The sequence below is a fragment of the Barbus barbus genome (genome assembly GCF_936440315.1).
Source record: "Barbus barbus genome assembly, chromosome: 16".
Taxonomy (NCBI): Eukaryota; Metazoa; Chordata; class Actinopteri; order Cypriniformes; family Cyprinidae; genus Barbus; species Barbus barbus.
In genome coordinates, this window is record NC_136744.1 from 5,563,199 (window position 1) to 5,635,287 (window position 72,089).

The window sequence follows — 72,089 nt, forward strand, 5'->3', positions numbered from 1 at the left end:
ATGAGGGGGGATGATGGGAGGTGTTTTAAGCTGCATTTTCAGATAACTGATATCGTTTTGCAACGCTGAACGCACAACCGCAATCTGACTATTCTCAACAACTCGGTGGATTGGCCATGTGGGCAGGAGGGTCAATTTGCAGCCGGCTCTTCTGGAACCAATTAGAAACTGCATCTTTTCCTGGGGCAGCCCGGTTGAGTTAGTCTACTTTAGTTGTTTTATCTTTTGATATGCAGTGGATTATTATTGGTGAGTCGTTCACAGTGGCTGTGGTTAGATAGTGACAACCGTGGAAACAAGGATTGGCTCAGAGACCAAGGGCATGTTGCATTATGCCTACACACACACACACTCATCCTCCCCTGCTTGTTATACCACAACAATCCCTCTTTTGTCAGGGATGATTGATGATATGTTGGAATTTCATTCATGGAGTTCTGTGTTTTGGAGTTGCTGAGACGACCAGGTATAAACAGGCTCTGGCTGGGTATTGAGTTTCACCTCTGAACACTGTAGAGAAACAATGGCTAGGGCCTTTCAAAGGTTAAACAAACAGTTATTGCTGATATTTCGGTGGATAATGGCTGAATTATCTTTTACAAAATGTTTATTGTTCACATGGACGATCGATTGGAGAATATGCATTCCACATCCGTGACCTCATCGCAGATTAAGCAGTTCCCCTTTTCACAGCCTCTTGATTTGAAAACATCAGAGCCAATCTCAGTTCTGCAGAATTCCCAGTGTAAACATTTTTTTTAAGGCCTGTTAATGTAACATGTTAATTCAGTACATTAAAAGGGGGTTTTAAAGACATTTTTCATGCAGGAATGCAGTTTGTAACAATATAATAGTTTTTGTCTTCAAGATAAATGGAAATAAATATGTAATAAATGAATGTCATCCATCCATCCATCCTTCAGTTTCATAAGTCAAGTTTATGCACTGCCCTCTGGATAATCATAACTTTAACTGCCAGTGTTTTTCATCACCAGTATGTTTTGTATGGCTATAAAATTAAAATAAATGTTTATTTCAGACTTTATAAGTTGCTTACCAATTAACCCAGCTGATTATAATGACAGTGATCTAGTGTTTTTGTATTGCAACATGCCACTCGCTTCCAATGTAGATGCGTTCCAGAGGCAGCAATCAATTTACCTGTTGTTTTCTGTGCACTGAACATGTTTGCCTTTATAATTCTTTAATTAATTAGAACTTTGTGTGGAACCAATCCAGGATCTGGATCAGGGCTGATTTCTGTTAACTGCTGACCCTTTACTTTGGGGTATCTGCCTTGCATTAGCTCTTTTTCTCTCTTGAACTTCTCTTTTCATGTCATGGCTGTGAGCTTAAAACCTCCATTTGAGGCAGAGTAGTGGTTCAGATAAAAGCCGCTTGGCACTATGATTTATTAATGCTTCGCTATTAATACTGTGGGGCTTTTGGAATAAGTCTTGTTGACTCTCGGACTTAGACTGCTGGTATTGGGAGGATTTCCACAAAGAAGACACATCCTGGTCATCCTTCACACCCTCGCACGCACACTCGGTCACTGGGTACCAAAGGCTTATGGGGGATTGTACTGATGGGGCTTTCCATGGGTGAAATCCTCAGTGGATATCTGCTGTCCCTGCAGGTTTGCTTTATGGCTTCTCACAAGTTTTATAATATCCTGTCATGCGCAAAGCAAATAAGTAATTTGTGATGGTGGGCATGAATAAAGTTAAAACTGTCATAATGTCATAGGAAACACACACGCATTGGCCCTTTTTCAAAACCTGACTTGCTATCTATAGCCTACACTTCTAAGACAGCTTTATAACAGAAATGGAATCTGATTTGTTCCATTGCTTCTCAACCTCAAGTGACTGATTTGGAGCACTGGTTACACTTTTTTAAAGGTGTCCTTGTTATAGTATAACTATAAATTTAAGTATTGAGTAATATTAATTAACTACATGTTCTATATATTTGGTTAGGGTTGGTATTAGGGTTTGGCTTTCTGTTACTTGCATGTAAATATACATAATTTAGTGTTATTATAATAGTAAGTACATGTAACGTGTAACTAGGACACCTTAAAATGAAGTGTTACCGGAACACTCAACATACATGGGAAGAGACTCAGGCTATAGTCTCGCATTGCCAGACCTTCAGACTGACGGCTGAAGATATGGAATCTATGGTAGCTTTCATTGGCCAAGGCCCGCCCATGAGGCCGTTTGACCGACATTTCAAACAACCAATCACAGTTTGTTTTGTTCAGCGTCACGTTTCGGGGTGTGGAAATGTTGCCACAATAACAGACCGGCGTGTAAAACTCTCGGACGTATTTTAAAGATTCTATGCCGCGAACTTTAAATATTTCACATACTAAACAAAATACAGCGTTTAGTTGATCCTGATAAGCGTTTGTCATCACAGTTGTAAACACGATGGCGTTTTTTACTTTCGTGAGGGGGTTTAGTGCCATGGGATCTTTGTTTCCAGGCGGAATGTTACAGAACGCGACACACGTCTCCCGGAAATCCTGTATAATTCAACCAATCCAACGACGACTTTGACACTCCTGAAGTGTTTCCACTTTTGTGTGCCATGTTCATCATACGTTTAGCCAACGTTTCGTGGCCGTGACGTCTGAGGCTGAGACTATTCAGGCTATGGTAATCAATTAAGCATAAAAATACATAAAACAAAATATTGGGTGAAAAAGTCCATTTTTGTCTTATCATCAATATGCTTTGGTATTGAAATTAATATGTTCAAACTGACATTTCCCTCACTTTTTCTGCCATCTTTAAAACATTTTTTTCACTGAGCTTATCGTGATGCATATATGAAATAGCTTCCATTGCAAAAGGTATATATAATGCTTAAGTACTTTTCAGTTAATAATTGGAATCATCTCCCTTTGTCCTAAAACTTTGAGATCCATAATATCTGGGGTTATATAGTAGGGTCGTTACATTTAAGAATTAATGTAAGAATTTAATAGGCTTTCTTCTTCATCGTCTTCTTCTATGTTCATAATAAGCATTAAGGATTCTTGCAGTGACTCCTTTTAAAGTAAAAATAACTTACATTTTGGAATATGTTATGCAAATGAGGCAATTATTTGGGGGAAATATTGAAATTCACAACATACTCCATCATCTTGCTTTTGTGCATGTAAGAGTTTATCATCAGACCAGAATTTTCAAGTTCATAGTCATAAAAACAGATTAGCCAAATATTACTCATGTAATGAATTTCTTATATCAATGTATTCCCAAACAAGTTTATGATTTTGACACTTTTGGAATAGTCTTGGCATCTAGAGCTTGTCTACAATTGCTCAAAATGCTCCCTATGTAGGCAGCCCAGTAGATTTTTCAACAGAGCCATAAGGTGAAGGCAGGCTATGTGTGATCCGTAGCATGAAGGGGCATCGTTTTAGGAATCTAACCTTTTGTTTTAATGGATGAATAAATTGTTTGGGAAAAGTGCACCATTAGGAGCGCTCGCTCTCTGCAAATAACAAAGACTTGATGCAATTTTTATTAATCTCCAGTAATCACTAATGCTGCTTCTATTTATAAGCAAGGCTAAAAACGCAATTAGATTAATACTTACTTGAATTACCAAGAGCTCCTACTGATACACTGTATGTGGATGCGTACTCTACAAATAATACATAATATATGAGAATATTCACTCTTATATAGAGGCAAAAGGTCAGTTCGTACAGACCGGATGAGTGATTTCCAGTGTTTGCATATTGATTTCCTTTATTTTAATGATGTTTATTTACAAATAAAAGAACAAAAGTGCTGAAATGAGAAACCATCGTTTCTGTCATATGGAATATTCCATAGCAGCGCAGAAGATATTTGACTTTACCTCCATTAGCAACTAGGAAAACCCATGACGTCTGTTAGCAGAAGTGTGTGTCGTGCTCTCTCTCTCTCAGCTCAGTGCATTCTGCCATTAGTCAGGACGAGATTAATGTATGAAAATGCAGCAGGTCAATGCTTACCCTCTTTTCCTGCTGCATTTATTATTTACAGCTGCATGGGAACTCCATTATGCATACTGCCCACCACTTTAGACTGCTCTTAACCACACAACACACACATACACACACACACACACACACACTAAACAAACTCACATGTTAAATACAAAATATTTTCCTCTGAACTGTTGTATTTTCATTATGATGGTGTAAATGGCTTACATATAAGTAATACATATTTTTCAGGGAGGGAGCAGGTTCCCTCTTTATTCTGATTGTCCACTTTAGACCTACTATAAGCTAACGGTCATTAGAGTATTAGTAGACTGTCTGCTTATTATTTTCTAACACTTTATTTTGATCCCACAACACACATTCTACTGATTGTAAGTAACTTTGCAAGTACATGCCAACTTATTCTACTAACCCTAACCCTAACCCTATCCCTAACCCTAACCCTATCCCTAACCCTAACCCTATCCCTAACCCTAACAGTCCAGTGAGAGCTAATTGATATCTTGTTGCAAAGTTGCTTAGAAAGTCTAATGTGGACTATCCAAATAAAGTGTAACCGAGAACATTAATGATTTCCATGTCCCCAAAATAGGTCCTAGTCCTACATTTGTTTTTCCAGCAGTTATGAGTCTGTGGAAGTCAAATGTTAGGATGAGTAGTGGTGGTGTCCTAAACAGCTTGATTCTCTCTGTATAAAAAGCAGACACCATGCATGCACTTGCTTTTGAAACATGAAACATGAACAGACACACTAGATGTCACTATTGCAACTTGATGCAGAGCTTGTGTTACACACAGACCAAGGGATGTATAGCAGGCAGCAAGGAAATACTTCAAGCAGAGAGAGAAGAAAAGGAAAACCACATCATAACTACAAATTTGAAGCATAAACTCGAAAATATATATATATATTTTTTATCATTACTATTAAAAATGAACACACATTTATGTAGTTTATTGCTTTATAAACCAGAGATATTATAAAAGTCACCATTGACCAATAAAAAATATGTATTTATTAATTTATTCTTATTGTTTTACATTTATTAATATTAATAATCAGAAAGTTCTGCTAAACAATGTAGTTTGTTATTCTGACAGGCTGTCTACCAAATAACATTAAAATAGTAATTAATAGTCACTGATGTGAGTATATGAGCATTTTATAGCAGATTTAAACTCATCCCATCACAACCATCTATTGATTTAAAGAGTTTGATATGTTCAGGTGAAGACATTTATAATGCAGATGGAAATTATTGAGACATTTTTTAAACAGTTTTGAAAAGCAGTGATTAAAACGTTCTTTGAGAGACCGTAAATAGTTATGCGTGGCACATAATTATGATGGAAAGGCATTCCATTATTAGCTCATGAATAGATATATGCACACCTTTCATGAGGCATGGATGTTATTGTAATGGGATAAATTAATTCAATGCTAATATGACACTCATCACTCATCACTTTAAATGAAAGAAAAGAACGATTAGAGTTCTTACATTGTCTTGAAGATGATTTTAGAGAAAGGCAAATGATGTACCTAATAATTTAAAATAGATTTGTGAATATCCTTCAAGGTATTCCGCATGTCTGAAGGCAATCATTTCTGAAAATGGCTCTGTGGGTTTGTCTGTAATGTCTTGGAGCAGACAGGACTGAAATATTTTTAAACAGATCATTTGAACAAAGTCCAGTAGTTGAGTTGATAACCATAGATTTTTATTTTACTTTCAGCATTATATGAAGCAGCATGTGTAGTGTCGACAAACAAAACTCTTAAATACTGTCCTGATTTATTCTGTTCACGCTAATGGTACTTGATAAGGACGCTGACATGTCCTTGAACATCGTTGAGAGATACATGCTAATACTGCAGCAAATGGCGTATTTTCTGTGTGAGCCGTCTCTTTACTGTATGGAGGCTTTCTGAACTACTGATTTAGAGTCTAGTGTCCTTGAGTCAGTGGCTGCTTGACTTGAATGGGATTGGAGATCAATCTGGGAGCAAATTATGGTCAAAATACGAATATTAGTCTGGTTTGGCAGATAATGACTAAACTGTAAAGAACAAAATCATGATAATAAATAATCTCAGTAAGACTATTATACATCTTATTACTACTTCTCGTTTTATGACTGATAATAACTGTTAGCAGAAAGACACACACACACACACACATACATACATACATATCCGCAAATCTGAACATTTGCAAAAAAGATTTAAATCTGTACAAGATTGTATTACCATCAGTCTCTGGAACAGGAGTTAATTGAAAACACATCTTCTCTGTCACCCACCAGAATCATAACCCTGAAAATATCTTTTATCACAAACCAGAAAAAAAGTGAGTTATTCTGTGATGGTTGATTCAGTACAGTATGAAGAATTTTCATTTTTTCATCACAAGCTAAATATGCTTTAATAGGGTGGAATATATTTATGCCTTCAGAAAGGTAACAGGGTTGACAGTTTAAAATGACATCGCAGTTCTTGGACTTAAAAGTCATGAAACTACATATTTAGTCAAGTTCCCACTTTTCAGTCATCAGTTGTTTACTGTTACAGGACTGAAATTTTAATACAGTATGTATATAGTAGCGGTTTAAAATTTGGGGTCTGTAAGTCAGTAAGTTTTTTTATTTTCTTTGGAAATAAATTATTCAACAAGTACACATTAATTCTCAAATGTTCTATTCATTAAAGAATCCTGAAAAGAAGTATCACAATTTCCACAATAAACATCACGCAGCAACTGTTTTCAACACTGATAATAATAATAAGTGTTTCTTAAAGACCAAATCAGCACATTAGGATGATTTCTAAAGTATCGTGTTACTGAAGTGATGACTACTAAAAATTCACAGGAATAAACATTTTACAATATATTTAAACAGAAAAGAGTTATTTTATAATGTGTAGTAATATTTCATGGTATTCCTGTTTTACTGTACATTTGCTCCGTATGTACTGTATATCAAATAAATGCATCCTTACAGTAGCATACATAAATCCATAATCATTGTTATTTTGTTATGCATACAGTATGTATATAAGTGGAACCAATTTTGCAGAATCACCCAGTTACTGTTGTGTACTGTAGCGTTTCTCTGCCTGTGATTTCATCAAACATCTATTCTCATAGAGAGAATTTCCATAGAGAGTTGCTAGAGGTTTGACATTTCATTCATGTGATATTTCGAAAAAGTAAACATTTCAGCGTTTAACCAAACTTGTAATTCAAGTGTTTACAATGCATGTGCACTGAGAGCTTGATTATCCTGGCATGGGTCGCTGTTTTTGTCCCTCTAGCCGTCGGTTGGTCTCAGCATGAGCACATACAGTTTGGTGCTTAACGTGAGCGTCTGTGAGTGTCTTCGGTGTAAGTGTGCGCGTTGGCAGATTTTTAATCTACATGTACGATGTGCCCTCCCGTGTCTTGTGTCTACTCAGCAGTATGTGGTCGAGTGTGATTTGGATTGTTGGGCCGCAGAGTATTGATTGGCTGCGCCGGGGTAGGGCGCAGGCGGACAACACACTGGTGACTTTGTTGTAAATGCAGAAAGGGTGAGTGGTGGGTGTCAGGCTGAGGGTGCCGGCCAATCATCAATCATGAGCTGTCAAGGCCTCCCTCTCTCCTCGCAACCCTGCTTTTTTTCTGCCTCAATGATCAGTCTTTGTTTAAATTGCGCAGTAAGACTCCCGCCAGACCACGAGAACAACCGCCAAGTTGTTTGCAGGTGCTATCGTTCACAGCTGCCAATTAAAGTCATGTGATTTCCATAACAGCCACGGGGCATGGTAAACATAATGTATTTTAATACATATATACTATGCATAGAATGGAAAGGTGGACTTGTGTTTCTGAGGGTGAAATCTAGACTGCTTCATTATGCTAATTCATGTTATGTTAATTCATAATGCACAAAAACATATGAATGATTGGATTTGCAGTATTAAAGGAATGGTTCACTCAAAAATGACAATTTGCTGAAAATGCACTCACCCTCAGGCCATGCACGATGTAGATGTAGATTTGTTTCTTCATGGGAACAGATTCTGAAAAATTTAGCATGACATCTCTTGCTCACCAATGGATCATAATCCATATGCAAGTCCATAATCCTGATCCAGTGAGATATCCATCCTCTGTTGTCTTCTCACATCAAAATCTTTTTGGACTGTTTTAGCTTGTGAAGAGTGTTAGATCTGTGCATATTTTTCTCCTGATTCAGACAAAATGACTTTTTCACTGCAGAAAGCAATATTATTGATAGAGGATTCATATTTGAGCTGGAAGCAACAGTTTAAAGTTAAAAGCGACTTTATGGATTTCCTTCTTATAAACACAGTTTATTCTTCCCAAAGCATGAACTGAGGGATTACTTGTGGATCATGATGATGTTTTTAGCAGCTGTTTGGACTCTCATTCTGACGGCACCCATTCACTGCAGAGGATCCATTGGTGAGCAAGTAATGCAACGCTAAATTACTACAAATCTGTTCTGATGAAGAAACAAACTCATCTACATCATGGATGGCCTGCGAGTGAGTAAATCTTCAGAAAATATTCCGTTTTGGGTCAACTATTCACATGCAAATGAAGGACAATATGTATAACTATAACATTTTAATAATTGTTAATTCTATAAGAATAGCAAAGTCCACACCATAACTATAACAATAACGACATAGAGAAACAATATGCTTTCAGAACGACTTTTCCAGGAGATAAAAAAAATCAACAACAGTTCACATGACTTTAAAAAGCTTGAAAGTAGACGATGTAAATGTAGCATCCATTTTTAATACAGTTATCCTTATAGTAAGCGTTTTTGGTGTGAACGGGCCTTCAGCATCTGAATTATACCACATGATCACCTGAAATCATTCAAAGCCTAAACAATAAATCTTGTAGCCTGCTGTTAAAAATGTGATGTTTTATCCTAATGCTTATTGTACAATGGGTAGTTGCAGTTCTGGATGCTGATTGGTCAATACTGTATGGTCGCTGTGCTAAAATTCACAGTATAGTAGCATAGCTCTGATGTGAAAAACCTGCTCGTCCAGCTACTGTGAATATCACTGGACAGTCAGGGACTAATAGTATTGAGTAGTCCGCCTTTTCACTACGGCATCTGGTTACATGTTATTCTGCAGCTCATTATGGCTTGATTGGAAGAAATAGCCTGATCAACACGTGAAGCAACCAACCTTACTAATTTATGAATATGGACTATAGGATCTTCCATGGTTCTTAATTAATTTGCTTAATAAAACAATGTGTTCTTAATATGTCATTTATCAGCATAACCTTGAATATTCACAGCACTGCAAAGTTGGAAAAAGATTATATTTTGGGACCAGTTTTGCTTCAACAGAGGCAACCTATTTGATGCATTTTCAAATATGTGTATTCTCTGATAACACATTTTCGAGTTAGCACATTAAATTGTCGATTTAATAATGCATCGTAAAGTGTTTTACTATCCCTGAATTACACTTTTGCTTCTTGTTGGGAAATGACATGTTGTAAATCAGCAGACTTACTTTTAACATTAAATGAAAGTAGTCACACTCATTCATATCACAGAAGAATAATAAATTTCATGGCCATTTTTTTTCTTTAAAATACCATCTCTTGCAGCATGGTGGAGACTCGCTTTAAAGCCGGTAATTTACAACACTCATTACAGTGCTGAAAGCACCTCAGTCAATCTGAACTGAGATGCCACAGTCACAAACTACATCCTTACTGCAGTGCCTAGAAAAAATCAATTACACATTAAACCCAGGTAAAACTCTAATGTGGTACTATGGAGTGTGCGTGTCTATAAAGCTAAACATAAATTCATGCGGTCTCCATCATGTTCCATAAATATGCACCATTTTTTTCCAAGAATGGTTAGAAACCAGCTTCAGAAATGATTGGTCATCAAACTCAGAGCATAAAAACTAATTACTATATGAGTTTTGAAAACCTGACTTGCATTCATTCTTTTGCTAATAATCATTAAAAATGGGTAACAGGGTTGCAAATTTTGCCTAAGATAAACTATAATTCAGCAGGGTTTAGCTAATTAGGAATGTTGGTTTGTAATTATTGACAAATCTAGTTATGTTTCTGTAAAATATATTTAATTTGATTTTTTTCTTATATCTTGAGTAACAGGGTTGAGTTTGACGAATGTCAGAACTACACTTTTTTTGTAAATACTGAGATAATGGAATTAGGCTATTTAGGGCCCAAATGATGTCACTTCCTGGATGTCTCAGTTTTAACAGTGGTAACAGGGTTGAATGCAAAATGTGTAACACTCAGCCGAAATTGTAATTTTATTTGTTGCTTCTAAATCTTTAAATACATTTAATAAGACAGTTGGGAAATTAAACATTCACAAAAAGTGTGCCTTTTATGCACATAGAAAATCACTTACTTCTGATTCTTCTAGTTATGATGCTAAAAAGTGAATGTAAAAAGTTTCTAACTGAGCCAGCACTTTATTAGCATTACAAACTCGTTTATTTATTTGTTAATGCATACCTGCACGAGCCTGCAGCTTGTGTAATTAGACGGGGAACTCCCGCTTTGCCTGTAAGGCCGTGGTTCAGGTTGCAACATTTTTTTTTTTTCGGGTGCAGAGGCTGATCTCCAGTCAGCAGAGAGCCCAGCCCGTCTCCTCTCTGCTCTGCTCCGCTGCTGATCTCATCTCCATATATGAGTTGCTTTGCACTTCTTGAGCCTGCCACGATTAATTAGGCATATCCAGGTAAGGGAACTTCTGACGAAGTGCCAAGAGCAATAAACATTGATCATAGTCACAGACTTCTTACTGGCTTACTAGATGGAAGGGGAATGCAGCCTTGTGTGTGTGTGTGTATGTGTGTGTGAATAATGTGTCCCTGTACACTGGGGAGCGATTGTGTGTATGAATATGTCTGTGCATGAGGATCAATTTATATTCATTCATTTATTCATTCACTTGCTTGATGTAGTCTGGATTACTTTATCAGCGTCCAGATTACAAAATCACAGTGCGCATAAATACAGTTACTTTTTATGGAACACGTGATTAAATATAATTCACACAATAACAGTGAATTATTCATAATTTATTAATTTACCCCAGTTCTTATTTTTCTTTTAAATTTTTTTTAATTTTCTAAATAAACCAAACACTTATATACATGAGACTAATAATTATGCAAGTTACTAAACACTTGCCTATGCACAGCTGTCACATACTGTGTCTTAATCATATCCAGTGACCTTCACTTATTTTTAATATTGGAAGTCTGGACCATGTAATGTCACGTTTTCATGTTTATTAATGTAATGTAGGGATTCACAAACTTTTTTTGTGAATCGCCGAAACCATTTGACCTAAAATAATTACTTAAAGTCCCCTGAGAGTTCAATAATTTCACAATAAATTTGCATGTACTGACAATCACACTGACAATTCATTTTAATTTGACATTTTTATATTATTTGTCCTTTTAATTTGACATTTTTTTATATTTTTTTAATATTAGGTTTTCATCAGCACTCTGCTGTTTTTTTTCATGAACCCCAGTTTGGGAAACCCTGCTGTAATCATTTGTTTAATGCATCTCATGATATTTATAACAAAGAATGAAATATATATCTCTTCCTCTTTCTTTTTCCCTTTAATTAATAAGGTCCAAAATAATCCCATTAAAGTCTATTGGATAAACGAGTTAGTTCAAAGGTAATCTAAAAGTAATCGAAAAGTAGTTAGACTACATTACTAATATGTGCAATCCAAATTATGTTACCCATCACCACTATTTTCCTCATGTAATTTGTAATCAGTACTGGACAACAATTTCTAAGCAATCTATCCAGCACTGTATGCACTGACACATTTTATACATGTGAAAGTATGTTTTCTGTTAAAGCAGTTTAAACAAACATTTTACCTACAATAATCATGCAGCTTAGTTCTCAAATAATAATAATCATTATTTTAATATGAATTTACAGTAAGCTCAAAATTTTGAGCTGGCACATTTAAATGTGTATGCACTAGTAAGTAAGCATAGGCCATCTTGATCATGTTAAAGCATGTAAGTGTGTGTTGTGACTTTCTAATAAACAGACCTAATTTTAGGGGGATTTTCTTTTCAAGGTCATACTTCTGGCAGACTGTGCAGAAAGCATTGAAAACAATCCCGTCTCTTTTTCCAGAACTGGACGTTCTGAAATCGCACATAAAAAATTGCACAACCAGAGCATAATGAAGCTGCAAAACAAAAATATTGTGTCTTGGCCAAAAGTGGAGAAAAATACTGAGCGATATAATGGAGGCCAGATGAGCTGACAGTAACAAATACCTCCATTAGCTGCCACTGACGGAAGGCTGGAGAGGTGGAAGAGGCTTTCACACAGAGCGTGGAGAGGTGTTATGGGATGTGTCGTGTCCAGGTGGGACAGGGGAGTCAAGTTGACCTGAGTGAGAGAGGACTGGAGAGGAAAGTGCAGAGACGAAGCACATGGACCTGCGCTCTGTTGCACTTTCCATGGTGTGTGTGTGTGTGTGTGTGTGAGGGACAGCTGGGATTTCAATCAGAGACTTCTTTATGCAGTCTTCTAACACATAATGAACTGAAGCACTGCTCAGCATGAGCAAGCTTAATTCACACACACACACACACACACACACACACACACACGCACGCACACACACACACACACACACACACACACACCACCAGTGTTTTAGCATCATTACTGAACACACACGCAACAGCTCACGCAATCAAAACCAAATGTGCTGCGAGTGCATTGAAAAGACATGTCAGAAATGACAATGTGCTGAGCGGAAAGTGATTTGTCCAATCCGTTAAAGTTTGGATCAACAATTAGTTCATAATAAGTCCGTTTGATTAAAAGCTGAAGCCCACAGGCTGCACGGTTCCTCGGGGGCTGATCTGGTGTATAAAAAAAAAATTACCTCACCCTAAACCTGTCAGCACACCATTACAGCCCACGCCGCCATATGATGGCATGCCAAAAAAAGAAAAAATAATAACATAAAATACTGAAGCCATTGTAGCGAGAAGGTGTTGGCAGATGTAGGCTTAAGGAATGCAGTGACAGGGTTATTTGTTGGACAGAGTTTGTGCAATGGAGAAATGTTTAAGGGAAACGGGCTTTGGTCTGTGGCTTCTTATCAGTAAGCCTAATAGAGTTAAATAGGGGAATATCTTGATGAGAAAGCAGATAAAGGGAGAAATCAAAACAAGAACCTCAAAACACTAACAACCAAAGGCTACAGTCTTGAGAAGCAATGACTCATGCAGGACAGCAAGCCAAAAAGCGGTTTGCAGCCCATCTGCAAGAACATGCATGTTTGCAGAAAGAATAAACTCTGAAAGCAACACAATGCATGCCCTGTAATCTGCTGTGGAAAAGCATAAACCGATGCCAGATATTTGTCATATGCCACAAATGTTTTTAAATAAATATGCCGGCTGGGGTCTTATCAAATTAAGGGAATCAGTATGAATCCATATGGCTTGCTTGCTTGCATTATATTTAGGTCTTAAACCATACAATATGTGAGCAACAGGATTATTATTGGCAGCTAAAACAAAAAAAAATGTCATTACTTGAAATAAACATTAAAATATATTTGACATTAGTTAGTTATCAAAGCAACATTTTTCATTTTTGATTAAGTACTTTAATAACTAAAATTGTAATAGTGTGTTTTATAATGAAATATGAAATGAAAATTTAAGTCATTGAGAATATTCTCCTCATCTAAATCTCATTTAATAAGTTCAATTTAATAATCATTTAAAATGAATGAATGCCACGTTTATGTATTTGATGTCAACACCTCTCATTTGTCATAACAAAACACTGAATAGCAGTTTGAATAGAGTATGCAGGCTGTAGAATAACCTTCATAAGCTGCAGAAGATGGAAAGATGTTCAGTGAATACAAATTAAAATTTTAGTCTGTTCCTTGCACAAAGAGGAACTAGAAGGTCTAGAAGACTTTGAATATAGTGCATGTGTAGCACTTTTATACTGAATGTGATCCTTCTTGAAAATTTCTCTTATGACTTTCTACAAACAAATAACAGCGCGTCTGTTAAAAACTACATATAATGTTGAGTATAAAAAAGGCCAACATTTGCATATCTGGGTGAACTGCCCCTTTAAGTTCTGTATTCCCCAGGCTGTTGAAGTTCCAAGGAATGGTAAACTTGGCAAATGCCACACATACTGTGTCCTAATGCTGTTAACATACAGATAATGCACTCTGCACTTCTATTAACACCTTTTGTCAACTCCGACTGGATGATCTGCCTCAGTCAAGTCATACAAATCTATGTTGTACCTTCAGAATTATAACTGTACTTGCCAATAATATAATATTAATGACATGAAAGTTTACGTATGCGTACTTTAAGTAAGCACACTTTCCTGACTGTTTCTTAATACACTTAGGTGCACGTTGTAATGTCAAATTAAAAGTTTCACTTTAAAGTACATTTTGAATAATTATGTCTTAATAATGTTTTGTTGTTATTGTTGTTACCATAAATGCCAGCCCATCTTCAAGAACATGCAGAGGAAATACACTCAGGAAGTAATGCAACATGTAAGAAACAAAAACTATTCAGCAAAGGTAGGTTTGTCACATCCAAGAAATATTCTGAAAGATATACTATAATAATGGCTCTTTTCAAATGAGTGGGTTCAGCATATTCCATGTGCAATCTACTGACTGGCCTGTCTGCGCAGGAATGCTCTCATAATGGAGAAAACATGAGGCTTCTTTCAGCTTGGAGATGCCTACAGAGGGGAGATGGCTTTGCTTTAGAGTGTGCATTAGCCCGCTCATACCTCGGGGCCAATGAATAGAGCCCTCAGGTAAGCCTTGTTGAAACAAATCTAAGCTGCTAATGACACGCACTGTGAAAATATTCACAGTTCATTTAGCTTGATGACAACTGCAGCCCCCCGTGCCCCCGCTCCACTGTTTTGTGTATTAGTCATACCTTCGTGTCGTAATCTATGACAATAACAGCCGTTTCTAGCATGCCATAATGCATGGGAAAACCATCAAATGTTCTATTGTTAGATAGTATCTCATTTCTGTACTGTACATGTTCAATACCAAAAAAAGAAAAGCTCACTTGATATGATGATAATGGCATGACAAGGGCTTAAAGGGAGAGTTCACACAAAAATGAAAATTCGGACTTTATTCACATCCTCATGTCGTTCCAAACCTGTATACGGTTATTTTTAACAAGAGGAAAAATGTAAAGAATCTGCCTTGTATAGCTTCAAGATATATTAAGTCTATGCCAACTGTGCTATACGCTATTCCAGATCTTCTTAAAAGATACATTTGCAGATTTTCAACCAGCTTTGCAGTATTACAGTGTCTGAAGTATATGCCGATCTCATGAGAATTATTACTATTTTACAAGGTGGCGATTTAGTATAAATTCATATGTGATGATTCGTACAAAAACATGAATTTTTTAGGATATAAAGCATGAAGCTCCACCTCTAATCTCACTCCTACCCTAACCCAAGAACAGAGGAAACACTGGGGTAAATATAGCAAAATAACAAGTAGATAACAAGCGACAGGTCAATGTGATTAATTATCATGGTAACTAACTAGGGTGGCAAACAAGGGAAACTATGGCAAGCAGGGAAACAGGAACTGAACACAGGAAACAGACACATAAACAATAGCAGAATACACATCAAAACAAGTGTCCTTAACACAAGACAGGGGAACACCGGCTGGAATCAGGACAAATGCACACACTCACACTCCAAGTGTTTTTATATTCATAAGTTTTCAAAAATAAACTCAAAATCCATGTTTTTGGTATGGGTGTGTGTAATTTACATTTTAGAGCAAAATGCCCAAGTATCGTCAAATTTATATTCACCACAGGCCTGGTTTTACACATAAATTGAAAAACCCCATAATAAAAACCCATAGTAAAGTCTAAAGGGAATGGGAGTTAGTTCTGGGTTTTGAAGTCATAGCTGCAGCACTCTAACTAGTTCACCAAAATGTAAAATAGTTACGAATTGCTGCAAGATTGTTTTGGTAGTATACAGTGCCCTCCAAAGTATTGGAAAAGTAAGGCCAATTCCTTTATTTTTGCTGTAGACTGTAAACATTTTGGTTTGACATCAAAAGATGAATATGAGATGAGAGATTAACATTTCAGCTTTTATTTACAGGTATTTTCATCTGGATCTGATACACAACTTAGAAGATAGCACCTTTTGTTTGAACCCACCCATCAATCAAAACATTGCACAAACACTGGCAATAGCAAGTACAACCGTTTAGAATCTCCTGAGGAAGAAAGAAACCACTGGTGTACTAAGTAACACCTCAAACGGGTAGATCAAGGAAAACATCAGCAGTTGATTACAGAAACATTGTGACAGCTGTAAAGAAAGACCCTAAAACAACTGTTAGTGTCATCAGCAACAACCTCCAGAGGGCAGGAGTGAAGGCATCACAATCTACTGTTCGCAGAAGACTTCATGAACAAAAGTACAGAGGCTACACCAGAAGATGCAAACCACTCATTAGCAAGAAGAATAGGAGACAAGCCTCAAAACTTCTGGGACAAGGTTTTATGGACTGATTTTATGGACCAAAGTGATGGAAAGGCTAAAGTTTGGAGAAAGAAAGGATCTGCTCATGATCCCAAACATTCAAGCTCATCTGAAACACAGTGTACACAGGTGTACATTATAGTACACATTACACAAGTAATGTGATGGCTTGGGCTTTCATCGCTTCTTCTGGGACAGGCTCATTAATCTTCATTAATGATGTAACACATGATGGCAGCAGCAAAATTAACTCAGAAGTCTACAGAAATATTTTGTCTGACAATTTACAGAAAGATGCAACCAAACTGATTGGGAGATCCTTCATCATGCAGCAAGACAATGACCCAAAACATAGTGCCAAAACAACAAAGGAGTTCATCAGGGGCAAGAAGAGGAAGGTTTTAGACTGGCCAAGTCAATCTCCACACTTAAACCCTGTAGAGTATGCATTTTACCTGCTAAAGAAGAGACTGAAGGGAGTAACCCCTCAAAACTGAAAGAGGCTGCGGTGAAAGCATCACAAAAGAAGAATGCAAAAGTTTGGTGATGTCAGTGGGTCACAGGCTTGATGCAGTTATTGAAAGCAAAGGAATTGCAACTAAATATTAAGTCTTTATCACTTTAATCTGTTAATTCTATCTGTTCCAATACTTTTGGTAACATGAAAAATGGGTGGGTTCAAACAAAAGGTGCTATCTTCTAAGTTGTGTATCAGATCCAGATGAAAATACCTGTAAATAAAAGCTGAAATGTTAATCTCTCATCTCATATTCATCTTTTGATGTCAAACCCAAATGTTTTCAGTCTACAGCAAAAATAAAGGAATTGGCCTTACTGTTCCAATACTTTTGGAGGGCACTGTATGTAGGCCTAAATGTTACTTGCTCCCAGATTTCCATGTTTATTTGTCATCAAACTGTTCATATACATTGCTCATTTACATGTACTACTCATCATATATACTCAAAAATGTAAGCTATTCACTGATCATTATCTCAGTTTTCATCTTTTTGTCACACAAAACTATTGTATGACTAGAGAAGACTTGTATAGTGATATAATGCATGCGTCATATGGGCAATGTTTTATTTATTTATTTTAGGAACTTGGCAAGAGAGGTCAATGAACTAACTTTATAGAAAAATACAGTTTCCAAGAGGGGTGTGTGCAGAGATGCAATAGAAGAATCATTTTTAGTTTCCCAAAGAACCTTCCAGTGAACAGTTTTTAAAATAATAATTTTTTCTTAACATTTTCATAATCTAAAGAAACCATTTCCTCTATAGAACCTTGCGAGCAACAGAAAGGCTATGTGGATGTTAAAAGTTCTTAATTGAACAATAAATGGCAAGAAAAAAAATACAGAATGTATCAAATTATAATGTATAAAGTATCATTTTATAGAAATTGCCTGTGTGAAGATTCTTCAAAACATTTAATTTTGTGTTTCCAACGTCATATGGGTTTGGCATCACATGAAAGTGAATAAATAAGGGGCAGTCGTGGCCTAATGGATAGAGAGTTGGACTTGTAACCCGAAGGTCGTGGGTTCGAGTCTCAGGTCCGGCAGGGATTGTAGGTGGGGGAGTGAAAAACCAACACTCTCTGCACCCTCAATACCACGACTGAGGTGAGACCCTTGAGCAAGGCACCGAACCCCCAACTGCTCCCCGGGCGCCGCAGCGTTGGCTGCCCACTGCTCCGGGTGTATGTTCACTACTGTGTGTACACTTGGATGGGTTAAATGCAGAGCACACATTTCACTGCTGGTTATAATCTGTATAATTGTGTATGTGACAAATAAAACAAATTATTATTATTATTTATTTAAATAATGACAGAAACTCCATTTTTGGGTGAACTGTCCCTTTAAGACCTTTAATTTCCCAGGCCGTTGAAGTTCAAAGAACTTTAAATTTGGCGAATGTCACTCGTAATATATCCTAATGCTGTTAACATACAGATAACACACTCTGTCAGAGCTTAAGTTAGCAGCTTTCGTCGACTCTCACTGGTTGGTTTGAATTTGGTAAGTGGGGGCATGACACTACATCGGCCACCACTGAAAAGCCAGGTAAGTGATAAAGATTAGGTGTTGTTAGTTCTTAGGAAAGCACAATGTCATCACTGTACTCTAAGCTTCAAGACACCACATTAACATCTGCTCAAGAACGCTTTAGTCTCCAAACTCTAATTTACAGTTAGAGTTTCCTTCTTGGTTGGTCTGAGAGCCGTTATCTTGTTTCTGCCCAAACCAACAAGTATGCTGAAATGCAAATTGTATCTGGCACCAAGGCACGGTAATTTGACGTAATTACTACAGCTTGATACCAGAGTACGCTCCTGCTGCATGGCACGGATCCATCACAATAATCAGTAATTGCTCTCCATTTTTGACGCAAAAATACCGAAACACCCATTACTCTGTTCCACAGCAGCTTGATAATGCCACATTACAGAAAAATCCTTCACCAACTTCTATATTGTACGAACTCAACACCTGTAGGGCCCAGCGTTTTCATCATCTGCTTAGAATAAATTGTAGTCATCATCATAACCATAATCACAGTAATAAAAAAAGTCCTCATCCTCTTGCCAAATTACTGTGGCATTTGATTTACTATAATCATGCGGGAGAGGAGGGGCGAGGGGGCTATGCTGCATCTCGACCGGCGGAGTCCAAAACATGCACACACCTGCGGGACTTACACCTGAGAAGGGCCAGTGGCCGGATCCCAACGATGTGCCCACATTCCCCGAGGCACACAATGACTAACATTGTGACATACAATAAACCAGGTGTGGAGGGTGATATTTTATTATTAGCCTAGAAAGTGTCATTTTCAAAAGATTATATTCAAGAGTATTACACATTAAGAAGGTAATTTGTTATAAATGAGGTTTAGACATCTGAACTGCTATTTCTGGATGTAATTATGCCATTACGTTGTTAGGCACTGACAGGGACCCAGAGATTGCAGTCAAAATGTTTTAATAGAGATTTCTGAAAGCAACGATATACAATGTCACGTTTGTTTCTTTATGTTTGCTTCTTTTAATACTGTGATAATTGTTTTAAACAGAAAAATGGAACATAAAGACAACAAATAAAAAACAACAACAATGATCTCCAGGATCTTTAGCTTGATTTTCCGAAAATTAAAGTATCTTTTTTCCCCATTTTCAACAGGTAAACACTATAATCAGAAGACTAGACTTGATCATGTGACCAACTGAAAGTGACCTCACATTTGTTAGACATAATTCAAAGTCTGTTACGTTTTTAACAATTCAGATGCCACGTGAGAAACGCCTCATCAAATGTTGAAGAAAAAAAAAAAGTTTGCAGACAGCTGCCATTAATTTTACTGACAATACTGGGCTGTAATAACGGAACCGTAATGTGCAAGAAATTGCTTTTTTTGTAACTCTAGTCATTTAGTTTGGCAGTTAGACAGATATAACACTGCAGAACATTATTCAGAAAAGCATGAGAATCTTCAAGTAACATGTCCTTCAAAGAGACAAATTAGTGTTAAACTCTTAATTAGTATATAGCTATATGTTTCTCAGCCCTCATTGCAATCGTTCCAATGTCATAATTGCATAATTTAGTCCTTTAGAGCCCTAAACATCTGTGGCATTCAATACAGTACAGGCTCCTCTGTAGTGATCTATGTAGGTGCTCCGTTTTTTTGGCTAGCCTGCATCCGTAATCTCCTCCTTGCAATCGCTTCCTGTTTTTTCCTCTCAATCTCAGCAGCTGAACATTTGGCAGTCGTATGACGTTATGACGAGTACACTATTGTAATAATTGTAGCCAAGTAATAGTAACACTATTGCCTGCACCAACCTGAGTTTGATTCCCAACTCTACTCTGTACTATACAATACTGTCTTATCCAATAAAGGCATAAAATTGCCTTGTAATTTTTGTAAACAGTATGTTTTATAGGGTTATAAAAAAAAGCAGAAGAAAAAAGGCAAAAAAAAAAGAAGGCAAATTTAGGGTGAATAAATCAAAAGTAGGGCAGTACAACTAATCAAATTGTGAAATCTGCTACAGTCTGTTAATATTAAAGTGCAAAAAGATCAAATATGAAGATAAATGTTAAGTCTGTCTTATTTTAATTTACATTAAACCCAGAAAAAAAAAATCAAAATTGAAAAAATTACTGAAAAAAACAAGAAAAAAAGAGAAAAAGTTCATTATTACTATTATTTTAAATTAATTTGTTAAAGTTTTATGATCAAAACATTTAACTGATCAAAATCATTGATCATTTAAATTTAATTAAACCATTAAAACAGAAATAAATAAATAAACAAAAACTGAATTTTGGAAGAATAAATCATTCCATAGAGCCCTATAAATGTAATAAACTGATGTTTAATTATTTCACATTTTCAATTAATTAGACATGTTTTTTGATCATTTAAATTTAATGAAACATTCAAACGGAAACTTTATGAAAAAAAAAAATAAAATTGGAAAAAGAATAAAAATAGGGCCCCAGTTTTAATTAAAATCATTTCAGTTGTCATCATGATGTAAAATTGTCTTGGTTCTCATTAACAAAAATAAAAAAATAATTTTGTAAACTAACATTTTCATCAATTACTTTCTTGACAAGATTAGCACTGCTTGAGTTTGTTCATCGCACAAATGACTTCTAAAGACTTGGAATATAGTGCATGAGTCTACTGGACGAAAGTTATGGTCATTTATGGTGCTTTTTATGTCTTTTTGGAAAAAAGAAGAGAGAGAGAGAGACTGCTGGTGTGCTTCCACTGAATTGAAAAGAGCATTGTGAATATTCCTGAAAACATTCCCTCGTGTTCCACGGAGGAAAGAAAGTCATAGGGGTTTGGAACAACATGAGGGTGAGTAAATGATGACACAATTTTCATTTATATATGTGAACTATTCCTTTAACAGGTTAAGCATACTTGCCTATTACAGTCATCTCCTATAGGGGTATTCAATGATGCAATTTCAGAGCTAATGTGCTGCAGGTGCCACAACGTACAAAGCTTACCTTTGTTGGTGAGCGTCATGGAGTCAGACAGATGTCTTTTGAAGGTGTAATGGTAGGCGTTAGAAGCATTTCCTACTGTTGCGCTGTGTGGCCTAACAGTCTGTGAGGTGTCCGTGGCTCTAACAGAACCAGGCCGGGGTCCTAAGCCACTTTTCCCTTGTGCATGCCCATAATACTGTGCACTATGGCTTCCCAATCCAGAGCTGGAACTTTTAGTTGCGTGCAACACACTGTAGCCCTGTTTAAGTCCAGAACTGCTATTTTTACACGGTACTGAATTTGAGCGGGCAAAGATGCGGATGGACTTTGTGGGTTCTTGTGGTTGGCTCTTATTGCTGATGCCCACGGTCTGAGCACAAATGGTGTCAGAAGCGGAAGGTGCTTTAGTAATGTGCAAGTTTGATTTGTACTGTGCAAGTTTTTTGTACTCCTCGTTACGTCTTTGCTCTTCCTGACTGGCCGATAACTTCTCCATCGTCTGCTTCGTCATTCCACAGACCATCGGAATCAAACAGAGACTTCATGTCCTCATCTGAAACCCCATCAACCTTAGCAGAAGAAGCCTGACTTGAAACTCCACAATCTTTGGTCATTCTATCAAGCTGAACTGGTCTTGTACTCTGGGATGAATGTGTTTGCTGCTTCACTTGGTCCACAGGTGAAGTCATTTCCAACACAAACGAGACATTCAGAAGGTCATCGTTTTCCCAGTCATCATCAAAGTCCACCTTTGTGGTTTTAGGTGCATCTACGGGAGCGCTCTTGATTGCTGTAGAACTTCACTTTTGTTCTGCTGGTGCTATAGGTTCGGTTTTGCTTTCTGGTGTGCAGTTTACTGACAGTGGGCTCAGCCTCCCACTTACGTGCTGAGTGGGACAGTCAAACAACGCCTGAAGCTCCGCCTCTTCCTGGCGGGCTTGAGATGAGCAGCTGGTCAGTTGTTCTGATGAGACTTTGACAGATTTTGATCTTTCCGTTCTCGCTTTACCATCACGTTGTAGCTTATTATTAAATGTATTTCTTCTTTCTGTGCTCTCCTGTTGTTTCTCTTTGTCCTGACGAGTCATATTGATGTCAAACTGCTTGGCAAGTTTCATGAGGTCCTCAACATTGCCCTGCCTAATGGAATGAGATGGGGACATAACATAAATATGAAAATCACAAATATGGCAGGGATTTCTCTGTGTATGCCAAAACAAATTGGTTAGAAACATGTCACTTGCATGGATCTATTCATTCAAAAATATATTTTCGTACACTGATTTGAGCACACCTCTTCCAAGAAGAGCATGCTTTTGATTTTTAAAAAACTATTAGCAGCATTTTTAAAGTATTCATGGTGTTATTGGCTATAGGACATGTATCGTGCTGAGATCCTCTGGATTCTGGGCTGTCTGATCTCTGGAGTGCAGGGTATGGCACCATCTCCAATCCACTGGAGCACCGAGTCCCCTTCATTAGCCTTCTTAACCTGAAACACAGTATGAGAGTTCGATTACATTTACCATAACACCCATCATTTCCATTACGTATATTGTAGATATTTGACTTAGATAAATACTTACTTTTGGTGCAATCCTATTGGCAATCTCTGATATTTCAATGACTCTCCCAACTCCTTGTCCTGTGAACAGTATTTTCTGTAAAATATACAGCAATCAGTTTGCAAACTGTTTAAAGCATTATAAATATAATATAGTTTACGTGGGACAAGAAAATGTGAATACAACAAATACAGAGATGAATGTGTCTTAAGTCAGACTAAGAAAAAAAACATACTTTTACTTTTGAATTAATTTTACTGCTCAGAACACAGCTTACGCTTTATGCAACGTGAAACTTATCGTTCATTAGTAGCGATGAACAATCTTGTTTTTTGGTTTGCATTCATGAAAGAAATGAAAAAGAACCCTAATCTGTACAACTGAGGATATAAATACAGACTAGTGAAGTTTTCTGATCACACTTGCCATTCATGTTCTGAGATGGTGAGTCGGTATCCCAGATGATGTCTTGTGGGGATTCAGTCTCATTAGGCGAATCTTCGCTGTAACAACTGTTGAATCTGATCCTTGGTCGGCGTTTTGGGGTTGCAAAATCTGAGAATTAAAATAATAATCACAACACTACGGTTAGTATGGTGTAAATAACATTTCACGTCGACACTAAGAAGTACTTCGGACATGTTCCAATGTAGAACCATGCTATTCTTTGAAGTACCTTAGAGAGGTACATGATACATGAATATGATAATCATTCAGTACAAGTACAGTATACTACCATGACACCGCGACAGAAGAAACATCCATCTGCTTTGCGATCGATTGACACGCATTCTGTTATGTCTTACAAAAGCATTACCTTTGCGACAGTTGTATGCAGTGTGACAAGACGGAGACTGGGACTGTTTGAGTCCGATTATTCATCTCTTTTTTTCATTTTGTTCTGGGAAACTTTGGAAGTTCTGCTCCGACTTTCTCTCGCATCTGATATATGGCGCACACCGATGATTCTCTTGTCGGTCATGACTTATTTGAACTAATATAAACAATACCGCTCCAGTATTCATAACTTGGTTGAACTAGTTGCGATATTTGGTTCAAATCCAGAAAACGTTTGGGTACTCAGGTAAGTCAAGTCAAGTCACCTTTATTTATTTAGCGCTTTTAACAATGTAAATTGTGTCTAGCAACTGCACAATATCAAAAAAGGAAAATAGTGTGTCAATAATGTAAAATTAAAAGTTTAAAAAAGAGATTTTCAGTTAAAGGCATTTCATTATTGAATTCAGTGATGTCATCATCCAGCTCAGTTGGATGTCTCAGTTAGTGTCTTTGCAATCAGGTCGTCCTTGGCATCTTGTGAGACTTTGTCTTCTCATTCCAGCTTTTTAACCACAACAGTTTGACCTGAAAACTGGAGCGGTGCTCAATGCTAAATACATATTACAACAATCCTTAAGTGCATGGGACAAGTCATTAAAATAATACAATAAATATACAATTAAAATCCATCCTGTAACTGAAACGTGAAGATTACCTTACAATCCTCCTTCTGTCCTACAACACTCCTTTGGGCTTTGATTTGCAGAAAGTAAAATGCCTAACTAAATATTTACAACGACTACTACTACTAATAATAAAAAAAAAAAAAACAGTAGTTGTCATGTTTATCCATGCTTTTAGAATGTAAAATATTATATTTATTTATACGTTTAAGTTAAAAGAATTTAATAATTGGCCATTGGTATAGCTTTCTAATGGTCAACAGGGTCAAAAAACTTGAAACTTGAGCTGAACATTAGGGTGGATCTTAGCATATACGCACTCTTTAAGATCAAATCTGTGCAAATGCACGCTTTATAAAAAAGGCCCTATAACCTTCTGTGACAAATCATTTTTTCATGCATCTTTTACATCAGGGGCCTCATAAAACATGCATATGCACAAATTTGATCTTGATATCAATTTCAAGATCATTTGGGATTAATAGATTTCACATCTAAAAGAGAGGCATGCACGTTTGTTTCTCAGAATCACATGTATGCACTTTAAAGAAATGATCCCAGATCAAATGTAGGACAGTTTCTACACATTTTATGAATGGGGCTCCTTGACATGAAATACCTGGTTGTGCAGATTCCTATCACCTTATCTTTAACATAAGTGGGCACAGACATTTTTAACCCGTGTTCTAGTTATTTTAGCATCATTATTTTAGCTTCATAATGCAAACTGGCATTTGTTATTATATTTTTGTTTAAATGTATTGTTGTTAACTCACTGGTTTGTAGTGCAAATACTGAACTTTGTTTTTCTTCTAATCTAGTTTGTTGACCTGTAGCAGCTAAAGAATCAGAAGTCTTGCACTGTCACAGAAATTTTTTGCAGTTAAAAAAAATTAATAAAAAGTAAGGATCATTAAGCCTGCATTTCACTCCTGGAATTCTGCTGTGCAAAAAGAGATGTGGCCATGCCTTAAGAAAGTGAAATCAGCGTTTCATCTTCTCCAACTATCTGTTATGGGTCTCTGAACATGATGTATCATTCTCCTTAGGCTCATATTAAAATACCATATTTGTTCTCCCCATATTTTGCTAAACATGTTCTGTCAATAAATATTTCTGTTTGATCGCATTACAAAACCTCAGTGTTCTCAGATATTTCATTGTGGAAACATACTTTTGAAAACACATCTCTGTTGGACTTCTGCCCATTGATTTCCATCCATTTTCTTGTCCTCAGTAGAGCATTACTAATGCCTGCTGGACACAGTTCAGCTGTTTATCCCACAGCAGCAACAAAAAACGCTACAGTTCTCATGCATTTATCATAATGCACTCTCACTGGTTACCACACTACCTGAAACGATTTATTATAGAAGTTGGATTAATGTCAAGGACGTCGTGCTGCTTGTGTATGAAATATTAAATAAGTATTGCTGTCTGAAGTTGGGAAACTGCTCTTTACTATAATAGGGATAGCAACAAAAGTAAAGAATAAAGTTTAAGAATAAATCATAAAGCTTTTACAGTATTATATTTGCTACACTAATTTTTAAGTCCTCTAAATTATCAACATGATCAAAACTATGCTTAAAAACTTAGTAATATTTCAAGATTTACAGGAAGAAGGCAACTTAGTGCTTTATTATCCATGCATTATTATTATTATTATTTTTTTTTTTTTAAATAAAAATACTTAAAAGAAAAAGTTTGTGTACTTGGACACAGGACTCGGACTGTGATTATGAACTCAGAATAGGGTGGACTTGTACTTGGGCTTGACAAAGACATTTTGGACTGGAAACTGTTCATAGATGAATCCATACAACATTAAAGATAATAAGCTACAATATAAAATTAAGATAAAAAGACATTAATAAATGTCTCTTACTCAGACTGAATTGGTTAAAGAGTAAGACTTGACTCGAACTTGGACCCACCACTAATAATGCTAAAATGTGAATATCAACTTTAGTAGTGCACTATAGGTGCTCAGCAGGGCATTTTTAAGTTTGTATTGTGCATGGATTTTAAATATGTACTTTTGCATTTATAAGTCTTTGCCAAACGAAACACTAGATGGTGCCTGTATTCTTTATAAGTGGTGTGTTTGTGTGTGTGTGATGTTGTGGAGGCTGCATACTGAGTGTGCTGCTGATATAGAAATGCTGTACGCTGCAGCCGGGCTCCCCTGCTGGAGCGGTGTGTGTGAGGGCCAGACGCTGCTGTCAGCACTCACAGCTGACACACACACGCCTCAAACTCTACCTGCTGAGAGGAACTACTAGTCAAAATAAAAACCTTTAGTTGAGACATGTTCCTCTGGAATAAATGGACAAGAAAAGGCCTCTATGAAAGCAAGCGAACTTGTAGTAGTAGAGTGTCATGGGCAAGTTCTGCTGTTGCACTTGCTCTGTTGGTAATGCACTGTAACAAAATGATTTGTCAGATTATACAGCATGGATGTCCCGGTATTAATCTCTGCTTCTGGAATCTAAGTGATATTGAATGCCTATAACCTGTCTATGTGTGATAATATAAAGGAAACACTACTGATTCAGTATTAATATCCATGCATGTCCAGCGCTCTCTCCACCCTCAATACCACGACTGAGGTGCCCTTGAGCAAGGCACCGAACCCCCAACTGCTCCCCGGGCGCTGCAGCATAAATGGCTGCCCACTGCTCCGGGTGTATGTTCACTGCTGTATGTGTGCACGATGGATGGGTTAAATGCAGAGCACGAATTCCGAGTATGGGTCACCATACTTGGCAGTATGTCACTGCACATATTCACATATACCAGGGGTTCTCAAAGTCTACATTCAAAGGTCCAAATCTGAATTTTCATCAGTGTCAAAGGTCCGGAACAATTGGTTATTACAAAACGTGTTTTTAATAAACATACATAACATATAACAAATAAACACTAATTTAAAAAAAAAAAAGGTTCCCTTTGCATTCAAAATACTTTAATAACAAGTGCAAAAGTGGCAAAACAATTAATTTAAGTGTCAGCAGTAGAAGTCGACCTATAAAGTTTTTTTCTCTGGCCAATGCCGATATTTAGAAATCAGGGCAGCCTATGGCCGATACATGATGCTGATTTTTTGGGCCGATTTTCTCTTTTTTTCCTAAAGAGAGTTTGCGTAAATGGTTATTGCAGGGCACAAGATAGTAAGAGTAGTAGTAGTAGCCTAATTCATAGTAATAATACATGGCTCAAAACTTAAGCACCTTCTCAAAACAGTTCTGAAGCATGCTTTTTTGTTTTTGTTTGCTGACAGACACCAGTGTTTCCCGCAGACTAGCAAATGCAAGTTGATTCTCTGCCAGCAGGAGGCGCTGTTGGAGCGTGATATATAGCTGTTTCCCCGGTAACGACTATAATCAAATAAGCGCTACTTTATCAGCCATTACAGGAAAGACCAAATGAAAATTGACATCAAAGCTTTTCTGAAGAAAACGGACGGTTCTTTTAAAAGATACATTCATATAAAAACACCCGCGCAGCACTTTATTTTTGAAACGCGCAGTGCTCAGTTTATTCAACGAAGTATAAGCCTTTTGGAAAATCTATTTGTAGCGGTCAGTTTTGATATTGTATATATATATATACACTGGGCACTGCTAAAAGACAAATTGCCATAATATAAGTGATAGCAAAACAAAACAAAAAAATAAAAATATTAGCGGTGAAATGTCGCCCGATTATGTCAAACGTCATACGCTCACTGGATGTCATGATGACAACGTCATGAAGGAAAAGTTTCAATATCGCGCCTGCAATTTCGGACCTTCTCCAAAAAGACATAAAAAAATAAGAATAAATAAACAAATGATTTACAAGTTTAACGTGCGTTTATCAAAGTAGGAAATATAATTAGTGTTCTTGAAATATGAAATATAAGCGGGTCCGGATTGAATTCCCTCCGGGTCCGGATGCGGACCGGAGTCCGGACTTTGAGAAGCACTGACATATACAGTAGGCCCAATATACTGTATAAGAACCAAAAATGACCAGTGAATCTCACAAAAAAGTAAATTTTCACTGTAATGCATATGGGCTCTTTCTTTCTTTCTTTCTGGGGAAATTGTGCTTAGGTTGAATATAAAAAAATGGCAACTCTAAACAGTAAGGTTTCACAATGAACCTTAATTACTGTAACTATATTGGTTCACATGCACTTAGACTCAGGATAATAAATGCTATTTCTCATAGGTAGTTCATTCTAACTCATGCATTAACATTAACGAATGAGACTTTACTGCAAACCATTATAAAAAATAATGTAACAAAGCAAAAAAAAAAAATATATATATATATATAATGGTTCTAAAATTGGTATCATATATCCCGAATATGCTCTTGACAGATTTGATACGATTCACCCGTGTGTATTCATACATACAGAAAGCGATATAAAACCATTAAAATCATCAGTTGTAGTGTGGCTCTAGACATCAAATTAATGTTAATTAAGGGATGATGAGGTAAATACTCTATAAGGACATGCAAGTATCATTAATTAAGAGATTAGAATGGGATCACCATATGAAGATATATATATAGACATGGATATTGTGTGCTTTTGGGGTCATATAAAGCATCTTCAAGTCATGAGGCGCTCAACAGCGTGTTTAAAAGTCACCATAACACCCCTGTCACACGAAATGTTGGCATTTCACAGAGCTGGATAGTTAGACAGGGAAGTAAAGGGCAAAGATATGTCACTTTCAATCTGAATATGAGGCATCACACAAAGTTTTTTTTCTTTTTTTCCTTCACAGTGTTTTCCATCGCCTTTCCGCCACAAAAGGCAAAATGCCAAAGGCCGCTGAGCGAGAGCATTTGGCTTCTCGAGCTTCAGCTGCCCAACCCCTCCGCTCTCCTCACCTTTTTTATTTATCTGTTCCGCCTTGGTTGTTTAGACCCAATTAAGAGGCTAATTGTGGAGATCAGGGAGGATTGCATTGTTGTAAAAGTACAGAGCGCATGGCTAATTGCCGCAGCAGCTGCCAGTGTTTATGAAAAGCCGGGCAGTTCTGCGGTTCTCTCAGAGGAGGGCGAGCTTCCATCCTCCTTCTGATGTGGTGGAGAGAGCCAGGTGAGCGGCGAGCAGTCGCCAGGGTATACATTTCGGGGCGGAATAGAATGGAAGCTGCAGAAATAATTACTACCAGCGAGGGCTTCTCTTTCTCTTATCTTTGGCTCTTGCTCCCCTAGGCAGGCAGAACCTTGAGGATGACACCAAGCATGTGGTGGGACTCGGCGATATGGAAGGAGTCCAGGAGACAGATCCGCTGCCAGCTTTTATCTAAATGATCTCACTCTTGTCTGTGCCAGGTGTTTTGGGTGGGAGTATGTGAAATAAGGCAGGCATTTTTGAGTCACCACAGAGGCTGTTGTCAAGTGATGCTACTGGCTCCCATAGCAGATGGGTTTTGCAAAGTAAACTTTAGGAACGTCGTTCTGCATGGCTGCAGCTCATTTTGGATGGTGCTTGGATACCATCATGCCTCTTCTCAAAGCAGAACATGATATAATGACCTGACACCTCTTTTGACATTGTCATTTTTTTGGCATTACAAAATTTCCCTTATGTTGCGGCATTGGCAAAGTTCATAATTTTTTTTTTTACAACATTTTTTTGACATTGCAACTATTGACCTTATCGCAATTTTTGCCATTACAACATATTTGTAGAATTATGACTCACATTTGACATTGCATTATGTTTATCTCATTGCGAGATTCTTTTGAAGTTGCAGTATATCTTTTTGGAATATTAGTTAACTATTGCAACATGCTTTTGGCATTCCAACATTATTTTAGATTGTGAGATTCTTTTGAAATTACAACATTTTGTCATAAAATCCCTTTACAGCTTTCTTTTGGCAGTATTTTTTTTTATATCAGATTGTTTTGACATTATGATTAATTTGGCCTCATTTTTTATAGTACATCATGATTGTGTATTGCACTATGATAGCACTATGATAGTATATTGACTGATACATTCTTCTAATATGAAGAAAATTCATTAGCATTACAGCTTTTTTGATATTTGAAAATACTTTTGGAATTCCAACATTCCTTCACTTGGTAACATTAATTTGGCGTTGTTACATTTTTTTGTCATTACAGTATTCTTTTGTAATTGTGATATTATTTTGACTTGTTAAAGTATTCTTATGGCATGGCAACATTAATTTGGCATTACAACATTCTTCTGAAATTACATTACAACATTTTTGATATATAAAGTTATTTTTTTAATTATAACTTTCTTTTAACACTGCAACATTCAGCATGGTGACATTAATTTGGCATTTTTGTATCATGACAGTATTTTGACATCATATCATTCTTTTGGCATTGTAGAATTCTTTTGAGATTGTGATCTTATTTTGCCGTTTCAATATTTTGTTATTAAAATGTTATTTTACATCTATCTTCTACATTGTTATGGCATGGCAACATTAATTTGGCATTACTACATTGTATGACATCAACACAATTACATTAAAATATTTTTGGATACATTTTTGGATAGTTAAAGATTCTTTGAAAAAAACAATACACACACACACACACACACACACATTGCAGTACATTACAGCATTACAGTATTTTTACATTTATATATTTTTTTGCAACATTTTTTGCAACATTCTTGGAATTATGACAATATTTTGACATCTCATTGTTTCATGACATTACATCATTCTTTTGACATGGCATCAGAAAAAAATCATCAAGGTTGGAAATGGGAGGTGCATTTAGACAAGTCAAGTCACCTTTATAATGCTTTTTATACAATACACCTTGTCTCAAAGCAGCTTTACAGTGTACAGGAAATTGTGTGTCAATAATGCAAACGAAATTCAATTCTGCTGTGAAGCAGCTCTAAAAAGAGGACTAAAGCAAACAGTCAATTTTTCAGTTAAAGTCAGTTCATTGTTGATTCAGTGATGTAATCATCCAGCTCAGTTCAATTCTCTTCCAATAGCGTCCACGGGAATTGTGGCCAATTAGCCAGACATGGTGGTCTTCTACATGCAACATTTTAGTTCTCCTTAATTAGTGAGCAGGAAGATCATGCTCTCTACTTGAGAATCTCTGCCGTGGATCTCAGTCGTGCTTCCTGTATCTCTTCTCCTCCGTCCTCCCCTCCGAGGGAGGTCCAACCTGCCCGGCTGCCCCATTGCTCCCGCTCTCTCATTAATCTGTCCACAGGAACGTCCGGCTGCGCGGCAGCTTGACTGCTCATTTATTCTGTTTAGAATAGTGACGCCGGTGATAAATGTCCCGCAGAGTGCACATGTGCTAAAATATTCATAAATTGGAACTCTTAATTTGCGAAGGTGGAAAACCAATAAATTTCAAGAGTGGTGACAAGTCATGTTATATTTATATGAATATGCAAGCCATGGGTGAGACATTGAGATTAATACGCCGTGTGCTTGCTATTAACCAATAGTAATTTCCTCTTTGCGAAATTAGCATGGCGACTGATGTGTGAGGAAACAATAATTTGTTTGATGCTTTGATGTGGTTTCCTATATGAAACTGACCCAAATTTGAGAGTTGTTGTTGTTATTCGACAGGCCTATTAAAAGAGGAATGTGGACCACCAAAAATCATAATGCCAAATCTGAAATCAAGCTCCTCTGATTAAAGACAATGTGCACAGCTGTTTTATATCCCTTCCATATCCTTTTGTTCTTTGAATGCAAAAAGATCCTTATGCACACCCTTTAGCGTTATGAAAAGCTATTATTTTTGAATAAATCCTGCCATTTCTCTCTGCTAAGAAACCAGATGGCAGTGAAGACAGATCACTTTTGAAGATACATTTACTATTCCACACCCGAAAGTCTACAGTACATTGTTCTGTTTTGCCAACAAACTTTTGTCACTATGTGTGGATTCCTTGCAGGTGAGCACAGGGTGGCAGCTGCTCCCTGCAGTGTTTTCCTGCTCGGGTCAGTCTCTCCTGGGGAGGCAATGACAGAAACTAGGCCAGATGGTGCGGGAGAGAGAGGCAGAGCGGGCCTCTCTCAACCTGACCAACTGCACCACATTCAAGGTGAGTGAAAACAGTTCCTACAGGAAAGAAAAATCACAAGTGAGATCTCTTAAATATCTCAGTCAACTCCTAGACAGCACTGAGGTTAAACGGAGAGACTTTACTCAAGAGTCATCTTTAGAGTTTAAGAATAGATCTGAGCAATGTCACACACAGTTTGTGACATTAGTCTGCAGAGATTTCAGTATAAACTAAACCTTATTCAATTCTTCTAAGACTGTGCTATAAATGGTATCCCATAACTATTGGTGACACTTTCTATTAAGCCCATATTTATAATACATTAGAAATGTATTCTTAAGGCATTATAACGAATGCATCATGCATTATTAAAAAAAAAAAAACATATGGTATATCATCTCACAAATAATCATAACAACAACTATAATACATCTTACTACTTACATATTTGTGGTTATAACTTTTAAGGGTTTGATTATTTATAGCACACAATCAACACCATTTTTAAATCTACTTCATTTAAAATGGACTATATCATATCTTGACTGTTTATTTAAGATCTGCACAGTATCTTACTACATCTTGTGAGTGGTTAGGTGTTGAGTGTTATTTGAGTGTTTCCGGTGAGGCTAATGTATATATATAAGCAACTACATGTCATTGTCAACTAACTCTCATTTGAGTATTAGTAATGCTTGACATATAGTTGCAGAGTTACTTATCAACAGCTGTCTAAACTGATATAACAATGGAAATAGGTCAAAGCAAATGTGCCATATTACACATCTGATCTGATATCTAATCTTATGGTTGTTTGAGAAAACAAAAATGTTATTATTATTACTTATAAGTGGTCTTTGTCTGCTTTAAGTAAAGTAACATGGCAAGATATGAGACTTATAATACATCATATGAGAAATATAATCCAGTGTAACTGTGTGTTGAAAATCATCATACTCTTAAAAGCTATAACCACAAATAGGTAAATATTATAATACATTAAAGCTGTTCTTATGAATATTCATGAGATGATACAACATATTCTAATATTTTTTATAATGCATTTTGTATTCATTATAATGCCTTAAGAATGCCTTTATAAATAAATACTGGCTTCATAGAAAGCGTTGCCTTATTACATACAAGTTAATACATACAAGGTATAGGTTGCTTTTGTGATGTGAAATATTTTTATTTTTACTTTAAACTAGTTAATTTAGATTTTAGTTTACTCTTGGCTAACTATTATTTATTCTGCTCAAATAATTCTTCCAAGACAGCAAAGTTGTTCTGTATGTCAATAATTGCTTCATTTATTTCTACTTTTATATCCTATGGTATTTTTGGTTTCACTTAATTTTGATGGTCCCCAAACTCTCATTAGAGTGTATTAGGAGACTGTAGGGTTAGAATAAGTTGGCATGTACTTGAAAAGTTATTTATAGTCAGTGGAGTGTCTGTTGGGAGACCATCACAATAAAGAGTTAGCAGATATGAAGCAGACAGTCCAATAATACTCTAATAAGAGTTTGTTGACATGTAGTTGCAAAATTACTTCGTATCAGCATAATGTTCAAAAGTGAATGAAGCGCAGACTTTAGCATTAGATCATTTTGTGCGTGTGACGCTAAACCAGGATGTGCTGCGCCTTGTTTACAAGCAGCTGAATGCACATGCATGTGTTGACATGCAACACTTATTGAAGACTGACATGGAAGAGAAGAAATTGTTGAATGAAGTTGTTATTTTTGTCGTAGCATCATAAAATTATGGTTAAACCCCTGATGTCACATGGACTTTTTTATCCATGTCCTTACTACGTTACTGGGCCTTGAACGTGGTAGTTGCATTGCTGTCTATGGAGGGTCAGAGAGCTTCATCAACAATATCTTAACTTGTGTTCCAAAGATGAACTAATGTCTTACTGGTTTGCATCAACGTGAGGGCGAGTAATTAATGACAGAATTTTCTTTTTTGGGTGAACTATCCCTTTAATGTTGATGATATCTTAATTTCTCCGTGCCTTATAGTCATGTATAGCAGACTAGAGCTTTATTAATACTGAGATCCTGTTTTCTTTTCTTTTTCAAGGGAATGATTTTGTTTCATTGTCTTTAGTTTGTAAGACTAATTCCATTATTTCTAGCAAACAGCACAACACAACTTATCTCGAATTTCTCTCTCCTCTTGTCATCTGTAACTTTCTTCTCTGCTGGGGCTTTGATCTAAAATTGGCCTCTGTAGAACACTTGTGTACAGTCATTTTCATATGGGCTTTGAACATATTGAAAGGGCTCATAGCTGCCGTCGCTTTTATCCTCTGATTCCTTTTCCCTGGGAAACGACGAGCATATGGCAAACACCCTCACTGGATTCTCAGACAACGGGAGGGACCGTATTCCGATTCCTGCATCCTGTCATCGGCGAATCCCAGGGTGCTGCCCGAACCCTCCCTCCCGTGCACATGTAGCACAAACACACCGTCTCCTCCAGACTTTGAAATGCGCTCTGCATTTGTCTGACATCCTTAATCTGGAACACAATGCTCTAATCTCACTCTCATTTCACCTTGTTGTACTCACTTGCTTTTGATTGTGCCTATTTTGAAAAGTTAAAACTGTTAAAATATATAAATTATAACATTATTACTTAAGTGTAAATTTAAGACATTTAATGAAATTTAAGCCATTATTCACCGAAAATCTTCTAAAAAAATCATTCGCATCCATATTCAATTTGAGGTCATGTTTGCTGTCATTCACACCAAACTCAGTCTTTTTTTTTATTTTATTTTTTTCTTGCATGCACCCTTTTTGGAGCTTGACGAATGTGGTTGGAAAAATAAATCATTTTATTATTTAGTGAACTATTCCTTTTAACATTATTCTAATTAAGGCACAGTAATAATGATCAACATGTCCTTCAATTGATAAATGAGCACACTTGATTTGTGAGCCACTTGACACCATTGTCACCTGTGAAGGAGAGAGCACACGTGTAAAAGCCATTCTGGTCTCGTAAAAAAACAGATTTGACAAACTCAGCATTTGTTGGGAGGCTGTCAGTGTAATTTATTATCCTAATTGGAGGATCTCCTTTTTTTCTTTTGTAATTAATGTCAAGAATGTCTCCTTAATATGGGGCAATCACAGTAATTGGCATTGCTTAAAGAGGGAAAAAGATCAAAGCTTAATTTGCTCAAGTGAGAACACTGAATTGCTGGACTCCTTAAGTTTAATTGGCCAACTTTTGTGTGTGTTTATTATTAGTGGTGCTTGCTTAGGCAATGGCCATTTGTTGAAGAGTACACAGCAATCAATTTGAAGAATCCCTGCTTGAAAGGAGAGTACAGGAGAGGTGTGCTGTTACTTTTCGAAATGATCAGGATTATGGGTTTTGCCTAAACGTTGTTATGATGGGCACAAAAATCCCAGAGACCTACAATAACAAAGGGACCTGAGCCATATAGAATCCAGAATATCATAGAGACTTGGGGGCTCATTTGACTTTACCACCCAACACCCATGCGTATGAATGTGTTTTCATTTTGTTCAGAAAATAATATAAAAAGACATGCATTTACATAAAATACTTCACCTGAATCAGTTTAAATACATTTGCACTTAAAATAGCTGGGGAAGTTAGCCAACCAACCAAGCAACCAATAAATAAATAATAATAATAATACTTAAAAATAGTGTAAGTTCTGGCCCAGGCTGAATATTTTGAAAAATCTACAATACAATACAATACAATAAATCAATTATACTGTAGGAGGCAAATTTCACATCGCATTATATGGGCAAATTTAACAACATAGAGTTGTTGTTTTTTTTGCCTTTTTTCCAAATGGCATATTATACAGTACATATTGTATAACTGTGTGATTTTTGCCAACTTTCTTTTTTTAATTTCTGACCATTGCCCTTGAACTTACCTTCAACACCCTACTGTGACAGAGTTGCACAGGTAAGCACTCGCATAATCATAAGAAAATGTAAAAATCTAGTTTTACATTGCAAGTTGTTTCTCTAGGGTTCTCATATGTATTACATTAAGTGTCTTTATGCCATTTATAGCAATACGAACAGATCTAATTAAAACGCACATATCTAATCTAATTTTGAATTAAATTAGAGTAAAGAGTGCTATGCCATCCACATGGACTGCATTTGTTTATTGACAGCATTTTCTGATGTTTTCTACAAGGTAAAACAATTACGTCTTCAGCGCAAGCATCATGCATTAAGCATCTCAAAGGATGTGTATCTCATTCTTTCATCATAAAGATAATACATGTACCGCTCAAGCTCAGAAACTTGCAATTACCATAGATTATCACCAACACAGCGGTTTGAAGTAATTATAACAGGTCCCACATCGTCCATATAATCACCTCCCAATTTGAGCCTGTTTAGAATAGTTTTCTGCAAACACGCATTAAATGGTGCCTGTAGCTCTCCCTTGGAGGCTTATCACCGAGCTGAGGAGAACGCTCAGCCAGACTTTTATTACAAATTGCCATGCTGCTGTATGCCGTAGTCTTTCAGGATATCAGTGTAGGCTTTCAAGCACAGTGGAGGGCAAGATGATGCCAGTTCTTGTTAATGTATTATTGGCAATTAGCTGGAATTAGTTTAATGGGTTCAAAATGAGACAGAGTATGAAAATGTGCATAATCTCGATGAAAGTATGACCATGTTCTAGAACAAGAACGTGTAGTAAAAGAAAATATGTCAGTGTACATATTGTTGTTATACAACAAAAAGTTTAGAATCTCCTACAGAAATAAGTTGAGAGAACTCAAAAATCTGCTGAAGCTGGTTGCCTTCAAATTTTACGTTTTTTTTTTTTTTTTTTACAGTGCAGCTGTGATGAGCAACATGACATTTTGGTACCTTGATTTCAATTTGTGTGCTGCCTGCATAGCTCCACCAACTATGAAATTGCATCGGTCCAAAATCGTGATTCTCATGCAAATTGTTTAATATACACTTTTTAAAAACTAATGTTTCTGTACTGTATGTATGGGTTGTTGAAAAACCTTTAACATTCATGTAACCTTACCTTGTACAAACGGTTCTTTACAGTGGAAAAGGTTCATAGAACCACATTCTTGTTCTTGAAACCTTAATGGTTCTTCTATGACATCACTGTGAAAACCGCTTTTGGAACTTTTATTTTTAGTAAAGGACCAATGAGATTTCTTGGTGGGTTGGGCTACTTAGCACAACAAAGAGATAAAAGTGAAGCAGCCAACAAAGTGTCTGTTAAGAAGATAATGAAAAATATGTATCATGATGACTTATTAAATCTTTTTACTTAAAATGTATACTTTTGACAAAATGTGATGGGAAGAAAAAAAAAAACCTTAAAAATATTAACAATGATTAATAAAAATGTGACAATGAAATACTGACTACATTTAAAGAACATTTTTGTCAGATAAACAAACAAACAAACAAATAAATAAATCTGTGTGAAAACACAGTTGTCGGTGTCGTGTTAAAACTCAGATTGACATAAAAGAGAGAGCTTTATACACTTGTCACTTTACTTGTCATGTCTGGTTAGGACACAGTGCAACTCTAAATTAAACATCAAATATATTCAGATGGCCTGTGATTGTGCAACATTTTCACTTTCAGTGTGAACAGACACGTTCCACTTTGATGGAAGCTTGTCACGACCACATCGTGGATGATGATGGAGAGGCCCAGTGTTGATTTTATTTTATTTTTTTGTAGATTCTATAATTCCACACTCGCTGCTGTTGTCTTCCTCCACCCACTCGGAGCAGCTGTTGAGTTATTTATATCTGAAGCTGCTGCAAATAGGCTGGTAATTAGAGGCAGGAGCCCTGTCGAATAGACACTCCAATAGCGGGACATGGCCCACAGTGCCCCTCTCTCCCTCCAGCCCACCATCCCTCTCAGGGCCGGGAACAAGTGAGAGATAAACCAGAACTTGACTTCACTGAATAATTGAAGCCGTTTTTACAAGAGCAACAGCCCGCTATCTGACCTCATAAAGCAAGCACAAGAGACTATCAGAGCCTTGCAGGAAGCGAGGTAGAGGGATTCAACTCGGCGTAAATAACATAATGTTTAGATTTTGGTAGACAAGGAACACCATGATGATTGCTTCTCTTGCTTAAGGTTATGTTTGGGGGTCATAGTTCTTTTATAACACTATTCTTGGAAAGAATATATAGAATTTAGATTATCTGAAAGCTTATGAATTTTATTTAAATCACTTTACTTTTTATATTGATCACAGTTTCTGGTTTAAACTTGTTTTGTTCATTTTGTCTAAAAGCAAATAAAAATCCCCATAGAAAAAAAATCTAATCAAATATATATATTTTTTAAATAGTATTTTGCTTGACACCACAGTGTTAATAAGAGCACATACTGGCTAGCTTTACTGACTGCAGATTTATTTATTTTTTTCCTATTCATAACATGACACTCATATAAGAAAAAATATGATGCATATTTTAAAGAGACATCACAATAAACATCACAATAATCATTCATTCATTTATTTATCTGCTGTTGGAAATATAAATGAATTAATGAATAAATAAATATTGCTGAGACAAATGAGAGCATATATATGTTTTGATGTTTTCAGATTCAGATTCCTTTATTTGTCATTTTTATGCTTCACATAAATGTTGTAACTGTTGATGTTGTTACCTTCTCAGTTTTATTTCAATAATTAAAGTCTTTTGAAATGTCAGTTGTGACAGCTCAGTGTCCTGGTCTTCTCTACATTTTCACATTACTATACCATGGTACAGGTTAGCATAGCGACATTTTTTATTTGCAATAAAAAAGAATTACATTCGACAAAATAGGTGACACACAAAATTGTCTTCCGTAAAACAGTTTCAGTTGCGTTTTCCCTCCTCCTTGAAATGATAGAGGAGAGAGGCGGAAAACGGCTCCCATTGTGGGACTCTGGGTCCCTGGTGAGCCCTGATGCTTCATGCTAATTTCCAACTTTCAAAGCTTGTAAACTTTATCTAATTATACACAAGAACACACTACTGCGCCCAGGTTTTGGCAGGTTGCGGCTTTAATTTATGAAAAACAAATCTGAAATATGCAGATGTCTTTTGTTTGAAGCAGATGTTTAGTTCGGTTTGCCAGAATTCAATCAGTGGTCTCATGGGGGTCCTGCATGCGATACATGTCCAAGGGGCTGTTTGAAGTCTGACGGGGACACGGTGACGCGACTCAGTCGCTCATGTTCACCCCGGCTTTCAGTCGCAGCCTGCAGCGGCATTTCGGGTTGCTTTGACATTGCTTTCAAGGAACTGTTATGGAAAAGCAAGCCGATCCAATAACTATGGATATCTTATCCAGCCAGTTTATTTTTAGCAGAGTAAAACCATTGAAGCCTCAGATGAAATTCAGATGACCCCCCATTGTCTTCATGTCATTTTCAGAGACAGTCTGTTTTTGCACCAGTCAGAGCATCACAGATATTTTCCATCCTCGTATATGCAGCAAAACCGATAACAGAGCTTTACGCAGAAGTGTCGAGGCGGACGGAAGAAGGATTTATTCCCGACTGGAGCTTTTTGTGTCTCTGCCACGATGTGTTTACATCAGATGTGTTCCGACAAACACTGTCAGCTGCATTCCTTTTTAATTAATGGGGCTCATTAAATGATGGGTTCGAAAAACGCAGCAATTATCATTTATCTTGATATATTATTTACAAGATCTCATTCTCCTGGCTGGGGAGGTAAATGTGTGGCAGGGGAATTCTGGGAGGTTACAGGAGGTTGGAGAGCAGGCCGTTGGGATTTTGAAGCACCTGGCATCAGAGAGAAAAAAAGAGCAGCGTTTGACTTCTAAGCGGAGAACCAAGGACCATTGTTCAGAAGCTCGTTGTTTCACTTCTTAATGAAGCTACATGAGGATATTAATGAGCAGTCTCTTCTAAACCCAGAACTCATCAATTATTTACCCTTTCTTTACTCTCATCAGTTTGTTTTATTCGTCTGTTTCTTCCATTTGGCTTCTCCATTCATCTCTTCGTCTCTTCAACAGATGGATGCCGGTCTGAATTTCTGTCTAGCTTTGGTTGTTCTTTCATCTTGGGCCTTTGAGTGTTACCTAGCCTATTGTCAGCGGGACAGTGGAAAAAAGAAGAAGCTAGAAACGCAATATGACAAATTCACACTTTTATTGGATGTTCATTGGAAGAGGAGAGCTGGGAATGCAGAGAGAGTTATGATGCTGAGGCTTGGCTTTTATGTTGGATGGTAAAATCTTAGCCTTCATGTCTGTGCTGAGATGAAGATGGAAACCATCGCTCAGCATCTCAATATCTAGGCATTATTTTTCACCCCATATTAGGTTCTTTTTACAGTGAATCCAGCCTAATATAATAAGAATTTGCTAATATACACACAACATTTACTCGTACACTGAAACGAGAAACATCCAAAATGGATGTATGGAAAACATAGTATTTATGGAAAACAAGTATTTAATAATTTTGTATGCATACTTTTTATTATAAAAAATGCGCAATTACGATGATATTTTTGAGTCGCTAAACCCAACACTCTTTACCTCTTCTCAATATAAAACAATACAGATTAATGGACAGTGTCAATAATTTAACTCGCAATTTAATAAGAATTAATTTTTGACAATGTAAAAATGAGATAAATGGCTTTGAACATAATTAATTTTATTGATTAATGCTATTATAGTAACCTATTAAATCCATAGGTTCAATATTCTATAACTCTAAAAGCATTTTTTATACACATCTGTTTGTCTCTAAATACGTACAATTCTTACGGTTTAGAGGCTGACAATCTAAATCTATCTAGCTATCTAACTCTAAAATGTATATTTGCAGTTGCATTTTGTAATACTTTTGATCGGTCATGCGACTTGAGAACCAATGGCATTTGGATAACAAGCTTCAAACGCTCCCATTTCGAGCTGAATAATGACAGTATTGTTTTGCAACAGCTACTTTCCTTGGATTTGCCCATTTTTATTTTTTTTTTCTCAAAGTTTGCATCACTCATTTTGTTCCTTTCCTATTTAACACTATGAAGCTGCTTTAAATCTCTATTGTATAAAGCACTATAAAAATAAAGATGACTTGGAAAACAGATCACACTTTTGGCACTGCTAATGGCACACTTATACATAAGAAGGAGACAATAATCTCAACTTTCTACTTACAGTCTATTTATCTTTAATATGTATTGGGAATGAGGTGATCTATATTTTGCAAAAAAAATCAATCTTGATCTGAAAACAGATGCATTCTTCATTATAGATTGTCTTCATAATCTTTGAGCTTTTCTTGTGTTTATTGTTCATGAAACTTCTTTGTGGACTCATATATGCGACTCTCGATGTCATGCTCATTATATAACAGCTGCACATCAGTCACAACACTGTCATTGCCATGGCATTGCAATTAAATCCCTCAATATTGTCTTCTCTTGCCCCTGGACTTCAACTATAAGTAGATTTTGTCCCTGTCCCTGCTTTCCTTCACCGTGTCTTGGCTTGGAACTTTTCCCCTTTTGTGGATTCATGACAGATGCCTAATTGAATGATGAATGTTCCTTTATTACGCTGTAATTGAAGCGCTACATCTATGATTGGTTGTGGGGGCTGCGACTGGTCTCTGATTGGTTGGGGTTCAGTGTGGCTGGCAGCTATGGCCCACTATCCATCTGTCTGCACATCCTCAGACCTTATTCTCACCTCGCAGATCTATCGAGAGGGTGGGGGCTGCTCAGCGAATCACAATAAATTATGCAAACGAGGCCTTCAGCTGACAATACGAACGCGACGGTATTGTTCAGGGCCTGCTCGTCTCATCTTGAACCAGGCATGCCTGATGCGGCCCTGTCCTGTTCTCCTACTCTTCTACTCGCCTGCCTGACCTGACAAGCCCGCAATGAAGATTAATGACCCCACCCTGACTGACAGCGGAGGGGATTGAAGGGCAAAGGAGGTCATTTATCATCCGTTGACAGGTGCCATTCAGTCCCACAGCCAGCCCGGCTACCAACCACATGCCTTTTCTCTTTTCTGTTTTGTTTCACCTTTCCATCCCCCCCTCGCTCTCCTTCATCAATGCGAGCTAAACTCGAGGCCTTAATAACTAACCCAGATTTAAAACTCATTCTGTGGAGCGAGGCTGACATGAAAATAAGAAAATCAATCCTGCATGTGTGCTGTGCCGCTACTTGCTGACTCCAAGGCACTCAGCTATAATTTGGATTGGGAAGCTAAGGGCCGGCGCAGGAAGACATTTACAAAGCATCATCCATTATTATTTACCAATAACGCCAACTTTGGGGATCATTACTGCCCAAGCATTAATGATTAATTATTTCATCTGCAGAGTAGTTCCCTCTGGGTTCCACTCTTAGCATGTGAGGAATGCTTCTTGGAAATGCTCCCCATCCATATCAGCTCTGTTTAAGCTGCCTCTCCTTGTTCAAGATGTCTTATGTCTTACTAGCAAAACTCTCAAGATGTTGCACCTGTTTTACACCGGAATTGATCGGTTTAGACCAGTGGTTCACAACTGGTTTTGCTTTAGGACACAGATTATACATTGGACATGAAGTGGTCATTGTTTTTCATACAAAAAGTGTTGGAATTAGAGTCAGTGACTTAAAAATCTACTTTTGAATCACGTTTAAATTTAGGGAACATTTACACAAGATTTTTTGTACTAAAAACTAAAAGTTTTTCCTTTGCATTTTTGAAAATGTATGCATACAGATGACAACGTTCTCATAATAAACCCCGTTCACACGGATCCGCAAACATTACTAAAAACGCTGTAATATTCATGCCAGGCCAGTAGTTGGCGATGTCTCTTTGTAAAGAAACACTATGCGCCTGCACACATATGCATTCTTATAGAGTGAACATGTAATACTCATGTGCATGACATCACAAATTCACGTAGTTTACACAGAGATGATAACGTTATTGCTTTCAAAAACATGCTCTTTGAAACCCGTTCTTAAAGGTTTGTACTTGCAGGCCCCCAAAACACTATTGTTGTATAAATGAACGGCCAAAACGCACAAAACGTTTTTAAGTTAGAAATGGGAGGGGGGCATGTATAGTAATGACTTAATGACTATAAAAATGTAATGTGGTGTAACCATCAAGTAAATAATAACCAATTCGCTCTTATGGCAGTTTGTAGCGATTTTAGCGAATTGGTGGCTACTTCATATGAATTAGTATCTCATTTGAATGTTTTTGTACGATCTGTTCACATCCCACTGACTGCTGGGTTTGTGAGTTGACCTTCATGACCTTCAAAGAAGTATGTATTCATACAAAATACATTGTAAAAATTCATACAAAATCACCACCTCATAAAATAGTTATGTTCTGTGGTGAGATTGGACTGTATGGTAATTACATATTTTTCATACTCATGTGTACACATGAGTGTACACACCTTATCCAATAAGTTGTAAAGTATGTTTTTCAAGGTAAAAAGTATAGTGTTTTCCAAATCATGAATTATTAATTCAAAAATATAATTAGGTTAATATCTTTTAGTTATTTGAAATCTGAGAAGACTTACTGATCTTGACGTCTTGATATCACTGCCTATTTTTAAATGCATCACATTTTATTTCAGTCAAGGTGATTATAGTATAATTTGCATATCGGGCTACAACAGCAAATTAGTTTTATTTGTAACTAATTCAGGGTAGAGTTTCATTGTTTGGTCTTGACACAGGTGATACACTGATTTTATTTTGGGCGTGTATTTTTGTGTGATATCATTTAGACGTCTACTATATTTCTCTGCAGGAGTCTTCTCCTGTAGCTTTATCTTCAGTATTCTGTCGCAGGCTAATCAATCTCTGCCACATTAGCACTGAGCTGGATTAATGAAGTCACTGCTGCATTTTATCATTTAGCGCCAACCAATAAAGCAAAGAGAGTGTGTCTTTACCTGTCCCACAATGCTCCGGCAATTCTGAATTATTTTATGCACAAGGTTTATTAGTTAATGGAGCTTAATAATTCATGAACGATTAATGGAATCGTAATTAGCATTGTGTTTGAGAAATATGTGTATGCATCTTCATTAAGTATCACAGATAGTCTTTTCATCTTAATTACGGCCTCTCGTTGTCATTTTTCACTTTCTTATTATGCCGTTTTTTGTTTCTAGATGCACAAATGGCTAGCCCTGAGAAATGTGCTCATTACGGATAGCTCAGAAGCCGAAGCGAAATGCTATTTGAAGGTGTAAGGAATGACTCTGGAGGACGCTCTGAAATGGGCTCTAGCTGCATGCTTGCAGCAGCACTTAACATGATTAAGAATCAAGCCGCAATTAGTATTTTTGGTCTAATATAAATAAATCGTATAATGAAGCCATAAAAGTGCCTCCATTATTTCAGAAGGGGCACGGGATTAATTATCAGCGAAAGCTCCATTGATTGAAGGATCCTGCCGAGGTATTTAGTGTAAACCTCCAGACTACATTAAAGAGTCTGCGGTCGTCATTGAGAAATGTGATCCTTTGCTCCTGGCAGGTATTTAAGTGAAAAGGAGGTTAAAGTTGGGATTGACTTGGCAAATGTTCAGTTTTGCTCTATTAAGTCTAATACTCAAAGCCACTTGGAGTCATATGTTTGCTGAGGATTAATTAGTTTCTACACAGCAATGCAGTTACCGGTAGCAGCCCCTTACCATAAAAGTACTGTGACCATACCGTAGTACAGTGATGGAATCAGATGCTATGGAAATGGATAATAAACATATTCATGCACAACAATGTTATGAAACCATAATGGGACCATGTTTTGTCAGTGATGGTGTTAATATACTAACAAAATGGTAACCTAACAATTTTAACATATTTTAATTAACTGGTAACACTTTACAATAACCTTCCTTAGTTAACCTACATAATGCATTATTAGCATTAACTAACAATGAACAATACATTTGTTACAGTATTTATGAATCTTTGTTAATATTAGTTAATAAAAATATACCTTATCATTGCTAGTTTATGTTAGCTCAGATTCATTAAATGATCTGTAACACTTTACAGTAAGGTCTCATTTGTTAATATTAGTTAATGCATTAACCAACATAAACTAACAATAAACAGTATATTTTGACAGCATTATTAATCTTTGTTAATGTTAGTTAATACAAATGTTCATGTTCGTGTTAGTTCATTAACTAATATGAACATAGATCTTTAAATTTTAATAATGTATTAAAGTTTAGAAATTAATATTAACTATGATTAATAAATGTTATATAAATATTGTTCAAGTTAACTAAACAGTTAACTATTAACAAATTAAACCTTATTGTAAAGTGTTACCAAATAATCTTAACAGATGCAAGTTTTGATTTAAAAAATGTATAATTTCATGTTGAAATTAACATGAACTATTGTTATCATTTCCAAAATACTATTTAACATCACTGAACCAAGCTATATACATTAATGTATACCAACAAAACTAATTTATGGGTATATTATCGGTTAAATCAGGTAGAAATAGCTCTTTTAAGGTAACAATTGAAGGTTACCTTTTTTACTCTGTAGTTTTAATTTAATAGTAGCGTTATCCATTTGGTTATAATTATAAATGACCCTTTTTATTTTTTATTTTTTACAAAGCATTCCATAATGAAAGCAAGTGTCGTGCTATTTGCAGAATGTAATTGTTGTTTGTAAAACAGGGCTGCGTTCAACCCCGAAAAACGGTGCAAAACGATTATTAAACGGAAATGGTGGTGCGTTGAAACCCTGTTCTGGTGACGCAAGTGTTGCAACTATGGAAGCTGAGAAGGCCATTCTTTGTGTTCTTTATGAAGAATTTTCGGAGCCTGATGAAATCGATATAAATATGTGTTTAATACTACAAAATACGCTCAATGTTACAGTCACTGCCCTTGCCGTCCAGAATAAAAGAGAACATCCCAATCGAGTGAAGGGATTTGTGGAAACTGTGATTCCTAATTATTGTGATTCAACATTTGCCTCACAACGTAGGATGAAAAGACAAACATTTCAGGTGAAGGATAATCCACTTCTTACCTCTGAGACTGTGTTATGATTTATCTAGCACACCTTCCTAAGGAAAGGATATGGACCAGAAGACATTGCAATTACTACATGATATTTAGACAGACTAAAAGAAGTTCCAGATCTATACTTGTGCTCTTATTATTTCAGTTAGTTTGCCTTTAATGTAAATAAACATGTGAAACAATATACTTGCTCTTGTGAATTTATTTTGATGTTAATTACATTTACTTACAAATTCATCATCATCATGTTGATATGCTATATTGTTACTATAAAATTCTTACGACAAACATGTCTTCTAATATCTTCAATTGTTGCCTATACCGAGCTGCAGAGGACACAATTGTAAACGACTTCAATTGGACCCATAGTGCGAGCTGTGTCTTTAATACCGCATGGCTTAGATACATGTTGCTGCTGATTGGGCTGACATTTTTGACACATCCACCAAACAAGAGAAAATGTATCTCAAACCTGTTGCCACCATTGCCAGGAAACATGTCGTTAAACCCTGAAACCGTAGCAAAACATTGTGCCTAAACGTGCCCCAGGTTTCCGGATCACTCCTGTCTGCCATTCGTTAGTCAAACATATTGTCCCCACCCCAAATTGATGCCATTGGTTGAGTCAATGTTGCTTTGTTGGAATGTTCAAACTAATGATTTTGATAGCATTAGAGTGTGTACATGTTTATAAAATAGGTATACAATGCAAGTATTTTAAAATAAAAAGTGCACATATTTGATGAGAGTAAATATTTCCTACACTTGTGGTTATTTGGTGTGGCTAGTATAGTCAGTCACATCAGCAATCGGCTCTCTTTTCTCCCCGCCGAGCCTCAAGGGCGTGTGTGTGTCATAATAGCCACATCACTCCTTACGCCGGGATTCATAGGCCCTCTTTTTCCAGTTGTATTATCTTAATTGTCCTGGCAAGTATGTTCGGTGGTTATATTACCAATTTATTACCCCTCTTGCCACCCCATTAATCCAGCCGTTAAAATACTGTAACCATTGGGTCTGCATAAAGCTGTCCCTGTGTTGCCAGTGGCTGTGTAAATGCCATTGACTGTGTTGGAGAGTTATTTTTTTCTCTTCCTGGCCTGGCTGATTCTCTGCTTTTGCACAATTGGAGCCATTACTCTAGAGCTGACATTTTATCTTCTTTTTGGTTTTGATCTTTTTATTGGCCACTGACTCCCTGAGTGCCATTTGTCCCATAGGGCCAAACAATCTCAAACAAGATCTTTTATATTGTAGTTGTTTCTAGACTGCAGTGAAAGTAAATGGAGAGGTTTGCTTAAACTTAACATGAATACTCTGTGCGCAACCATTTTTTTCTTCTGTCATCTGATGTCTGTCCAAGTTAAACAGGACAGAGAGAACATTTCAGAGAGGACTTGATGTAAACCATACGCAGTTAATTTAATTGTGAAAAGTGGTTTTGACAGATGGTTGAAGAGGAGGAATTATATATATATATATATATATATATATATATATACAAACACACACACACACACACATATATATATATATATATATACATATATATATATATATATATATATATACATACATATATATATATATATATATATATATATACATATATATATATATATATATATGTGTGTGTACTGTCAAGTCAAGTCAAGTCAATATTACTTGTATAGCGCATTTAACAATGCAAATTGTGTCAAAGCAGCTTTACATCGGCTTGATATAAAGCTGGGTGGCTTTATATCAGCTTTACAGTATTTAGACGGGGAAATAGTTTGTCGAAATAGTGTCATTCTCCTCTGGCCAGACAAAATCAGCAGTTTAAATCTAGGCTAAAGCAGAATCAGATTGTGCAAAGGACTCATCTGGTTCCTGTGGTCTTGTCCCGATGGCCGTCTTGGAGACAGGGTCTTCACTGGGGGTCAGTTTCTGGGGCTCATCTAGGTGTCCTGGCTGTAGAGGTTATCTCTAGATGCTGATCCACCATCTGATCTGGATACAGTCTATATCTGGGTGGCTACGGTGACCTCGGAATAAGAAAGAAACACACTAATATTAGCGTAGATGCCATTCTTCTTACAATGCAACAAGTACATCAGGTGTTTTGGGAAGTGTTCCCGATTCCGGTTGACCTAAGTAATGCAGCCTAACATTCCTTTAACGGATTTGAATTATAGAAATGCGATAGTGTATTATGTGTAAGCCAGGTTAAAGAGATGGGTCTTTAATCTAGATTTAAACTGACAGAGTGTTTCTGCTTCCCGAACAGTGTTAGGTAGATTGTTCCAGAGGTTGGGCGCTAAATAGGAAAACGATCTCCCGCCCACAGTTGATTTTGATATTCTTGGTATTATCAAATGGCCAGAGATTTGAGATCGCAGTGGATGTGAAGGACTATAATGCGGTAAGAGCTCACTCAATTACTGAGGTGCCAAACCATTCAGGGCTTTATAGGTAATTAGCAAGATCTTAAAATGTATACGATGTTCAATAGGGAGCCAGTGCAGTGTTGACAGAACTGGGCTAATATGGTCATACTTCCTGGTTCTAGTAAGAACTCTAGCTGCTGCATTTTTAACCATTTGGAGTTTGTTTATTAAACGTACAGAGCAACCACCCAATAAAGCATTACAATAATCTAGCCTCGAGGTCATGAATGCATTGATTAACGTTTCTGCATTTGACATTGAGAGCATAGGTCGTAATTTAGATATATTTTTAAGATGGAAAAATGCATTTTTACAAATGTTAGAAATATGTTTTTCGAGGGAAAGATTGCTATCAAAAAGTACGCCTAGGTTCCTAACTGATGACGAAGAACTTACAGAGCAGCCATCAAGTATTAGACAGTGATCTAGGTTATTACATGCAAACGTTTTTGGTCCAATAATTAACACCTCTGTTTTTTCAGAATTTAGCAGTAAGAAATTGCTAGTCATCCAGTTTTTCATATCAACTATACATTCCGTTTTGCAAATTGGTAAGTTTCATCAGGTCGCGAATATATATAGAGCTGGGTATCATCAGCATAACAGTGAAAGCTAACACCATGTTTCCTAATGATATCTCCCAAGGGTAACATGTAAAGCGTAAAAAGTAAGGGGCCAAGTACTGAGCCTTGAGGTACTCCATACTACAGTATACTTGTGATTGGTATGATACCTCTTCATTTACTGCCACAAATTGATGGCGGTACGATTTGAACCATGCTAGTGCACTTCCACTTCCTCTAATGCCAACATAATTTTCTAGTCTATTTAAAGAATGTTTTGGTCGATAATGTCAAACGTGACGCTAAGATCCAGTAGCACTATAGAGCGATACAACCATGATCAGATGATAAAAGCAGGTCATTTGTAACTCTAATGAGAGCAGTCTCAGGATATGGTCTAAAACCTGACTGGAAATCCTCACATATATATTTTTTCTCTAAGAAGGAACATAGTTGTGATGATACAACCTTTTCTAATATCTTTGACAGAAAAGGGACATTTGAGATCGGTCTGTAATTAATTAATTCTTTGGGGTCAAGTTGTGTTTTTTTAATGAGACGCTTAATACCAGCCCGTTTGAAGGCTTTTCGGACATATCCTAATGACAATGATGAGTTAATAATATTCAGAAGAGGATCTATTACTTCTGGAAGAACCTCTTTTAGGAGCTTAGATGGAACAGGGTCTAAAATACAGGTTGTTGGTTTAGATGATTTAACAAGTTTATACAATTCTTAATTTCAAATAGAAGAGAATGAGTGGAATTGTTCCTCAGGGGAACTATAGTGCACTATCTGATGCGATACTGTGGCTGACAGCTGCATGGTTACAATTTTATCTCTAATAGTTTTGATCTTGGAAGTAAAGTAGTTCATAAAGTCATTACTAATGTGCTGCTGGGTAATGTCTGCACCTGCTGATGTTATATTTTTTATTATTTTAGCCACGGTATTAAATAAATACTTGGGGTTGTGTTTGTTTTCTTGTAAAAGAGACGTAAAGTAAGCAGATCTAGCAGTTTTTCTGTAGGATAGAGTACTTTCCCGCCAAGCAATACGAAATACCTCTAATTTAGTTTTTCTCCAACTGCGCTCCATTTTCCGGGCTGCTCTCTTTAGGGCCCGAGTGTGCTCATTATACCACGGTGTTGGACTCTTTTCCTTAATCTTCCTTAACCGTAATGGAGCAACCGTATCTAAAGTGCTAGAAAAGTGAGAGTCAATAGTTTCTGTTACATCATCAAGCTGTTCTGAGCTATTGGATATACTGAGGAATTGAGATAAGTCAGGAAGATTATTTATAAAGTAGTCTTTCGTGGTAGAAGTGATGGTTCTACCATATTTGTAACAAGGAGTTTGCTTTACAGCTTTAGCTATATGGAATATAAACGGAACTAGATAATGATTTGAGATATCTTCGCTCTGCTGCAATATTTCAGCGCCACTGACATCAATTCCATATGACAGTATTAAATCTAGAGTATGATTTCTACAATGAGTAGGTCCTGAAATGTGTTGTTTAACACCAATAGAGTTTAGAATGTCTATAAATGCTGATCCCAACGAATCTCTTTCATTATCAACATGGATATTTAAATCACCAGCAATTAGGACTTTATCTGCAGCCAGCACTACCTCAGATAGAAAATCAGCAAATTCTTTAATAAAGTCTGTATGGTGCCCTGGTGGCCTATATACAGTAACCAGTATAAACAATGCAGGGGATTTATCATTAACACTTCTTTGGATAACGTTTTATGAAGCACCATTACTTCGAACGAATTATACGCGTCTAGGCCGCCTCACAGTCACCCAGTTGCCCTGCTGCACAGGCTCTACCGGAACCGAACAATGTACAGGACTCCCTGAGCTAGTCGCATCCAGAGCAATATCTACAGCCTCACATTCTTACTGTCCTCAACTAAAGTTTGGATGTGTGTCTCTAATTCTCAAATCTTCTCTGTCAGCCTAACTATTTCCCTGCATTTATCACATGCGAATCCCTCGTTCCTGACAGAGAGAGATAAACTGTACATGTGGCAAACAGTGCAAACAACAATAGCAGGAGAAGAAGCCATTACTCACCGTGATTGAAGAATGATTCACTTACCACTGTTGTTTGATGAACTCGTGAAAAACGGAGCGAGAAAAAAGAAAATAATAATAGGTGCGAATAGAAACGCGAATGGAACTGCGAGTGACAAGCTAACCGGCTAACGAATGGTAACACGCTGCACTCGCGGTTTTAAAAAGCGAACAATCAAATTAGTTTGATAGATAATACCAGAAATATGGTGGGAATTAAGTTATATATTATTAGAGATTCAACAGAAAAGCGAAGCTACACAGAGCTACAATCGCAAACCTCTCAGCAGCACAACAGACAGGGACAGACAGAAGCATTCGATCAGCGTCTCGTTCTGATGGGAGAGCACATCAGTTTGAAGAAATCTAATACTAATCTGTAAATCTAAATCTAATTCTGTATATTAGATATACACAGATATATACAGATATATACTGTATATATAATTTATTTATTTAGTTTCTAAATGATCAGAAATTAGCACACAAATTAGCATTTTTCAGTTATTTCTGTTCTGACTGATCACAACACTAAAGACTGAATTAATGACTGCTGAAAATTCAAGACAGAAAATAAATAAATGAATTAACAAATAAATACATTTAAGCATGCTATTTATTTTTTTATTTATTTATAATACTGTAATTATATAATCAATTATGATAATATAATTAGAACATTTATTTGCTAGAACATGTAATGTTGAATTATTTACAAAAAGCTGACATGAATTGAATGGAAGTAATGACATTAATTAAACAACAACAACAACAAAAAAGGTCACTTTTTGGATTGATTTTTCTTGTCTCTCTGAGAAGATCCTATTCATTTCATAGGCATGTCCTCTAGAATTTTAGGAGAGTTTGAAATTGTGCTAAGATTTTCGGAATTTGCAGTCAATTATTTCAATATGAACACAATTTTCATCAAAGTCTTCAAATGCTATGCTGTAGCATTCATTTCATAGCTCTACATCCATAACTTATCATACATTTTCTTATATTTGTTTCAAATTTGATTTATTTTAAGGAGAAGTTTTATTTTAATAAAAAAGATAACCGAAAAACCCTGTTATGGGCCTGCTGAGTTAAACTGCCCATATATTTTGTTATGGCTTTAGACTTTTTACATAAAGCATGTGTCTTTGAAATGTCATGGCATTGCAAGTGTCTAGATAAAATACAGTTTGCTATTAATGCATCAATCAGCCAGAAGAAACTAGCTGACAAGGCCGGGTAAAATGTAAATGGATTGGTTCTCGGTGTGTGTGGCATTAATGGATGTGCGCTCATGGCTCATGTGCTTCAAAGGAAATGCTTGCAGTTATATCACATGAAGAAATTAGCACTGGTGCGGTCAGTGCCAGCTCTGTGGTAGAGCTCTATGTAATGCTAACAGGCTAACGGCATGGGGGGTGATGTCATATGTCAGAGGTTAAAGGTTTAACACTGATCCTGTTACAGACTTTGGCAGTGAGCCTTTATGTACCACATATGATACTGATGACTAAGAGAGTGCTTGCAAAACGCCTGATCTGCCTCACCTGCTCCTACCAATAAATACTGACGAATAACAGCCATGATATCATATTTGCTGACATTGTTACCTTTAAGAGGATAACACATCATTTTGTGTGCACTGCAGTATCATTTAATCACTTGGTTCATGCAATCCAGCCTCCAGAGAGATGGACGGACAGCCTTGAATAAAGAATATATATATATATATTGTATTTATTTATTTATTTTATGTAATTTTTTTCTTATGTGAGTATTCTTTGAACATTTAAACTTTCAAAATTCATTTGTTACACAAGGCCCATTTAAGTGAACTGCAACAAGCAGTTATTAAAAAGTGGTGAGAAAAAAATTAAAAATAAAGGAATTTTGAATATTTACAACTTCTAGATAAATTCAGTTCATATACACACATGATCCTTCAGAAATCATTCCAACATGCTAACTTGGTGCTCAGTTATTATTAATTGTTGGTGCTCCATCATTTCTTTCTTTCTTTCTTTCTTTCTTTCTTTCTTTCTTTCTTTCTTTCTTTCTTTCTTTCTTTCTTTCTTTCTTTCTTTCTTTCTTTCTTTCTTTCTTTCTTTCTTTCTTTCTTTCTTTCTTTCTTTCTTAACCCAAACAATTGAATGTTTAATAAATAAATATTAAATTAATTACATGAAATAAAAAAGCAGTAAAAGCAGTAAAAACTGTTTCCAATATTGATAATAATCAGAAATGTTTCTTGAGCAGTAAATCAACATATTAGAATGATTTCTGAAGGATCATGTGACACTGAAGACTGGAGTAATGATGCTGATAATTCAGCTTTGCCATTTCAGAAATAAACTACATTTTAGAATATATTAAAATCAAAAACAGTTCTTTTAAATTAATCCAGCTGCAATTATACTATATTTCACAAAAAAATGGTTTACACAGTATGTGCAGCATTACTGAGCATAATAGACTTAAAAAAAAAAAAAAAATATTAAATTAAAAATTTAACTATTCACCAATGGTTTATGTATGAACGTACAAAATGTGTACCTTGGATAAAAGTGTCTGCCAAATGCATTTATGCATTTATGCAAAATTTAAATGCAATATTGGCCATCATTTGTTAAAATAAAAACACATTGCTTAACCTCAAATCCTGATGTTAAAAAAGAAAAATGTCCACAATGTTCTTGAACTATCCATCTTTGAATCTGAATAAAAAGAAGAGCTGACCTGTTTAATATTAGACTCATACTGGGCTTATTTTCTTCAATTTTCCACCTTCCATGTTTGTACAGATCCACCTTTTATGTTAATGTAATATTCATTAAATGTAATTGTATTGGAGAGCCAAGAAAAGTGGCATTACCTGCTCTTGAAAACCTAAAGGTCTGTGCCTTTGAGAGGTGCTGTGCTGATTGTCTGAAAACTGTCATGACTGCATTGCCGTGTGTGTGTGTGTGTGTGTGTGTGTTTGGTTTTATCTCCCCATTTTAGCTGCCTCTCATGGAAAGTCTCGCACACAATAATTGCCTGACCTTTACAGCAGTGGCATTGTCTCATTAAGGCTGATGGATAATGATAGTGCCTCTGCCGAACGTGAACCTCGCTGATAATGAAACAACAGAGCAGCCCCGCTGCTCCATCTGGGGTCGTCAGATCATCGGCAGTCGGGAGGCATGTTTCCCGTCCTCTCCTCTGATATGAGCCTCGTACAAAACACACACACATTCATTCACAGCGCTCGCAGACAAACACTGCAGCTCACACTTTTTATTCTCATCATTCCCCTCCATCCCAGAATCCAGCGCTGAAATGATCCATGGAGGGGTTATCAGAGGAGATGACTATGACTCCATTCACCGTGTTTGTGAGCTGAAGTAAACAGACAGTGGACACACACTCTCTGTGCTGGAGGGGCCTGTGCTCTAGGTGTTGCCCAGGGCAGATTGTAAGGTCGTAGGGTCAGACGTTTTAGCCCAGGGTGCTGCAAAACCAGCAGGGGGTGCTGACACTCTGGGAACCATGTTCAGCTCAACCCCACCTTCTTTTGCTCTTTCCCACTCTCTTCCTCTTTCCTACTCTTATTCTTTCAACGGTCTCCTTGCTGTGTCTGTCCATGACTGTCTGTGTTTGTGCAGTAAGAATAAAAACTGAGCTCTCAGGAAGAGACATGGAGAGACTAACACTAACACCGCTAAGCACAGACAATTGGATTTTAAGCATTTTTTAAACACATTTATCCATTTAATAAAAATATATATATATATTACAAATATTGTATATACATATACATATATTGAAAAGATATTATGAAAAGCTTGCTGTTTATTTCATTTTTCCTCAAAAATATGTACAAGAAATACTGCTTTAGACATTGAAAGATTTTGTGAATTAAATTCAGAATGGGATTTTGAATGGCAGTTATGATAAAAGACATCACAATAGAAATGCTTTGCGTGCATGGATAGAAATAATTACAATATATTCACAATGCTATTTATTTGAGCATATTAGCAACGTGCACACAACACTGATTTGATTTTGACAAATAACATTTTTAAATGATTATGACATTATGTTTTTTTAAATACTTGAAATTAACTGCTACGTAATATATATTATGAGCTGTATCATAAAAAATCAATACTTTGTTTATAAAAAGCAATATTTTGTTCAGAATTTTACTTGTTAATTGACCTTTTGTTAGTTTCTGTACACTCTAAAAAATGCTGAGTTGTTTCAACCCAACTTTGGGTCAATTATGGACTAACCCAACCATTGGGTAACATTTGAAATTACATTTTTAACCCAGCTGGGTTAGTCCATATTTGACAGAAAGTTGGGTTGGAACAACCCACCATTTCTTTTTAGGGCGCATTGGTACTTGAATTGCATCACAAACAACATATTTTAATGATGACAAAATATATCTATTTTATATAAATGTGTGGGTGTGTAATGAATATAATTAATCATAATACACACATTATGAGCCATGACATATAAACAATAATTTATTTATACGTAATATTTTGTTTTGAATTTTACTAAATTGACTATTTGTTCTGTACTGTAAAATAATGACAAAAATTAAAAATTTTAAGTCTATTATATTATAGTCTGATTTTATTGTTCAAAATCCCCACAGATAAGCATTTTGTAGGATTGTATGATGAGAATTTGTTTTATTCCAGCTGTTATGCATTTCTATACATGACCTGTAAATGGCAGTGTGTATGGTGAACATGTATTTATAGTCAGTGTTATGTGTGTGAGAGTTTGCTGGGGCGTTTGAAAGGATGGCTGGAGTAGATGGGCTCTGTGATTCTGCTGAAGCCTCAGGGCCCCCACCTCAGGGACGGGTCAGAAGTTCAGCTCTCTCGTCTGCTGTTCACACAGGAACAGCAGGCCCATAACCACACACACACACACACACACACACACACTGGAGCCAACAAAGAAATATCATAAATGGAGCTTGCTCTTCAGATGGTCTCAGACACAGAGCAGTGAAAATAATAATAATTTGTTTTATTCAATCCCTCACAATTTTACCGACAGAAATGAACACTTACAAGGTTGCAACTAAATTTTAAAGCACAATAATGTCTCATTTGCATCAATTTTAATGTCTCCCAAGGGATTTTAGGAGAATCAGCTAAGACAAAGGATATTTTTAAATAAAACATCATTAAATCTCCTAAAAGAGCAACCACTGAACAATCAAATTTTTCTTGTTTGCAAATATTCACATTAGTTCACAAGGGCAGCGTAAGGGTGAAGTTTGAATCCACCGTTGACAAAACCCTCTGCTCTGACTGGGTCGTTGGTCTTGTTTGCATTGCAGATCATTTACAATTTCTTTCGACACATACCGCACGTTCATCATCGCGGCCCTGCCACTGTACTGTATTTAAATATCTTCATCCCCCAGAGAAATACATGTAAAGCATGTCAAAACGAGTGTATATGTGTTCAGCTTCTCCAGAGATACATAAAAAGGAGGAAATGCCATGAAACAGCCCTTTCAAATAGTTTCATTTGACTCAAACAAGGCACTCACAAAGTGCTTATGGCATAAGTGCTGTCAACAGCAGCAAACAAGCACCCCACTCTTATTTACTCACTGTTTAAGATCATAATAGGAGGATTTAGATCAATAATCCCTCCTTGATAATCCTCCATTTGATCATTGTGCCAGAAAGTGCCCTTGTTGCCCCTCAACGGCCGTGGTTTCCTACGTAACAAAACAAATAAACATGCACTCACAACATTTGCGGTAACGCTTATTGACCGAGGGGATACCAAACTCTCCTAAAATCACATTTTTATGAACAAGCTCATTTTTATCTTCACACACAAACGCATACAGAGACATTTCTCAAACGTAGCGAGGATTTGAAAGGCTTTCGATCATTCCCAGCCGCAGCAGCCATCTTGTGCTCAGGCGCGGCTCTCCCAAGGGCTGGAATGATCCCAGTGTTACAAGGCTCTCTTTCATAGGGCTGGTCGGCTAGAGAGGAGTACATCCCCTGTGACGAGGGTAAGCTGGCTCCAGCCAGGCGCACAGAGGAGCGGGTGTCAGGCCTAAATGTATTTCTCAAACTCAGACGAGACACAAATGGCTTGGTTAGCTTCCCAGTCATTTTTCATAACACTTGTATGCATTGTTTTTGAAACTTTTCATTGTGATATAGACATAAATGTACACACAATATAGATCATGGGATACAATTACAGTTCTAAATTTCCTGCCTATTAAAGGTCTGAACAGTCAGACGTATAGTTTTTTTAGAAGCTGAAATCCTATATGACAATCAAGCATTCAGATATAATTACTGTAAATGACTGAAATAAAAAGAAAGGTAAGAAATACTGAATCCTAAACGGTCCCTCAAAGAATTCTGCTTTGAAGAATCCTAAAATAAGCAAGTAAGTACCCTAGTGAAAAATAAATATACTAAAATTAATTTGAAATACATTTATTTCATGCTACTATTTTTATATTATGTGCTTAATTAAAATATCCTGCAATTGTACTTTTGGTAGACTAAAATGGTATAATTAAAATCTGCAAAAATTGGAACAACTAATTTGTATGCACTTTAATTGTGCAGAAGTAATGCTGAAGTCCAACTAAAGATATACTGAAGTAAATTTGATTGGGCTAAAGTGGAACTATTGCAAATATACGTCAGGTACACTTCATATATACAATTTAATTTAAAGACTGATTCTGTTCAAAGATCATACAATCCTCATCAATAGTGACTTTAAAACACATTTTAGGCTTAATATTAAGAAATGTGTATTGTGCACAGGTAGTATAATTAGTAATCACTAAAAATCACTGCTTCATCGGAATGGTACGAAACTTGGTGACTTTTATGGCATTTGGAATGTGAACACACAAACAAATTGAGGGCATGATTCAAGCTGACTAAGTGGTCCTAAAACAAAATAGTCACACTTGTGGTCTTCGGTATGGCTATAACCATATAGCCAAAACGAGTCAGTAAACTGAAATAAGAGGTTGAAATCAGATCAAACAAAGAAGGATTAAGCTCTGATAAAACATATCTATTCATTTGTGTTACATTTTTATAGAATTTTAATGTTTTGTGTAACAAAATGCTTTCTCTGTGTTCAGGTTTGACTGTAGTAATAATAATTCAAAAACTGACGCTTCAAATCAACATTTCAAACAAAAAAAATCTAAACCTGTCTTTGAGAATGTCTAAATATATATCCAAACCCACAGCTTAATACAAATAAGTATTTATGTCTAAAAACAATTAGAGAATGTATAGGCCTTTTATATAGATCTATATAGGAATCTATGGGCTAAACCATGGAATTTCAGATGTTTTTTATTTTTTTATTTTACTCCTACTATATGGCACTAATCTGGCTTCAAAAATTGAATTTTTAAAGGCATTGACTCTATTTTAACATGAACTACTGCATTCATTGAAAAGTAATATAAAAATATATTTTTAAAAATAAATTGTATTATTTTCAATGGGCAGAAATGTATCATAATTATTGCATAAATATTAATTAGTGTCATGAAATTGCCTCAAAAATAAAAATAAAAAACAAAAAAATATTATTGAACAAAAATATATTACATTGATTTTACTGGGGCGAAAAAAAGTTAAATTTCATGGTCACTTTTGACCATGAAGGTCACAAGTGTGACTCCCAAATGAGTAGCACCAGAAGGTTAAATAAAAATATGTTGAGTATTATTACCACTATTAAAAAAAAAAGTTTGTTCGTTGTAAAGTTAGAAACTACACGTTAAGAAAATGATGCTGTATTTGTAATTTTCCTAATTAGCAAAAAAAAAAAAAAAAATGCAGTGTGGGTGGAAGCAAATCTGGGTCTAGACATGGTGTGCTAATTGCTGACCTGTGACAAATTATTCATGTGGTACTAACAAATTGTCTTTTTTCCGCTGTGTATCCAAATTTGTACTCGTGAACATGGAATTAATGTATCCTGTCAAGTCTTTTTGATGGAATGGCAAACTAAAACCACCGCACTTCCAGTTGATGCAGTAGATTCACATGGAGCATCTTAAGGCTCTGGACTCTCAGCGCCAGCTTGGATGTTGTGACCTGTAACTGTTTTTGTCAGTGAACATGAATCTCTTGTGCTGAAGTGCGTGTGGCCTCCGCAGCAATACGACAAATGGTCTGAGCTCCTCTGTTCTTTCACCGTCCCTGCGAGCATAAACTTTCCAATCGCTCATCTCTCTGCTAGCGCCATTTAACATTAGCTACCCAGGTTTCACCTTGTATTCTTTTGTGCACTGCTGAGAGTCAAGGAAAGCTGCAATCTCCTACAAATGCTCCCTTTTGGAATTGCATAGCAGTGGCATCTAGCCAATGATAGATATGCATAATATTTCACGGGGAGACCCAGCAAATAGAATACCCTGCTGTGCTAAAGAAAACAATGTGTTTCTAAGCACTGAGATATAATCCATCACTGTGCCGTCAGAGAAGAGGAGGCAAGGGGGAAAAAAAACGCCTACCTGTTTTTCACATCAGAGGAAAAAAGAAAAATGACAGAGCCTCGCTTCCAGAAACGTCTCTGTGCTTTCACACGTGATCCAATAGGTCTTCTCAGACCCTAATCAAAGGATTTATTTGCCTTCGGTACTGAAACGCAAGATAATTCAAGCCATGGCAGAACAGATCCTTCGTTTCAATCAGTCATCGTCCACTCAAATGAGAAGAGCGACATTTTGTGGGATTAATTGCACCCTAATCCAGTGGTAAAGGAAACCAAATTTGGTCTTCACAAAGTTTTACTACTGCATTCATGCCTTTCTTGGTTTGAAGAGGCTTGGATGCACTCAATCTGAACATGGGAGTGATGTGGGTGTCAGAATGTAATACATGCTGTAAATTAGATCCTTCATTTCATTCCTTTTTACTCTTGAAACACTGTCAAATAAAAAAAAATGCACCAAAACACCTCTGAAATGACATCAGCTCTGTCATTCACTGCTCATTGAGGTGCTTCATTGTGTGGCCCATCGGCTTTTCGGCCCCATATCTTTCCGAGTTGCCCTTGAGTGCCATTAAAAGATCTGGCGTAGAGAGCAGCAGTACTGGGGGCCGGGGGAGTGGAGCACGGGCCTGCCAGCAGCTTTGGCCTGTGGCCGAATCTCCAACAGAGACCTGATGGATGTGGTTGAAGGACTGAGGCATGAGTGGGGGTTTGCTGGCCCCACTGGGGGATAGACAGGTGTTTTGTGAGGACGAGGCCAGGCCATCGGATCCCTGGATCTGCGGTGATGTGTGTGCCATCGCTGGATTTCGGCCCTGTCTCCCAGCCCAAGCTAGCTCCCTGGAAGGAAACCATTCATTACGTGTCTGGGAACAGCCAGAGGACCTCACGTTCAAACAGGCACGGTCTGATACCTACATTATGCAAAGTAACTCTCGCACCACTTCGACCTAAGGGAATGGCAAATGACATCAAAGTCATTACTAATGATAACAAATCTATTAATGTTGAATGATAGCCTCATTAAATGGTTCAAATATAAGTCCTAGCTTATGTGTTAATGATATGTTAATGATTCTGACAATTATTAGAGCTTAATGGCACCTGCGGAAATAACATTACCAACCGGAATCAAACTTCCAATGTGCTTCTCTGGCACAGTGTGAGACCTCTGCCATGTGGTGAAAGCACTCAAGACCAAGCCCTAGAATGTCAAGGGACTTATTACCTGTTAACGTTGAAGGAGGAGATGTTATCACACTTACTGCATGTTCGCAGGAAACTGCTCGCATTATATCCTATGGGGAACATTACTTTGCTGTTCTGTACTGAAATCTCTGTCTACAAAACCCGTTTCTTCTTTTCTTTCTAATCGATTATTAAGCTTCTATGACGAAGATCCAAAACCCTTTCAAGACACAATCCAAGACCTTTGGACTGACAAAAAGTGTTGAAGGAGTAGTTCACCCAAATATGAAAATTTGGTCATGATTTACTCATGACATTCCATGTGTTATTTTCTTTCTTCTGTGAAACACTAAAGCAGAGTGTCAGGGCTTCTGTTTTCCATTCAACAAAACTGAGTGGTGATTTATACCACCAAGCTCCAAAAAAGACAACAAAGCATTGCATAAATATCATGAAAGTACAGCTAGTGATCTATATTGTAAGTGTTCTGAAGCCATTGGAAATCTGGCATTTAATCACATTAGTTAGTACGATCTCATTTGGCTTCTTGCTTTTAAATGCTTTACAATCAAACATGTGACACTCTCGAACCAATGGCATTTGGTGTCAATGACATCAATACTGATTGCAATGTGTTCGTAGGCTCGTCCAAAAGTTGAGTATCAGCAAAAAATAAGATAATCGGGGACTAACAGCTTAAGAGTTGGAAAATAGCAAATAAGTCTGTTATCCTTTTGTGGCAATATGAACAAGCCTTCATTCTGGGGTGAGAAATTTTAAGTATTAAGTATTTTAACTATGCAGATATTAGTCATCATCCATTTAGACCCTCTCAGGCGTATTCTCACAATTTCTGGGAACGTCTCCTCGGTTCAGCTGTTGTGACCCCTGTGGAGCCTTTTGGGAAGGCTAGGGTAGGGTTCAGGTCTACAGAAGGTCACTGGAGGTGTACTGGTCTCTCTCTCACCCCTTCATCGGAACTCCACCTGTCAACTACACAACCATGGCAAAGCACACATCACATCAGCCTGTACATTCCAGACCTCCTCTCTCTTCGACCCCGCTGAAGCATGCGGCCGTGACGCATCAGATGGCAGAGTTATGGATGTATGGAGAGCATGCAGGGATGGGTAGGCATAATGGCAGATGAAACTCAATGCTCTGGGACTGCTCTGATTCTATTGGGCTTGAAAAAATAGCAGATTTGACAGTGACAATTCCAACAGTGCGAAGGATACCACTGAAATCACAGCATCCCCAGAGATCACATCGAGACATGTCAGAATGAGCTATTATTCTCAATATTGGACGTTTTGCACCACCAGTCCCTGATGCAATGACATAAACCTCGAGGGTGCATCTACAAAACTAAACAGAGATTCAAACTGACAGGAAGTTTTGAAGCTTAGGAGTATGGAAATGACAAAGAACCTTCCATACTGATGGTGGAAGGCCGGCTGCTTCCTCCATAAGGTGGTATGCGGACTCTCTCTAGACTGGTGCCAGCTGTGTGATCATGCACTGATGTCTTGGCAGAAGTGGCTTCCACATTTCTCTCTTCAACCCCCCTACCCAATCCCCCCATAACCCCCTCTCATCCAAAACCACAGTGAAATCACTCCAAATGTGCCATGACAATATGACAGGACAAGCATTGCGGGTCCGTTCCATCTGCTTCCAATTTAATTTTGTGGAGGGGGAAGCTGTTAGATGAACGTGGAGCTTTAGTGAGTGTCAGGCCTGTTAGATGAAAGTTGGATGGGTTATTTTCAAATGGGCCGCCTCACCATCTCCACAAGTGTGTCGGCAGTTGCCCGAATCTTGGAACTCACCGCTATGATCATTCCCTGATCAAAGACCTGCAGCCATGAAGCAGACAATGGCTGAGCTTATTTAGACCATTATATGAAAAGACCGCATCAGCCTGGATTGGTTGATGGTTTGGAGGTAGTGATGGTAAGTGGGTTAAGAGGTAATATCTTATTGTAGTTTAGCCTCGTCAGAGGATGGGAAAAAGAGAACCATTACTAATTTAGGTCTGCAAAAAGCAATTTTCCTAATTACGTGATGAAGAAAGTCAAAGGTCTGGAGAATGTCAAACTACTAGCAGTCAGAAAACCATTTAAAACGGTTTACTGGGAGTCTTCCTTTCCCAGTGACCTTAATTAAAGTAAAGTGTGACTGTTTGGTTAAATACCATGCAGCAATGTGTCTTAATGTTACAGTAATGGCTGCATAAGAGGAAGTTTGAATGCTAACCACATGAGGGGATTTTACTGACAGCAACGTCTGCATTGTTTTAGCTCCTGATTCACTAAAAGAATGATGCAAAGCAAAATCCAGTGCAAACACATAACAAAAAAAAGTGCTTAATTGCTTGCACAGAGCACTGTAGGTTGTTGAACTGGCAGCTGGTCAATAGACTACTATGATCAGTCACACAATAATAAGCCTAAATTACATGTTTGAGCAGAAATAAATGCAGTGACCTTTAATGTGCATACAACAGTGCTATACAAAAAAACTGTACCTTTAGGGGTACAGCAGCTTGACTTTGGGGTAGTTACCACAACAGTACATTTGCTCTTCCCTTTAACATCAGTTGGAAGCATATTTTGTACTGTACCTTATTCATCCTTAAAGGGATATATTTGTACCTTAAGGTGTCTTTCTAAAAGTACAGTGGGTGTAGCTTTGAGAGTACTGCATGCTCTAGGGCTCTTATGGTAGTGTCTTTACACAGACTTTTTTGAGCTGAAAAGTCATGTTAATTTGCCCCCAGCCAACATTTCATGGTGGGGCCAATGTAGGCACAATATGGGCTGGAGGTGTAGGTCCTACATGGGTTTTTCATGGGTTTCTGAGATAGGGCCAACATAGAACCTGTGAATAAACTCATACATGCATGCCCATACCTCAAGCCCATATCATGCCTACATTGGCCCCACTATGAAATGTTGGCTAGGGAGTTTCTCTCTTATCCGCTCAGTGAGCATCTCTGAAAATTGCTCCAACTTCCTTCAGAGGAGAAGGGAATGTATCTACACAATACAGATGGTATGAGTGGGGGCGGGGGAAGTTTCAGAGAAGCTTGCGCCAGTCTCAGGCACCATCCATCACCCTCTCCTTGTTTTTCTTCTGCCTCTCTTCCAGCTTTCCGTCTGTCTCAGTCCAGCTTTATGCACTTTTCTCCAGGCGTCATTGGTGAAGGAAGCGTTTGAGATACCACCGGAAGAAATTAGTCCATGTCAGTTCTCATTTATGAGCCGTGGAACTGGCAAATGCCGGAGAGAAGAAAGAATTGGTTGAACTCTCTGGCTCTTACTCTATCTTCCTACTTCGGTCATCAAGCACGTCCATTTTCATCCAGGGTTATCGGGTCAATAAAATCCCTGACCTTGTCCAATCATAAAACAGTCACAGCAGCAGAGCGGCAATTGATCAAGTTCATAACTCGATTTGTGGCATATTGAGCGAGAGCAATAAAAATCAAGATATATAATATATTGGAAAATAAATCTAATGTTGGCATATAATTCTAGAAAATCCAAATGTAAAATAGTCTTTAATGGCCTCAATTTTTAGATTTCAATCACTATCAACTGTTTATGTTTGCCTTTAGGATTATTTTATGAATGTTCTGAGATGGTTACAAACTTTTTGTGGATGATGCTTTGAGAAGAAAAAGCAATACACTTTGATAGTGCTTTTCTGTGAAATTGCACTAAGCACTCAGTCTTGGCAGTGGCCATATGGTTGTAATGCAAGCCTGAGTAAGTGGGGACTATGCTAGTCCAAGTCTCAGCTACTCGAATGACTAGCTCAATTTATTTAATTTGTGGAGGTCAAAAGTTGATAGCACTGTTTCTTCCTTCTAATGGGAGATTTCTTCTTTAAGCTTTGAATAGGTTTAACTTCATATCGCTGGCTCATTAAACAGATCCTAGCTAATCCAACAAGTCACCAATTAGCGGAAACACAAAAGCAGAGAATTTGGCAAAGGCATAGCTTGGCATTAGAGAGCTCAATTTGACACTTTAATGACAAAATTTTATGAACAGGCATCCCAGGTCCCTAAGGATGTCTATAATTAGACCTACTCACATTTTCTAATTACTCTTACAGGTCTCAAAGTCATCACAACAAATATGTGAACATGCTATAACGTGCCACTATCGAGGACTTGTTACGTTCATCCTTTTGGTGCCTGTTCAAGGCGTCTAAATGGATGTTTTTAATTGCAAATTACTAGTGCGATGAATATTGTTAATTGGACTTACCGTAATGCATTTTTGGAGTCTATTTACCATAATTTTATAGCGTCCTAAAAATGACTTTGTGGATAAAGTGCATGTCAAAAGAATGCTTTGGGAAGCAGGTGATGGGGATGGTGATGGTTCATGCCCAGTATCTCAGCATCCATATGCCCTTCTGGAAAGCCTGGCTGTCCAGGCAGATGGTATGGACCAGGAATTAGTTTCTGGTGTTTAATTACGCTCATAATCAGGGGAAATAAAGATCAATTAAAACAAAAGAGAAATTAATGAAACGAGAGAGCCATAAGCATTGCACAGTTGTCTGGGCAGTCTTGAAATTTAACAGCACAACATGCTGCTTCAGTGCTGGTGTAAATTCAAATTCTCTGCCAGGATGAGCTCTAAATGTAGTTACAGTGTGGATACTGACTACATCTACAGTGGAAGGCCTTATGCACACATACTTTGTATCATTTTTTGTACCATTGTTCCATTTGACTGTGTTTTCATTTACACCCATCAGACTGCTGCATGCTTGCAAACTGTCTACTCTTAAACCACACAGTGGATCACAGATATATTGGTGAATTTCTGTGGGTCTTTTAGAGTGTTTATGCTCTTTACCACATCATAATAAAATGAAACTGTAAAACAAGTCATGGCCTAATGGTAATCCAAAGGTTCGTAATCCTGAGTTCGAGTCTTAGGTCCGGCAGGAATTGTAGGTGGGGGGAGTGAATGTACAGCATTCTGTCCACCCTCAATGCCATGACTGAGGTGTCCTCGAGCAAGGCACCGAACCCCCAACTGCTCCCCGGCCGCCGCAACATAAATGGCTGCCCATAGCTCTGGGTGTGTGTTCACGGTATTTGTGTGTTCACTGCTGTGTGTGTGCACTTAGGACATGTCACCATACTTGGCCACATGTCACTTTCACTTCAACAATATAGAATATTAGGCAATTTGTGAGGTAGATGCAAGCCCCTTTAAACTTTAAAATGTAAACTGAAAAAATTAAAATCTTTATCTTACCTGAGCACCAGGTGAGGATTTAAGATTTAAATTAATATGAATCAAACGGAAATATCAAATGAGCAGATATCCGATAAATACTCAATTTAGAATCACATCTGAAAGAGGCCCAAATCTGTCTGTGTGATGTGGTTTGCTGTTCACACACATGTATCAAGATCGGATCCCTACCAGATATTGGTGAAATAAACGGAAATGGGAGGAAGTGTAAATATTGGCATTCATTCTTGTAATGAATCAACAATGAATTAATGCAATTGCTGTCAGTGCGTATTTGGAAATACAAACCTTACCTTCTTTATGACTACATGTTTTGTTTTGGATATTGGCCACACTCTCAGATTGCAACAGACCTTGTAAATTATCCCAGTGATACGATCAGCAAGCAAGGAAGACTGTCAAGTGATGTATGATGCATGTTCTGATAGTGCTTGCAGAATGACATCATTCCAAGGTATAATTCTTGGGAAAAGAAGGGGGGGTATGGGGTTGGGGTTAGAGTGAATGGTAATTAAAGGTGTCATTTTTGTGCCATTAGCAGCACCAAACAGAACTAGAAAAATAAAAAAAGTTTTTTTGTCACATTAAGACAATATCAGCAAATATTTAACAATTATAATAATCACACATTTAGTGTTTACAGATAATCATTATACATGCCATGCAAACACCTATCTAGTAGCTGTTCTGTTTATTGCCGCTTGTCTTTTGGATGCCTGGCACAGGTTCAGCTGCCCGCTACCAAGCTGTGTTTGTCGTACGGTAGGGCTGTGCACACCACCTGAGCCAGAGAGACTGTCAGAGGGCGCTTGTGAGCGCTTGGGCCCTGGCACACAGATGCCACCACACCGACTGCTACCTCGTCAGTTATAAATAGACCCTGAGCCATGCTGTGCCAACCCTCATCTATCTGAACAGAGGAATCAAGAAACAAGGGAAGACGACAGATTAAGGAGAAGTTTTATTGTTTAACCCAGATCACAAGAAACACCCTTTAATTTCATTCCACAGCAAAATTAATCAAATCAAATGGTTTCACATATAGTCTGGCACTGTTGGAGTGAAGGCAAGAAAAGAATATAGTAGATTATAAAAGTAAATACCATATGCTTGGCAGGCCATTTTTTAATTACATTAGCATAATTCCACCTTTACTGGGCTAATGCAATTTTCACAGTGAACATTTAAAAGGATTGCAGATAACCACAGATCATTAAACAGATGAGGTGTTGGAGCTGCACATGGAGTTTTATTGTACTGCTGTACTGGCTGTGATAAACTGAAAACGAATTAAAGGAACAGTTCACCCCAGAAGAAAACTATTCTTTCATTATACACTCACCCTCATTTCATTCCAGTCTGCTATGTTGTTATTTTTTACATTAAACACAAAAGCATAATTTTTGAATGATCTTCAAGACAGTTATTCGTCAAGATTCATTATGATTGGTCACGTGATTTGTTAGGACTAAAAGTGTTTCATGTTAGCATGATGCACCATTTTAAATCTGACGCTGGAATGAGAAAGATGTAAGACGGACAACAACAATGTACAGTACCTCCGCACACACCATCATACAGTTTGTTTTCAGAGAGCTTTTTGTTTTTTTATGTTATCTTTGTCATTATATCTCTGTCATCGCATCATGTGTTTATCAAAATCATACATTCTTTTGTTGAGCGCTTCCTTTAAAGGAAATAGTTCATAAAAAAATGAATATTCTGTCATTAATTACTCGCCCTCATGTCGTTCCAAACCCGTAAGACCTTCAGATATTTTTGATGCATGCCGAGAGCTCTCTGACCCTCCCATAGACAGCAAGGATCCATACACGATCAAGACTCAGAAACGTAGCAAGGAGATCGTTAAAATAATCCATGTGACATCAGGGGTTCAACCATAATTTTACAAAGCTAACCCTTTAAGAACTATAATGCCACCTTGGAAATGTAGCAGTTACGTGACTGTTACGTTTTAGCCTCAGGAGAATGTGTGGGTTGAGTACGGTGGACATGCGCTCGCTAACGTCAAGCTAAACATGCCGTGATGAATGATTCAATGATATTGTCTGAGACAACAGACTGCTAATCGTTCAAATGTTCTCCATGGCTACCAATTTCAAACACTTAGGAACTGCAATAGAACTATTTTCTTTCACAACCCTGTGCTTCTGATCTCAGTCGCTTTGTCCATAATAAACAGTGAATGCAGCACATCAACCCTCTGAAATCCTGCGGCCTTGGCTCGTCTTTACATACTGTCTGTTTTACTAAATAAAGCTTACAGCTGTAGTCTCGCTCCTCCCTCAGCGGTATAAAAGTGGGTTTACATTATGGCTTTCGGCCCCTCTGATGTGCCTCGGAGGACTCACTTGCACCGCACTAAAACTCTGCACACACTGTCAGGCCTATCCACTGCTCCGTCTAAATAATTCATTCATGCATCACTGCTCCTCAGACACTGTTTTTCAAATGGCGTAATGAGAAAAGCTGTAAAAGGGTTGATGGTGAAAAAAGGCGGATCAAGAAGCTGAAAGACAAGCTGGCCCATGCAGTCTTTCCCATAGACTTAAGTGCTAAAAAAACAAGCGACTTCAAAAGGCTGACCTGCATTCCTATGCGCTATTAGATATTTCTAATGTTACTTGTAAGGTGCGATGTTCAGTCGACCTTGATGCGGCGAACAAAAGGCAAAGCAAAGGGGGACAAGAAGGCTCTCCTTGATTGTCGATGTTTAAAGGTGAAAACATAAGGCTGTGCAGGGATAAATTATTTGGATGGAAGGAGCTGGCATGAGTTCAGAGGGCTTTTTTAAAGTAAACCAGATTGATTCTGGAGGACTGAGATTGGTTTATTTTCCTAGTCCCCGTGGTCTTTACACTAGGCCCACTTGTAATTGTCCTCATGTTTCAGCTAATTCTCCATTTCCAGGGAGGAGATTGGGAAATATTTTTTTTTACTAAAATACTATGCTTCCTTTTTGACAAGGATGTATCTGGTTCCTGAGCTGTTGTCTGCTGCATTTTAGGAATATCAATGCAACAGTGGACAAACTTTCCAAGACTTCATATCTTCAAAAAAAAAAAAAAGAAAAAAAAAAAAAAAAAAGTACAAATAACCTAATTATTCTTAAAACTACTGTAAATAAAATGAAATCATGACAAATATATTTTGCCAAATATAATATTAGTTATTACAAGTTTTATAAAAAAGTATTTGAAATTAAATTTGTTTTTCCTATCACACTTACATTTTCTTTCTACGTTTTGTTTGAAGGTTTATGCTTCAAATCTGAAAAAAACAACAACAACAAAACAAAACAAAAACAATGTCAGGTGGCTACACAGCACATGATCACTGGATTTACAAAACATATTTCAGGTTTAAGTAGTGTTTTTAACGTCACATCAACTACTGATGAACACATTAATTTTTATTTGAATTATCACTCAGTCATTTTACCATGTATAACTTTGGGAAGCGTTTGTCTTTCAAACACTTTAAAATGCACAAATTCACCAACTTTTTTGTCATCTGATCCTCGTTCACCTAATATATTTTTATTTGAAGTACCCCTGAAATTTTTAAATACATATTTGAATAATTAAGTATCATATTTGCATGTTCATGATTATCTGACATTGCTTATGGTCACATGACATGCAGGTAAACAAATAATATATATATATTTTTTCAGTTAGTGTTTTATTTTGATTCATTTTAAACTTATTGTTTTATTTTAATTTTTAAATGTGTTTATGATTTCATTAATCATTAGCTTTTCATTAAGCTCATAAACCCCCTGCAGTTCCTTCTCAAACCCAGTTTGGAAAACATTGACATACTATAATGGTCAATGCACTTCATGTTGTTGATAACATCAAATGGAATATATATTCTTGCTCTTTGTATTTTTATATCACTATGATATATTTGCATTGCTTACTAATCAGTGGCAAATTAGATTAGAGAAAGGCACCTTCTCATTCTCGAGAGCATTTGATTGGACAAAACTGCATGCAGTGCAGAATGTTTTCTTTTATTGTGTGTGTGTCTGGAAAAAAAGACAGATAACCTCAAATCTATAAATAGAAACGAAAAGAGAAAATGATGTTTAAGAAAATGATTAAGAACATGATTTTTTACAGTGAAATCTTTGGGTTCAGATTATAGTGTAGTATAAAAATTATTTTAAAGGTGTGAGTATTTCTAATTCAAGCAAGAAATGAAGCCAAGGGGAACGGCACTAGAATGACACAAAACTTTAAAGATCGACTATCTTTGGTTTACTTTGTTCATCTCTGCTTAGCAAACACCTGAACATGAAACCCAATGAGCCGTAGGAGCAGGTCTGTCACATAGAGTGACAAACCTTTGATGACAATTGTTGTAGACATGATGTAATAAGCGTATTAGAAGGACAGTTTTATATAATAGATGGTATAAGGCTTTCAACTGCAAAACACTTGGCGTTGCTTGAAAGGACTCCAGCAATTAACACATTTGTTGAACTTCCCATGCTGATGCAATGTAACAGCATACGGGCTTTAGAATATTGTGTTGCCAATGACCCCGCTACATTTCCACGGTGTCTACTTTAATGTGTGTAATTGACTCTTATTAAACTTTCATTACTGGCACATACGCTATGCAAATGCCAGTTTGGACACATAATGTTAGCATTCTCTCACATGCACACTTTGCTTTTCCTGGTTTACCCAACGACGTTCTTCGTAGGGGGATGTTGGAAAGCATTTATTGCCACTGACTGTTAGATTGTAATCTATGTCAGATGTCTGGACTGCTTTTGTGTTGTAAGTAATATGTGTGATCATCAGCGTGCCAGAAGGTTCCAATCTGCACTGTGCCTCTTGGGAAGAGGTTGGAGTAGTCGAACCCTCACATCTCCATCCTCAGTCTGGGGTAACACTGCCTTTAAAGAGCTCTCCAACAGTCCTAAAGCTAACGGCCTTTAGATTGGTTCAAGCCCTGCGTCCAGGCAATTGCATCATTACAGACTGTGTTTGGTTTGGCCGAGGGAAAATGCATGTTAAGATTGAGCTGACCATACCATGTGCAGGACACTCACTTTGCTAAATTATTGTACTCTGCATTGCTTTCTCCCAACACAAAAAGTTGTGTTGGGAGAAA

General features: G+C 37.0%; 1 pseudogene across 1 annotated transcript; it reads right to left on the bottom strand.

Annotated features, from left to right (window-relative positions):
• Window positions 1–20,333: 20,333 nt before the first annotated feature.
• LOC306882155 lies at window positions 20,334–58,085 on the bottom strand (annotated as a pseudogene). The gene is made up of 6 exons: window positions 57,827–58,085; window positions 23,263–23,321; window positions 23,056–23,168; window positions 22,534–22,816; window positions 21,698–22,425; window positions 20,334–20,461 (listed from the first exon to the last, which is right to left on the bottom strand). The product of its transcript is annotated as an uncharacterized misc_RNA (transcript).
• Between the last annotated feature and the right edge of the window lie 14,004 nt (window positions 58,086–72,089).